Source organism: Schistocerca nitens, chromosome 3 (assembly GCF_023898315.1).
Source record: "Schistocerca nitens isolate TAMUIC-IGC-003100 chromosome 3, iqSchNite1.1, whole genome shotgun sequence".
Taxonomy (NCBI): Eukaryota; Metazoa; Arthropoda; class Insecta; order Orthoptera; family Acrididae; genus Schistocerca; species Schistocerca nitens.
This window is the reverse complement of record NC_064616.1, coordinates 349,281,010-349,353,098: the sequence shown is the minus strand read 5'-3', so window position 1 is coordinate 349,353,098 and position 72,089 is coordinate 349,281,010.

The following is a 72,089-nucleotide window of genomic DNA, read 5'->3' as shown; positions in this document are numbered from 1 at the left end:
GAGCCGCGTGACCGCTACGGTCGCAGGTTCGAATCCTGCCTCGGGCATAGATTTCTGTGATGTCCTTAGATTAGTTAGGTTTAAATAGTTCTAAGGTCTAGGGGACACCGCCTGACGTCGTAGCGAGTGTGAAAATTGACAAACTAAGATGGTACGGACATGTGAGGAGCAGAGGGGAGAACAAGGTAATAAAGTGAATTACTTTTGAATGCATTACGGGAACAGCAGTGATTAATGTCTTATAAATAATTACTATTAAAAACAGTCTTGATCACGATTTATTTAACAAGGTGACCGGCTTCGACCACTACTGTGGTCATCTTCAGACCATTGAGTAGGAACCTCTTTCTGTTGGAGAATCACTACAGAGAGAGGTTCCTACTCAAAGGTCTGAAGATGACCACAGTAGTGGTCGAAACAGGTCACCTTGTTAAATAAATCGTGATCAAGACTGTTTTTAATAGTAATTAAGGTAATAAACGCTGTAATGGATGGACAAGCTGAAGGAAAGTGACCACTGGGACAACTGAGAATGAAATGGAAGGATAATATCATGGGAGACATGCAGGTACTGGTATAAGTAAGTTACCCTATAGCGACAGATAACATGTAGATAAGTTAATGCTTAGTATGATGACATCATGATTTTAGTTTCATTTGATACTGCTACTACACTACTGGCCATTAAAGTTTACTACACCAAGAAGAAATGCAGCTGATAAACGGGTATTCATTGGACAAATATATTATACTAGAACTCACATGTGATTACATTTTCACGCAATTTGGGTGCATATAACCTGAGAAGTCAAAACCCAGAACAACCACCTCTGGCCGTAATAACGGCCTTGATACGCCTGAGCTTGGATGGCGTGTACAGGTACAGCTGCCCATGCAGCTTCAACACGATACCACAGTTCATCAAGAGTAGTGACTGGCGTATTGTGACGAGCCAGTTGCTCGGCCACTATTGACAAGACGTTTTCAATTGGTGAGAGATCTGGAGAATGTGCTGGCCAGGGCAGCAGTCGAGCATTTTCTGTATCCAGAAAGACCCATACAGGACCTGCAACATGCAGTCGCGCTGTATCCTGCTGAGATGGACGGTTTCGCACGGATCGAATGAAGGGTAGAGGCACGGGTCGTAACACATCTTAAATGTAACGTCCACTGTTCAAAGTGCCGTCAATGCGAACAAGAGGTGACCGAGACGTGTAACCAATGACACCCCATACCATCACGCCGAGTGATACGCCAGTATGGCGATGACGAATACACGCTTCCAATGTGCGTTCACCGCGATGACGCCTAACACGGATGCGACCATCATGATGCTGTAAACAGAACCTGGATTCATCCGAAAAAATGACGTTTTGCCATTGTGCACCCAGGTTCGTCGTTGAGTACACCATCGCAAGCGCTCCTGCCTGTGATGCAGCGTCAAGGGTAACCGCAGCCATGGTCTCCGAACTGATAGTCCATGCTACTGCAAACGCCGTTGAACTGTTCGTGCAGATGGTTATTGTCTTGCAAAACGTCCCCATCTGTTGACTCAGGGATCGAGACGTGGCTGCACGATCCGTTACAGCCACGCGGATAAGATGCCTGTCATCTCGACTGCTAGTGATACGAGGCCGTTGGGATCAAGCACGGCGTTCCGTATTGCCTCCTGAACCCACCGATTCCATATTCTGCTAACAGTCATTGGATCTCGACCAACGCGAGCAGCAATGTCGCGATACGATAAACCGCAGTCGCGATAGGCTACAATCCGACCTTTATCAAAGTCGGAAACGCGATGGTACGCATTTCTCCTCCTTACATGAGGCATCACAACAACGCTTCACCAGGCAACGCCGGTCAACTGCTGTTTGTGTATGAGAAATCGGTTGGAAATTTTCCTCATGTCAGCACGTTGTAGGTGTCGCCACCGGCGCCAACCTTGTGTAAATGCTCTGAAAAGCTAATCATTTGCATATCACAGCATCTTCTTCCTGTCGGTTAAACTTCGCATCTGTAGCACGTCATCTTCGTGGTGTAGCAATTTTAATTGCCAGTAGTGTAATAAAATCACGTTATACGACTATTTGTAGTTACTACGATCATATTACATATGTACACTCCAGTTTCTCTCTTGATTTACATCCCCATCTTGCATTTTTCGTACTAACAAGCAGTATTTTATGTCATGTTCCATAATGCGCCCAGAATACCATTGCATGCATGTAGCGGCTGTGAGACACTTTGATAAAGTACTGTCGCTAAGGGTGAATACGATAGTATTAATCTTCGACTTATAAAGACTTTGTCTGATATGACACAAAATAGAAGCATTATTAAAGTGCCAGATACAAATCCAACGGAGAGCAGCATGAATGCTGTCATATAGTCGTATCAAGATACTAAAAATGTTCCTGTGTCGATCGGTACAAGAATGGCGTTATGTATCATGGAAAGTTTTACTGTTGGAAAAATCGGAGGTAATATATTACTTCAAAATTGTTAAGGCTTTCGTGGCCAGTTGTTAACAAACTGCCTATCTGCTTCTGTCTCGGGTCTTCGGCCGACGTTCGTCTGATGATTTTACTGACGTTTCGTAAGCACGAGTGGCTGGCATTGTCAAAGCTTCACCCTCCATTGGCGGTGGTGAACTGGAGCCGAGCTCGCGGCCGCAACCTATATGTACCTGGCGAGCCAACGTCCGAGGGCTTCTCCGCCGTCATTTCCGGAGCGGTTCTCCTCTTGCTACCTGTGACAGTCGTTCACTGCAGCCAGGATCCGTTTATCTTAAGGCTTTCGTCTTTCTTGTTGAAGCTGTTCCCGTGTTTGTGTATTTCTACAGCTTCTCTAAACAAGCGGGTGTGATAGTGCTTCTCTACAGCCAGAACTTCCGTGCTCTGCCACGGCCGATTTCTTCACCTGCCCCAAACTGCAATATCGCTTATGTTCTTTGATCCTGGTGTTGATTGATCGTCCAGTCATTCCGACGTAAACTTTTCCGCATGTGCACAGTAAGCGGTATATTCCCGACATTGCAAGTGGGTCCCTTTTATCCTTTGCGGATCTAATACATTCTCTGATCTTCCTTGTCGGTTTGAAAATTGCCTTTACGCCGTGTTTGTGCAATATACTGCCGATTCTGTCCGTCACTCTGGGAATGTATGGCAGAAAGGCCGTGGCAGAACACGTGATGAGTAAGACCGACCAGGTAACAAAATTCTCCGACACGGAAATTCTGGCTGTGGAGAAGCACTATCACACCCGTTTGTTTAGAGAAGTTGTAGAAATACGCAAACACGGGAACAGCTTCAACAAGAAAGAGGAAAGCGTTAAGGTAAACGGATCCTGGCTTCCCGTACTGCAGCGAACGACCGTCGCAGGTAGCAAGATGAGAACCGCACCGGAAATGACCACGGAGAAGTCCTCGGATGTTGGCGCGCCAGGTACATATAGTCTGCGGCCGCGAGCTCGGCTCCAGTTCACCACCGCCAATGGAGGGTGAAGCTTTGACAATGCCAGCCACTCGTGCTGGCGAAATGTCAGTAAAATCATCAGCCGAACGTCGGCCGAAGAACCCGAGACAGAAGCAAATAGGCAGTTTGTCAGTATATTACTTTCTTGAACAATGAAAAATTAGAGCAAGTACTTAGTTTCTTTATTTATACGCGATCATTCTTTCCATGTGAATGGAGTATGGACGTGGGTTAAATGTTACACGTACCCTCCTCCATAAAATGTAAGGTGATGTTCGGGTGTCATCCGAAGTGACCGAAATTGTACCACCTTATCCTATATAGACACTAGCATTATCTGGGGAAAAGCTGTGGATGTTCGAAGAACTATCTGGTCGACGTAAGTGTATCACTAACAGCACTTGAGAGAAATGAACAATGCGCTAAAGCTTTACACCTCGCTGTTTTGCGGGTAATATTATTACGCTATGCATACCTCGAAATATTAAATCAATCTTTCAGCATACATATACAGCCTAAATTGCTGCATATGGCGGAGACGGCACGTTTTTTTGCGCTATATGCATATTTAGATATTTTACTAAGGAATAGCTTCTGTTTGTATGTGCTCCAATCTCTCTTGCCTTATTCCTATGCTCTCTAAGTGAGATTTATACTGGTGGTGATACACAACTTATGGCACCACTTGCTACATGTACGAGGGTCGTTCAGTAAGTTATGTAATACATTTTATTTCCGGGCCAGTTTCGGTTGAAAAACTGTGGACTTCGTTGTGGAACATCGCCGAATATTCTCACTTCAGCCCCTATAGTTTCATGAAGTTCTGACAGGTGGCGGCGCTATACGTAGCGTTCAAAATGGCGTCTGTAACAGATGTGCGTTCCACGCAGAGACCTGTCAGTGAGTTTCATTTAGCGGAAAACCAGAGCGTCGCAGATATTCATAGGCCCTTGCAGAATGTCTACGGAGACCTGGCAGTGAGCAAAAGCACGACGAGTCGTTGGGCAAGGCGTCTGTCATCATCTCAAAAGCGTCGCGCAAAGCTGTCAGACTTCCCGTGTGCCGGTCGGCCGCATACAGCTGTGACTCCTGCAATGTTGGAACATGCGGACACTCTCATTAGCGGTGATCGACGGATCACAATCAAACACCTCGCTGCTCAACTGGACATCTCTGATGGTAGTACCGGCACTCGGCCACCAGTTGGGGTACTCACAAGTGTGCGTCCGCTTGGTTCCTCACCGTCTAACAGAATACCATAAAGAGCAACGAAGGCCCATCTATGCGGGATTGCTTGGGCATTACGAAACTGATCGTGACATTTTTTTGTCGAACATCGTCACAGGCTTTGAAACATAGGTTCACCACTTCGAACGGAAAGGAAAACGGCAATCCATGTAGTAGCGCCACACCACCACTTTTCCAAACGAAAAGTTCAGAGGTACACCTTCAGCCTATAAAGTCATGGCGACGGTCTTCTGGGACTCTGAAGGCTCTATTCTGCTTGACGACCACCCTTATGGTGCAACTATGAACTTGGATGTGTATTGTGCTATCCTCAAGAAAATGAAGAAACGACTTCAGCGTGTTCGTAGCCACAAAAATGAAAACGAACTTCTCCTTCTGCATCTCAACGCAAGGTCTCACACAAGTCTGCGCGCCCAAGAGCAGCTCTCAAGAATTCATTGGACTCTCCCTCATACAGATTTCGCACCTTCCGATTTCCATCTCTTTGGCCCGACGAAGGATGCACTTCGTGGATGTTAGGGTTGTTATTGATGCAGCAAGACGTTGGCTCTGACGTCGACCATTAGAGTGGTACCACGCCCGCATACAGGCCCTCCCTTAAGGTAGCATAAGGCCATCGCACTGAACGGAAGTTATATTGAAAAACATGGTTTTGTAGCCGAAAGTGTGGGGAATAATACGTTGAACTGAAATCCTAAATAAAAACCAATCTTCTTTCAGAAAAAAAATTGTTGCATTACTTACTGAACGCCCGTCGTACTATCGAGTACTGGCTATTCTTCCTATTTTTTAATGTTCCTGTTAGCACACACCGATTAAACAAATATCGAACTAGAAAACGTCACAAACAGATTAGTAGTTTGCAAGACGTATTGCCTTAGGACAGGGCTTCCCAACGTGTGGTCCGCGGACCCCTTAGAGGTCCGCCGGCTCTTTCTAGGGGGTCCGCGGCCACCCTTTACCAAATCGTGTAAAATAATGAGTAAAATTATTGAATAAAAATGTGAAAATCAAATTCATCACTTTTTTTCGTGTGGAAAACATGTGTACTTTTACTTCAGGTCGTATTCCCAAGCAGCCTTTGCGGTTCCTAAGTGAGAACGCATACACAGTTTAGTGCCGGAGAATGCGGCTTCTCTGATTGTTTCGCAACAATACGGGGGTCGTTTGTGCGCCGGCTTACAGCGGTAGTTGCACTGAAACCTTTTACGCATGCGCGGAGCGAGATTTGTCGACCATTCACAGTGCTCGCTGGCACGTATGCGGCCCCGGGCATCATTAAATGTTAAACTTACTTTGTCAGTGCACTACCTATCTCTAAACGAAAGACTATTGATACTTCGGGGGGGGGGGGGGGGGGGGGTCATTGGGAACATGAAACTTGCATTAAGAAGCTTTCAGTTCCCATGGGTTTTGCTCTGAAATTTAAAGTTAGTGTGCTCTTGACTGACTAGGGGTCCGCCATGGATTTTATACTGACGAAGGGGTCCACCAGCTGAAAAGGTTGGGAAGCCCTGCCTTAGGACATAATTCTCCACAATCAGGGCACTGTGCACGCAAAGTCATTTTCTTCATTTGGTTTCTAAAATCGAACAAGAGAGTGATACAATATTTGGACATGGGACGGCAGTAAGGATCGAATCTTAGCCAAAGGCTGAGAAATTTCATGCGCTATGATCTATGCTATAAGAACAACTGACGCTAATTTTATCAGGCAGGCCTTTTGAATATGGCAGCGCAATGGCCTAATTGGCTAACTTCAGTGTTAATTAACTCGGAAACCGTGCAACGTATCGAATTTTTCTTCTGAACAATTATTTCTCAGTACAATCTACCCTGCAACACGCTTACAAGATATTCGGAGTGTTTCTGAGGTGGCCCATTTAAAAGTTTCAGCGCAAATATCTCTGGAACAGCTGAAGATATTGAAAATCGACTTTCACGGGTCTAAATGTAAGGCAAGGGCTCATGAAAGTAAACAGTATGAGACATTCTAAAACGTAAGAAAATATTATTTTGAGCGCAAACTTATGATTTTTTGAGTGGACACCCTGTATTATTTCTTACCCAAATAATAACATGAAAAATCGAAATACGCCAATTACATCCCGAGAAATTGCAAAGCGAAGGTGACGCTCGAAATAAACGAAACGCGCCGCTATCTACGTCCCGAGTGCGCGAATTTTTCTTCACTCTCTATATATATGTATATACATAATTTTTATTAACGTTTAAAAACCCCGTACGTCGTCTGATGTCACGTGTCGTCAGGCGCATTTCACTGGTCATATAACCAATTTCGTTCATGCATTGTGTAAGGGGAGTCAGTCTAAACAATTTCTGTTAGTCTCATATTTCGTGCAATGCGTAGTGTCGATTGAAAGCGCCGGTTTGTTTCCCATTGCAAACAGAATGACTTTCAATGCGGAATTTTACGTGCCCATTCGATAGAACGATCCCAGATTAGTGAAGCACGATGTCTGTTTTATCTATAAGTTTATATATATTGTTGCACGCTTGGCAGTAGCAGTCAGCGCGGGCCAGGGCAGTGCTGCCGCTGCTGGAGTACTGATTATTCTTGCAGTTACACTATCCTTGCTAATACATGTCGACAAAACAAATATCACACTAGATTAATCTGGGACTGCTCTATCGAATGGGCCGTAAAATACCGCTTTAAAAATCATTTTGTTTGTAACGGCAAAAAATCCGATACTTTCCGTTGACACAGGGGGTCGCGCGAAAGAGGTGATGAGCACTGTTTGTTTGGGCTGACTCCAGCTGCACAATACAAAAACGAAATTGCAGGTATCTACCGAAACTTCAGAGGAAATGGTCCTGACTATTCTTAGTAGAGGCACCCTATTCCAGAGAGTTATCATCTCCGCCGCGCGGTATTAGCCGAGCGGTCTTAGGCGCTGCAGTCACGGACTGTGCGGTTGGTCCCGGCGGAGGTTCGAGTCCTCCCTAGGGCGTGGGTGTGTGTGTTTGTCCTTAGGCTAATTTAGGTTAAGTAGTGTGTAAGCTTAGGGACTGATGACCTTAGCAGTTAAGTCCCATAAGATTTCACACACATTTGAACATTTGAACAAGTTATCATCTTCGCTCTGTGTTTGTCCATAATGGGTACTGCGATGAAGAGATTCGAAATCAGTCTCAACCAGCCAACACTAATCCTCAAGAACAGTCTGAAGAAATGTAGAACTCCTCGAGGATGGTTTTTCTACCTTATATTGGTGGCCCATCCTTTATGATCGCAGGTTATTCAAGAAACATCGAATAAAGTGTGTTTTCTGCTCTCTAATACGAGTGCAAACGATTGTGGATTATGTTAAACACAACCTAGGCGTAAGGAGACTAGGAATATATAAAATACCGTGGCAGTGTGGGAAATCATGCATTGGCCACACGTTTCGCACTGTTAGAGATAGATGTGGTGGAGATAGGCGTGACGCCATATTAGGTCAGCCAGAAAAATCTGCTGTTGCTGAACACTGTTTTGTCACGGTTCGTAACATAAACTAAGGAGAGCCGAAAATCCTGTCGGGAACCTCCATCTACTGGGACTCCGTCATTACAGGAAGTGTCGAAATATTCATAAAAATGTTCAAATGTGTGTAAATTTCTAAGGGACCAAACTGCTGAGGTCATCGGTCCCTAGACTTACATACTACTTAAATTAAACTAACTTATGCTAAGAACAACATATATACACATGCCCTAGGGAGGACTCGAACCTCCTGCTGGAGGGGCCGAAAGATGTATAACCAACGACTTGATTAACAGATTCACGGGATCTCAACTTAGCAATGTATGGAAACCAGCATTGGCGCCACTAAGGCACCGTCGGCCACAAACGAACGAATTCAACGAGTTAGCACGAACGGGGAATCGAAGTCTGGACACTTAAGAGGGCGCCAAATGCTGTCCGACGCGCGCTCTGGGTCCGGCGCTTGCGGCCCCGTTTCTACGGAAGGTGCCTCTGGATGTCGACGTCCTCAACGATTCGTTTACAGTGACGTTACAGCTACACCCTTTTGGAGCCTGCGCTTTCATAGCGAGCCTGCGCATATGTTGGTGGGCCACAACATGAATACGTCAGTAAGCACCTGAAGATGACGAGTAGCTGTCTCGTTGAAACACTGGGCGGCTTTCACAACAATATAGAATGGACGTCCGTCAACCACTGAGGCTGCACAACATCTATAGAATTTGCTGCTTCCAATCCCACGTGGCCAGAGTAGTTAGCAAGTCATCTAATTAATTAACGCAACTGGAGGTGCCGTGGATGAGTTGCTCAAAGTATCTCTGAAATACTGGAAGAGCACTTGTAACCCACTATGTCAGTCTTTTATAACGGTACAGGGAGAATCACGTATTAGTCACTAAAACTGTTTTTCTGATCATCTGCAAGCAACTGAATCTTGAAAAATTAATGAGTCTCAGCCAGTTTTGCCAAAAATTCCTCTGGCTAGGGATGCGATAGATTGTAAGTCGACAAAATTACGGAAACTTCGCGAGAAATGCATGCTTGAGCGTAAATACAGGTGCTAGCCAAGCCTGCAGGTTGCGCTATTGTATTTGATCACGAACAGCACCTGTGCAATGTCCTCAATATGTTGCAAGTGTCAGTCGTGGTCAGAACAGTGTTCTGAGTAATTCATAGGGCATCATGTCGTAGGTAAGTGGATTTAAACGTATGCAAATTGTTGGTGATCGTATGGTGCGTGCTTCCATAAACAAGGTAGCAGAAAAAATGGTTCAAATGGCTCTGAGCACTATGGGACTTAACTTCTGAGGTCATCAGTCCCCTAGAACTTAGAACTACTTAAACCTAACTAACCTAAGGACATCACACACATCCATGCCCGAGGCAGGATTCGAACCTGCGACCGTAGTGGTCGCGCGGTTCCAGACTGTAGCGCCTAGAACCGCTAGGTTACCCCGGCCGGCCAAGGTAGCAGAAATGTTTGGTGTGTCAAGAGGCATCATATCGAAGATTGCATACAGGGAAAACGGAAAAGCACCATTCTCTGCATCAGAACACGGACGAAAGTGTTTTGAGTGACCGCTACAAACTGTCATTAAATAGAATTGTAACGATAATTAAGAGGACGGCGGTGTACTGAAAAACGCGCCCAGTGAGATTCGCGACCAGAAAGTGTCGAGGACGGGTCCGCTAATCCCCTTGCTCGGCAGACAAAAGAATTGAGGGACGCTACCTGGAGGTTTCCGAGCTGGAGTTTTCAGCCGTCAGACAGAGAGAGAGAATATGAAGTTTCTACCACACACCACTTCAAACTGCAGCAAATTCAAGAGATTACATTATTGTGCTTCACTTGCAGTACCATTCAGCAGTCATTATCAATATCATTTTCATTATAACAACCACACTTCTTGAATACTCAGAAATATCAAGTGACTATACTTGGCGATTAGTAATGTCACTTAATTTTAACTCTTAATTTATGAAAACTAGCGAGGAATTGGGGTGGTGACTCTTGAATGAGAAGCATAATTGTAAAGGGTTGACTCTGAAAAGGGTTCGCTTTTTTTTTTGGTGTATTGTAAAACACATATACTGTATTTTAAAAATAATCTGATTTCCATCACACTTTATCCAGGCTTTGGACTGGCTAAAGAGCAAAAGTCATTTAGGCGTGTTTAAAATCAGCTTATAAGCATCGTCAATATTTTTTTAAATTTTTATTATTTTTTATGTAAGTTGCTATTTACATTTGAACACTATTGTATCTATATACATCTTCTGATAAATTCAGTCAAGTTTCTGTAGGTAGGATATGGCTTTCAAGCAATCCTTGTTCTCACCATCCTCTTCGTATTTTTTTACTATTTTTCCCAACCTTTCATCACGTTTCATGTAAACTGTTTTTTTTTTTTTTCGTTTACCTTCCATACTCAGTTCTACCCTGATTAAGGCGCACGCTGAATTTTCTGCTTCTCTTTTCAAACACCTAATAACGTCATTACTTTTCGGATTTGGTTTAGCAAGCATGTTATTAATTTTGTGGTGCCAATCATCTACAGCGTTGGTTGTTCGGTGGCGCCGTTTGTAGCAACTACAAAGGTTGACAGGGGTTTCTCCATTTTCCAACCATCTATCTATGAAGTAGTCAAAAAATTCAGAAAGTTTGGGGATATCCGGTGCATGTGAATGTATCTCCAGCCAACCATCACATCTTCAGGCCGTAGTAACGCCAGCACAGCACACATACGAACATGTTGTCTCACTTCTTCGTTTTCTTTGTATTTTCGAGTAAGTCCCAGCTCTTGAACTTTTCTCCAGAGACACTTTTTCATATGGAAATAAGATCCATGCACTTCAGCTGTCGGAAATACAACAATTAAGCTGAAATCGCAGCTGATTCGAAGTGGACGGTCACGTTTGCAGGTTTCCATTCTGGAATTTTTTCCATCAAATTTCGAAAAAGACGGACGTACGCCTCTCTTCTTTTGTTTGGCTGTAGTGCAAAGGCAACTGGATAGAATTTGTACTCCCAAAGTCGGCGTGAATGGTGCATATTTGCGAAAACTGTTTGCTGCAGCACTTGAACGTACCATCCATAAAAAAGTCTTGTTTACTCCTTAGATCCTCTCTTCCTGCCCTTCCGCTAAAAACTATTATCCTCTCTCCTAGTTTGTCGTCGCTTAACAGAAAACTGCTGCCATCGTTCATGGCTAGTAAATCTGCCGTTAGGTCAATTTCTTCTCTTGTCGGTGGATCTCTCTCATTTTCCCGTGATTTTGCCCGCTGGTAGTACAAAGCTCTCTTCGTTGTTTGATGCTCTGGCATCTCAGTGACAAAATCATAGCCTCGATTATGCAGGCAACCCAGCCCCCTTGAATGTATTTTTGAAATAGACGTCTCTTCGTCTCTTGCCCTCTTCTTTGCGTGGTTCAAAGTCTTCCTTACTTCCAACCGAGCGACATTCGGAGGTCCCCACTGATGCTCGAATGAAAAAAGCACCGTCGAATCCTTCGTTTTCAGCATTCCTCGGCAGTGGTTTGCTCTCTGTCTTGAACAGCGCCACGTTACTGTTCCATCTTCTTTAGTTCTCTTCACTATGTAAGAACAACCTTCGTAGTGGTAACATGGCTTACCGTGATTAGTGGTTGAAAATTCCATATCTGAACTACTGTGTCAAAAATACACGAATCGCGCTATGTGAACTCTTCGACAGCCAGAGCGGCACTAAGGCTGTGTTTGTGTATCAGACAGTCGGCGGCTGTGCCTAGTACCAGGGGTGGGGGCAGGTCCCTGTGTCCGAGGAGCAGGTAGTTTAGTATGATTAGGACGGCCCGGGCGCGGGTAAACCCGACAGAAAGGGAGCAGGTATTGGGCGCGAATCTCACACATTCCTGGTTGGGCGCGAATCTCACTGGACGTGATTTTCATAGATTCGAGGACAGCAGCTGCAAAAGTCACTGCAGAACTGAATGTAGCGCTCGTGCAATATGCCCACACCAAAACAACACTAAGGGAGCTCCAAAAGCTGGGAATTGTAGAGTGAGCTGAAATTCCAAAACCACTCACCATTGATAAAAATGCTTATCAGGAAAACGTGTTATTGAAGGCATAAAACATGGACTATGGAACAATGGAGGAAAGCCATTTGGTCGGATCTTGCACACTGTTTCCAACTTCTGACCGATTTCGCGTCCCAAGAGTGAAATATTGTAGTGGTTCGTTGATGATTTTGACACCCATATCGTAGAATTCCATGGGCTCCATGGGTGCTCTGCAAGGTCGCATTACTGAAAATGGTTATTTGACCCATTGTACGAGGTTTGTTCCCCGATGGTTGTCCTCTGTTCAAAGACGACAGGGCTTCTGTCCAACAGCTCGCGTCGTCCAAGTCTGGTTTTGTCAGCACGAGGATGAATTACCGCATCATCCCTCGCCACCACATTCACCAGCCTCAATATTATTGAGTCTTTGTGATCGCAACCCACCCCCATTATCTTTATCTGACTTACCACCATTTTGCTGGAAGAATGGTATAAGATTCCCTTGAAAACCACATAGGACCAGTATGCATCCATTCCGAGACGACTGGAAGCTGTTTTAAATGCCAACGGTTTTCCTACATCGTATTAAGCATAGTAAACTGTTGCATTTTTTCATGTTTTTGGTTCAAATGGCTCTGAGCACTATGGGACTCAACTTCTGATGTCATCAGTCCCCTAGAACTTAGAACTACTTAAACCTAACTAACCTAAGGACGTCACACACTTAGGACGTCACACACATCTATGCCCGAGGCAGGATTCGAATCTGCGACCGTAGCGGTCGCGCGGTTCCAGACAGTAGCGCCTAGAACCGCTCGGCCACTCCAGCCGGCTTCATGTTTTTGTCTACCCCTTGTACGTTAGCTTCAGTATTAGTGGCAAACTAAAAATCGCCTCATCAGGTTATGCCATCGGGGTCCAAGTCATGTAAAATTAACGCAGTCAACAGCGTATAAGTTTTGTGGAGCACGTCCAGTGACTTTCGCCATGGGCGATCAAGCTAAAGTCGGACTAGCTAAATTGCAAGACATGAGAGTAATATGTTCAGTTTCGTCTAGCCAGTAGACAACGCCCATGTTGGTAACGAAGTACCAAATGCACAAATGAGATCCAATAAGGAGCCCAGTCACTTGTGCACAGCGTCAGCGAGCTATACACTAGAGCACATCCGATACGAAGTGACTTCATGCTGGCAAGGCGGCCGGTTTTATTTCTTTCACGAGGTTAGATATCGACCTAGCTGTCTGAGGATACAGGCATAGGATTGTGTACGTCTGTCTAAAACCTGCTCATCATATGTGTATCCGAATCCAGTTGTACCGGGTGATCAAAAAGTCTGTGTAAATTTGAAAACTTAATAAACCACGGAATAATGTAGATAGAGAGGTAAAAACTGACACACATGCTTGGAATAACAGGGGGGTTTATTAGAACAAAAAAAAAGTATTGCTAGACGTGTGAAAAATCTCTTGCGCGCGTCGTTTGGTGATGATCGTGTGCTCAGCCGTCACTTTCGTCATGCTTGGCCTCCCAGGTCCCTAGATCTGTGCGATTATTGGCTTTGGGGTTACCTGAAGTCGAAAGTGTATCGTGATCGACCGATATCTCAAGGGATGCTGAAAGACAACATCCGACGCCAATGCCTCACCATAAGTCCGGACGTGCTTTACAGTACTCTTCACAACATTATTCCTTGACTCCAGCTATTGTTGAGGAATGATGGTGGACATATTGAGCATTTCCTGTAAAGAACATCATCTTTGCTTTGTCTTACTTTTTTATGCTAATTACTGCTATTCTGATCAGATGAAGCGCCATCTGTCGGACATTTTTGAGCTTTGTATTTTTTGGTTCTAATAAAACCCCACCTCATTCCAAACATGTATGTCAATTTGTACCTCTCTATCTACATTATTCCGTGATTTATTCAGTTTTCTAATTTATACTGACTTTTTGATCACCCGGTACATCTGAAAGAGACAGTTACATTTGTTTACATTTTGAACCAGTGCATTCTACGGTTTTCTTTTCTACCCTATTTATTTTAATAAATTTCATCTAGTCCCGAATTTTCTAGCTTCCTTCTACTTTAATACTGTCGCAGTAACGCATCCCCAGACAAACTTCAATATCAAAGTGTCTTGTCCGTGCGGCTCCTCCCGTCGGAGGTTCGAGTCCTCCCTCGGGCAAGGGTGTGTGTGTTGTCCATAGCGTAAGTTAGTTTAAGTAGTGTGTAGGCTTAGGGAACGATGACCTCAGCAGTTTGATCCCATAAGACCTTACCACAAATTTCTAAATTTTTTCAGTGTCTTCAAGCCAGGCCACACTTTGAAAGTTCCCGTACCCACTCACTCCAACTTCGTACAAATATTTGCCCACAGGAACCAAGGAAAAAACGGATGTGAATACTAATCTTATTAAAGGTCCGAGTACTTGTTGTGTGTCAAAAATGACTGGCCGCTTAAAGTTTTATTTCATTTGTTTTAACAATTCAGGTGGGAAATAAAGACGGTATTTAAAATTTTCAGTGTATGTTCTTGTTCGCACAGTGGTTCGTCCCTTAAATAAGCTTCATAGCCAAAATTCTAGTGTACAAATATTTTTAACATCCGTGGTATATTCCTAATTTTCCTGATTTAACTGATCCAAGTAATTTTTCTTGCTCTCTCGGGAGGATCTTTAATGCGCAGTGCCTGTGACGCACAGATTTCAGTACGCCAAATTTTCATTGACTGTAATTTATATTCATACAAAGGAGTATAAGCTTAGTAATCAGCCCAGTTTTAACGGATGATGAGGCAAACGACTCTATGTGCCTCTTAATATTCGTAGGTCTGTGTATGTCTGATTTCTAAATTATTAAGAGACAGGTCTGAATTTAGGGAATTTTTGTAATTGGCCAGTCACTCACAGTATCCTAAGTTATTATTTTAGCCTTATCTGTGGTATTTTATCGATACCTTAAGGTGGTTTTCGAACTGTGACAATTTTTACAGTTTGAGGGATGTTATGATTCCGAGAGTGAATGTCAGGAAAAGAGGTGAGGAATGTGATTTTGACGGAGTTAATATTCGATGTTGTTTTAAGTTTTATGCGTTTCAGTTACATTCGCCCCGGACTGTTTTAGCAAGAGAGCTGATGACGTCCCTGCTGTGTGTGCTAACCCAGACTACGCGCATGTAAATTTACCGGTACACATACTCTGTTTCCTTCTTCGTATTTACATAAATGATCGAACAAATCGTAAAATTTTACGAGTTTGTAAAATTATTTGTCATTTACTATTCCAGTGCGTTTATCAAATTAAGACCGTGTTTAACATATTTCAGAGAACTTTTGACTGGCAGCAAAATTAACAAACAAGTTTGAAGGTTTACGCTTGCGGATGACAAACAAATGTTAGTTTCTTCGCAGTCTTCAAACATTACTGATCGTACAGGTAGATGTGTCGTCCCGCAGTTTAATTGAAAAGTAAAAAAAATTACTAACATTTGTACCATTGCATACTCACAAGGAAACATCAACAACTTCACCTCAAATTCTTAAGAGAAAAAAAGGACACACTTGCAAGATACTGACCCCAGCAATCGATCCTGCGAAAAAAATTGGGCCATAATTCTGATAGTATGCAGTTATGACTTTGTGAAAGTACAGTTTTTAAACTCCGCGCACCGGTTGTTTGTCACTGACTGAGCTAAGTGAGTAACAGGTTTGTGTTCATAGTGTCGGTGAACCAACAAGCGATGATGCGGCACCTGCAGGAGTGGTACGGAATGACTTTCAAATTAGCACACTTAAACGTCAAAGAAGGAGAGCTCGCAAGTCAAGATTGGTAAGCATCACTACATGAGGCTATTCGACTAACTATTCTACACGGCAAACGTAATCATACGGCGTTTTCTTTGTGCTATTATGTATACCCTTCACATTCGTTGCAGTAATCACAGTCAACGTCATAAATGAAGGCGTGCTAGATATAAAGCAACATAGCAGGCTGACGCCCGATGCTTTATTACTTAAGGATGACGATGACGACAGTGAGGTTTCCCTTTTACTACAGTCACATCGGTCGAACAGCTACATGAAACGAGCTTTCACCTTTTGGAATAGTGGAAAGAAGAAAGTTATCGTTTTCAGGACCGTCAAGAAGAACTTTGGTTCAAAATGGCTCTGAGCACTATGGGACTTAACATCTATGGCCATCAGTCCCCTAGAACTTAGAACTACTTACACCTAAGTAACCTAAGGACATCACACAACACCCAGTCATCACGAGGCAGAGAAAATCCATGACCCCGCCGGGAATCGAACCCGGGAACCCGGGCGTGGGATGCGAGAACGCTACCGCACGACCACGACAAGAAGAACTTTAATTTACTAAAATATCGAGCAGAAGACATTAAAGTGTCTGTATTGTCAGTACCACAAGGTGGAAAAAGATACTGTCAACTGCTGGATGTATTTGGCTTCCGGATAGTCAAGGATTTTGTCATCAGGTCTAGCAACTCGACACTACTCCTGGGAATCGATGTGAACTTCGACCAGAGTGACAACGTTCTTGAAATGCAGTCTCTTCGTTGCAGGCAGTTACTGGCACCAGTATTTCTGCACTAGAATCCTGCAACAAACACCACTATCATTCTAATTTACCCTACTTTCAGTTTGTTAATGTTAACAGGCATTGGTTCATTATAAAAGTGTATGTTTGCACAAAAGTACGCTTTCTAAGTGTTATTCCAATCCGCCGACTGGCTAACAGTACGAGCCCTTTCAATCCATTCTATGGAAATCGCACATCAATAGCACTTACCATTTCCGCAATATTTGCGGTACAAGTTTTAGATGATTCACCCTGTGTATATACAGGGAAATTCCCGTTGCAAACTTCTAGGACTTGAGGAGATGAGTGAGTACATAGTACTTTGAACAGGAACCCTTGTCCCGAAACGTACCGTTTCCGTTGTACGATCGTTTCAATTTAGATGTTTAACTCATCCACTTCTGCTTGAGGAATTGAATTAAGCGTGACGCAGTAAAATTATTAGGTAACAGTTCGAAAGGAAACATAACGAAAAATCTATTTATATCTTGAGCACATTTGTTTGTCTTAACACTTAAACATTCGTCTCGACATTATTCCAAAACAAAAAAGAACCCAGTATATTGGACTTACAGAACAGTAGACGGAGCCCGAAGTTAGAAAGCTTTATGTTCACGAGGCCATAACTGCATGCTGTCAGAATCACGCACCAATTTTTCAAGCGTGATTGATTGCTGGGCCTGATATCTCGCAAGCGTGCTTTATCCTCCCTAAAATATGAGGTCAACTTGGTGACGTTTCCTTGTGAATTCCCACAATTATGGAATATCCTGAAGAAAACATGGTCAAAAATAAAGGATGTCAGTGTATTGCGAATCGCTTATGTGGTAAGACTTTCTCTTTCATGTCCACTATTGTTTATGAAAACTATAATACCAATAATAAGATACGTAGACATTCTGCTGGGGATAACACTGCCAAGTGGTTTGTAGCCTCGACCACAAAACATCGACACTGGTTGTAGGACGACCAGAACGAACGAGTTACCTCCTGACCATATCCCAGACATTTTTCTGGGTGACGTGTCAGGCGAACGTGTGGGCTAGGAAAGAAGTGGTAACTGTCGTTCTCCGCGATAGGCTTGCTCATTCGTCGCCACATGGGGCCGGGAACTGCACTACTGAAATATGGCGTCGGGAGCTGCCTGCAGGAGGACCAGTGTCTCTGGCTCTACAACCTTCCTGATGTAGCAGTTAATGTTTAAATTCTACTCAGTACGAAGGACATGAGACCGCATGTCATATTTACTGGAAAACCAAACCATTACACTTGACTATTATCCGCTATGCTGCTCAGTAATGCAGTCTGTTCGATTGCGTTCAGCAATGCAGCGTCTAACACATAAGCGCCCATCGCCGTAGCACAACCTGAAGTGCCACCCCTCCGGTCACACTACATTTGGCCATTCATTACGCTTGTGACGTCGTTCAAGTGCCAATTGTAGTCTCGGGTTTTGGTGGTTTCTGTTCACTGAAAACTGATGCAATGGCCTGCGTACCACCCGCATAGTCCTCAGTAGAAAGCGCGAAAAGTCGACGCACCCATGTCCACATCCGCTGCAACTCTCCAACGACGAACTGACACTGTAGACAAAGGGGCCCTTGGGGACAAATTGGCAGTCATCCCGAGCTGCTGTTATATTGTGTGGTCCAGTACCCGTTCAAAGGTGTGTACGACCCTCTTTTACACACTGGTTCCACAGACGCATCACTGTCGTAGCACTGTACCCTGTACGAGTCGCAATGTCACGCTAAAATAAACCCGCTTCCTATAGACCAATCATTTAGTTCCGCTAGATCTCACCCACATACTGTTATTGCGCTCTTTGTAGTCGACGAGTCATACAGGGTGCGGCGCTTAAATCCGGACAAATGAAACTTATTTTTAAACAAATGTATTAAAACAAAATACAAATGAAAATGAAAACCTTTTTACATATACACTACTGGCCATTAAAATTGTTACACCTTGCCGGCCGGAGTGGCCAAGCGGTTCTAGCCGCTACAGTCCGGAACCGCGCGACCGCTACGGTCGCGGGTTCGAATCCTGCCTCGGGCATGGATGTGTGTGATGTCCTTAGGTTAGTTAGGTTTAAGTAGTTCTAAGTTCTAGGGGACTTATGACCTCAGCAGTTGAGTCCCATAGTGCTCAGATCCATTTGAACCATTTTGTTACACCACGAAGATGACGTGCTACAGACGCGAAATTTATCCTACAGGAAGAAGAAGCTGTGATATGCAAATGATTAGCTTTTCAGAGCATTCACACAAGGTTGGCGCCGGTGGTGACACCTACAACGTGCTGACATGAGGAAAGTTTCTCATACACAAACAGTTGACCGGCGTTGCCTGGTGAAACGTTGTTGTGATGCCTCGTGTAAGGAGGAGAAATACGTACCATCACGTTTCCGACTGCGATAAAGGTCGGATTGTAGCCTATCGCGATTGCGGTTTATAGTATCGCGACATTGCTGCTCGCCTTGGTCGAGATCCAATGACTGTTAGCAGAATATGGAATCGGTGGGTTCAGGAGGGTAATACGGAACGCCGTGCTTCATCCCAACGGCCTCGTATCACTAGCAGTCGAGATGACAGGCATCTTATCCGCATGACTGTAACGGATCGTGCAGCCACGTCTCGATCCCTGAGTCAGCAGATGGGGACGTTTGCAAAACAACAACCATCTGCACGAACAGTTCGGCGACGTTTGCAGCAGCATGGACTATCAGCTCGGAGACCATGGCTGCGGTTACCCTTGATGCTGCATCACAGACAGGAGCGCCTGCGATGGTGTACTCAACGACGAACCTGGGTGCACGAATGGCAAAACGTCATTTTTTCCGATGAATCCAGGTTCTGTTTACAACATCATGACGGTCGCATCCGTGTTTGGCGACGTCGCGGTGAACGCACATTGGAAGCGTGTATTCGTCATCGCCATACTGGCGTATCACCCGTCGTGATGGTATGGGGTGGTTCAAATGGTTCAAATGGCTCTGAGCACTATGCGACTTAACTTCTGAGGTCATCAGTTGCCTAGAACTTAGAACTAATTAAACCTAACTAACCTAAGGACATCACACACATCCATGCCCGAGGCAGGATTCGAACCTGCGACCGTAGCGGGTATGGGGTGCCATTGGGTACACGTCTCGGTCACTTCTTGTTCGCATTGACGGCACTTTGAACAGTGGACGTTACATTTCAGATGTGTTACGACCCGTGGCTCTACCCTTCATTCGGTCCCTGCGAAACCCTACATTTTAGAAGGATAACGCACGACCGCATGTTGCAGGTCCTGTAGGGGCCTTTCTGGATATAGAAAATGTTCGAATGCTGCCCTGGCCAGCACATTCTCCAGATCTCTCACCAATTGTAAACGTCTGGTCAATGGTGGCCGAGCAACTGGCTCGTCACAATACGCCAGTCGCTACTCTTGATGAACTGTGGTATCGTGTTGAAGCTGCATGGGCAGCTGTACCTGTACACGCCATCCAAACTCTATTTGACTAAATGCCCAGGCGTATCAAGGCCAGAGGTGGTTTTCCTGGGTACCGATTTCTCAGGATCTATGCACCTAAATTGCGTGAAAATGTAATCACATATTAGTTCTAGTATAATATATTTGTCCAATGAATACCCGTTTACCATCTGAATTTCTTCTTCGCGTAGCAATTTTAATGGCCAGTAGTGTATATACACTATAAGAAAAAGAAAGGGAGCTCCACGAAGGATTATCCGAGTGGGACGGAAATCAGTAGATATGATGCACATGTACAGGTAAACAGATGATAACAGTTTCAGCAAAATTGGATGATTTATTCAAGAGAAAGACCTTCACAAATTCAGGATGTTCACAGCGCATTGGTGTCATTGACTGGAGCAGAAATGTCTTTAGTGAAGAGTCCCGCTTACCAGCAGAGACCTGACTGGTGACGCCGCGGACAACAATGGATGACCAGTGAAAGATTGTAACTCTAATTTGCTTTGCTGAATAGCGTAAGATTGTGACTTGAATTTGGTATGCTGAAATCGGGTGCTAATTAGACCATGAAAGCGGTTTAAAACTGTGAGCTGTCTTGGGAGGTTAACCGTGCGTTTACTGGGCCACTGTTTCACGACTTTGTAACTAGTCTAGGTTTACCACATTACCAATCAGACTATCATTGATTATAATCTTTTTACAGTCATACAACAACCGGTAATATATCTATATAAAAGGAGAATTTAAATAAAAAGAAAGAAATCAGTTTATATTTGGAAATTTATTTTAAAGATTGTTCATTGAAATTTCAGCATATTATACGTGAGTTATAACTGAGCTGGTGCCTTATTTACGATTGTGAAACTGTGAGATTGGAATATTACGGAACACATATAATATGGAGTCAAGATTGGGAGACTGGATACAACACTGCATTCATAAAACAACACACAAAGAACATTGAAACACATGCAAGAGAAAGTTAATCACTACAAACAGATTCAAATTTTTACCCAAAGAATTTCCGTTCGAAGCACAATCCTGTCCGTCATGTAATTACCCTTCACGTGGTCAACTTGGTTTACAGAAAGCGTATAACTCCGCAATAATTTAGATAATAAAAATAAATTAGATCAAAAAGCAAATTACAAAACAAAAACCTCGAACTGGTTACTAACGTCTTTCTATTAACCTGATGGGTCAAACAGTTATATAAGCACGTGGTACTGGTCTCACAAAGTACACGCCACGTGGGTTGAACATAAAGAAAAGTTGGTATATTCAAAATCTTTTCAAGACGATACGTTATAATCACACAAGCATTTGCATTTAAGATTGATCTTACTTAGAGTTACTGACCAACACGTGGTTCCACTTTACTCACAAAGTAGTAACAAAGCAACTACCGCAAATTAATCTGAACTGGACACGAGAATTACACTCCGCTGCAATTAAAGATAACCTTAGCTATTTTAAAGCTAACCCGAAATAAAATGATTAAATTCTCAGTTAACCTGAACTTAACAAATCCATTGTCCTATGGACTTAACAGACACGCGCTTGGCCGGAGGTCTTACCACTTCAGACGCTCGCTACCGCCAGACTGCTACTGCTGGACTCCAACTGCCGACTGCTCGGCTGCAACTCTCCAACTGCCAGACTCCCACTGAACTACCCAGCGTGCTCCCGAGAGTCGCTCACAAAGACAAACGGAAGGCGCCAGAGGGGCAGCTTCCTATACCAACATGACAGGGGACGGACCGGACCATACTAAGAATGGAAACCTCTCTGCTTTTAGGAACCGTAGCTACCTGTTTCAACGTTGGTCCTACTGTTCTCTAGCAGACAGCCTTGTCTGCTACCCTCAAGCATGCAGCTACAAACGCATTTGATCATTCATCCTCTCACACAGAAGGGAAGGGGGATGACAGTATCTTATCATACACAGTATATAAAAGAAAGCGGATGTAGGTTCCGTGTGAGACTGTGTGACATGAATTACATATAAGAATTACATATAAACTGTGCTTTAAAGTGTAGTAGTGTGAGAGATCGTTCTTGTTTACATGTAAAAGTAACACGTTCCACTACTCAGTCTCCTCCCAGATAGTCAGAAACGCCACAGTAAATTTAGAAGAGGAATTTATTCCATAAAAGACAACAAATTTGAGAAATTAAACATGAAAGGAATCCAACAGAGACCTTTCATAACCCCAACGCTCCGGGAAAAGACTGTGCAGGGAATTTTCTGGCCATGCTAGGACATTCCCAAGCAGGCTTCTCACACCCTACTTAAACCAAAAGTGTAAAGAAAAAGGCAAAAGGTCACCAGCTACTTGCTAAAACACAATAATTTCAAACATCTTTACAATCTACCAATTTCAAAGAGAGAAAAAAAAAACACAATCTGTGACACCTATTTAAAAGGTCGTGTAGACCTAAATCGGTCAGCAAGTAAAAACAATGGTTCCTGTGTCATTAATATGAAAACAATTTCTGGTTGTTACCCTTATGGAGTTCACCAGTATTTGCTCATTGCAAGAGCCAACTGATCACAGGCAAATTTATGACTGTTTATTAACAGGCAAAATTTATGAAAATAGCAAAGGTGCCACAGCAATTAAAAAAAGAACATCAAATAACATCAGTATCATAAAGTAGAACATTACAATGCACAATTCGCAGAAGCAAAAAATCGACAAAAAAAACATGTTTTACTAAGTGGTTATCGCAAAAAAATTCTATATCTTATAAAACTAATAATCTGTAGAATTAACCTAACTATGTGGCACTAATTTAATCACTCTACAATATTTCAGTTAGTTAGCAAACAATGAGCACTGTGTCATTATACTGAAAGTACAATAATTGTGTGATTGTTACCCTTAAGGGGTTCCTCACAATAAATATGCCCCATGCAAAGGCTAATCGATCACAGCCCAATGAGAATGAATAGCAATCTGACTGATAAAGGAAGCAGTGCCACAGTAATGAATTTATGAAACAAAATATCACAAATATAATACCTAACACAAGAACAAACATTGATCAATAAAACAGTACAATAGTCAACATCTAAAACAAAACACCAATAAATAAAACACCTGCAAAATACAATAGTCAAAGTTTAAAAAAATATAGAACACCTGCAAAATACAAGAGTCAGAGTTTAATAAACACCAATAAATCGAGTCCCTGCAAAACACACGAGTCAAAGTTTCTGTGACAGAAACACACGTATATGCATTGAACTAAGAACCGTATAATCACTGTTCACTTATACACTCACTAGTTCCACTGTTCCGTGGCACAGTATAAGGGGAGGGGGAGGGGGTTCGTCGCCGCAGCTGTCAGTAGGGATTTTTGTCCATCTGTTGCGTGCAATCCCGCCGTCTCTGCCCTCTCATGAAGTTTCTCTTGGTGGTCTGTGTCACGTACATCTGGATTTGGTTCCATGTTTGTGTTGTCAAATTCGTGCGGTATCCTCGATTGACACGCCAGGTTGATATTCTTGGGCAAGGATGACACTTAATGGCTCTTCTTTTGTGTCACCCTTAGCGACCAGAGAACATCGAACCATGATTTACTGTCGCTTGACAGTGGGCATCCATCAGGAAATGTCGATAGGCGTCGTTGACGTCTGCAAGTTCCTTTGGACAGTACCTGTCAAAAGGCTCCACGCCCCTTGTGTTGTTTCACCGCGGCCGTCTCGTCACGGTCGCGTGCGTGAGGTGCGTTGCCAGGAGATGGATTTCCGCGCGGTGGACCGCTCGCCCATCTCAGGCCATTCCCTTCAGCTAGGGTCGCGCGGGCGGCCGCCCATTAGCTGCAGGTATACGGGAAAGTGTTTGCGGCGTAGGGTCTTTTGTTGTCGGCCGCGCTCCCGAAGTGGCCTGGCTGACAGCGTGTCCCGCTGGGAAACCCGCCAGTTTACAACTACCTGGCTGCTCCCGCTGTCTCTTAAGAGTTTTGCCGGTTCGCTTTCACGTTCTCAACTGCATTCACAGAAATTTTTTTATCATCCTTATGTGATTACACAATGTCATACATAATACCACTTAGTATTGTCTTTCACAATTTTTAAGAACAAAGTTATATGAATCGACAATATAAAATTAAAAGTTAAATGACTTGACAATATAAAAAATAAAAGTGAAATGACTTTACAATGTAAAAATAAAAATTAAATGAATTGACAACATAATATTTAAATCCACATCACTAATGTGGTTCACTTGTGTTTTAATAAATCAAATGCCACTTATTAATTCACTAAAATGAATAGGGTTATGCCTTGCGCAAGTATAGGTCAGTAGAGCATAGGGTTCACATGTTATTTACACACACACATGCACACCTGTTGTCTATTCTACAAACTAACTACCCATAAACATGCATTACTCAAAATTCTACTTCTATCCACTACTAATTAATCCCACAAGCCACTTCAATGCTACTTCAACAAAGTGTTTACACCACTACAGAAATGTTCTAATTCGCCCTCTTCTTGACGCTCGCGGCATACGTCTTGTCACATGATAAATGGAGAACTTTCCTTAAACACACACAGTAAAAAGAACAATGGTTATTTACACGCAAAAACATTTATACCAGTTCACACACCTGAAAAGAGACTCGCAATTATACATTTATCATACTCATATATTCACACATAACACAGTAAGAAAATTTCATCTAAAATTACGTTATTACAAGAATTAATCACACAGATGGCTCTGAGAAGGTAAAATATTTTAATTATACAGGTTATATTACATTTTCTTACCCATTTTGCTTCGATTTCGTTCCTTCTTTACGTTACCTTTCGCCTTCAAATCAGTTATTTCGCCTGTGGTGGTTATTCTGGATTCATTTCTCATGAATGGCAAAATTGTGGTGACCTCTATTCTGTAAAACAGTTTCATCTTTACATATTTGAACTTACAACAGACACAAAAGATTCGAATCCTCTTGTAGTTTAAATGACAAATGTTTTGCTTCATCCTTATTACCTTAAACCAAGCTTTCCTTCGTTCCCATAATCAAAATTATTTAATCATCCTCTACCTTCAAGAGGGAGACTTCCTCAGTACAAACCATATAAGCTGCAGTGCATCCCGCACCAGCGAAAACAGTAAGCTGTAATGCTCACAGCATCAGCAAAACACATAAACGTCGCTTTTCTAGGACAAGTATTAACGCAGAATATTTTTTTTTTTTTTTTTTAGGCTTTGGCTCAACATCAATCAAGACTACAAAAAGGATCCATATTTCCGTTCCATTCTCCATTTGCTGAAAAACTGCTCGTATTTGACTACCACAATAATATTTTAGAACCACGTAAATTACACAAACCACAATTCTTCTTTCACCTTGAAGGGAATCAATATACTTACGAAATCCACAGACAGCACTTTACGTACTCAGCTATAAAGAACAAAAAAGACATATATCATCAATATTAACATATCATCGCATATTGGGAAGCAAATGGTTAAACAATCGTATTATCACATCCTGTTTTCAAGATTCCTAACTTACTCATTCCTTTCTCAGAGTTCTCCTATCTTAAAATATTCATACAGCACGCATACTATAGTAAGAGATCCTCATTTATACTGACAGATATAGAATAGTAATAGGTAGATAGTAGCACTGAAAGCAGAAAATCGGAAACAAGGCTACTAACAGCTGGGGACCTGGGTTTGCCAGACCCATAATACCCACAGATCGGATATTCCCCTGAGTTCTTGCAATTTCAGCAACGATCTTGCTTCTCTCAGGAGCAACTCTTTTCAATTGACACAAAAAAAAGCATTTCACTTGTTCACAGGGAAACCTTTTATCTTTACGTTTGAATCAAACTAAATCCTAATTGCACAAGGAAAGAAAACAAATTAACAACATCACTTCAATCAATCACATAAAAATATCTTTATCACTATATTTACCATCATATTATTCAAAATGCATCCGTCACAAATTTAAACTAATCAATTCATTCTCTTCACCATCCTCTCTATTCATTTGCCATGTCGCTCATTTGTTCCGATTTGGCGCCTTCTGGGCTGATCATTTGTCATTGCCGGTTTCGTTCATTTCCATTTGTTGGATTATGTCTGGGGTTGGCTGGCCGAATTTCAACATCATGAGGTGCTCCGCCTATAGTCCTACTCCCACCGTGTTCATCGTAGTAACGATTCTGGTTGCCGTACCTGTAGCGTTCACGATCTTGTCTACGTCGTCGATCATTTCTGTTGTTCCACCTGTGTTCGCGACTGTTACCCCAGTTTCTATACGGCCGGTCCCGATTATTGTTTCGTTCGCGTCGCGACGACCAGTCACGCCGTTGATTAGTAATACGGCCACGACTGCGGTCGCGCTGCTGTGCCCCGTAATAACTTTGTGCCTGATTAGGCGGGCATTCTGCTGTATTGTATTCCAATTCTTGGAGAAGTGTTTTAAACATTTCCACGTCCTCTTTGCATCGTCCCGCAAGAATGACGTGCCGCAAGTGCATCGGCAATTTGGTGATGCATATCCTAATTAGTTCCGCAGGTCCGTATGGGTCGTATAAAAATTGATTTGCCTGCAGCATGTGGTCGAATAGGCGTGCAGGGCTGCCGAAACCAGACTGGTTCAAATTTGGCAGCATAATTATGCCATGTTTGACCCTATCTTGTGCCGCTTCCGACCAATATGCGGAGAGAAAGGCTTGTCGAAACTCCCGAGTAGAGTTGCAGTGACGCGCTGCCGACCTCATGCGACTCGCCGGTTCGCCTTCCAAATAGCCACACATATACTCTATTTTATGTGAACTTGCCCAGTCGGGAGGAAGACAGAACTCAAATTGCTCGAGCCATGCTCGTGGATGTATGCCTTTTTGAGAATTTCGGAATATCTCAAATTTTCTTACCGTAAGGAAATGTTTGAAATCAAATCCCCGCATTTCCTCCTGGCGAGGCCCTTGAATGTTTCTATTTGTCTCATGTCTGCCCCTTAAATTACATTCTTCCCTGTCGTCAAAAGCTCCCTCATGGCCGGAGTCCCTCTCTGCACTGTTCGTACGGCTATTTTTATTGCTATTGGCGAGTTCGGAATCACACGCCATGCGGTTTTCCAGATGCGCCACGCGTTCTTGTAAATCGCCTGTTACAGCTTTGTGCTGTCTGTTCACTTCAAACTGTCCCTTCTGGAATTTAAGAAGCGAACGCACTTCTTCGGTCTCTGCGGCCGCTACCTGTGTGATATTGTTCTCGCTTTCCGTCAGCTTCATCGTGCCTACAATGTCCGCTAATGCCGCGATCTTCTCATCTATTTGTCTCTTGTCCTCCGCCCCAGTCTGCTTCAATTGTTCGACCTCCTGTTCCAACGCGTGGATCGCTAAACTGTTGTCCGCTATTGTGTTGCTAACGGCCATGGGACAATGCGTTTCAGCCTCTAGGATCCTCGAGAGTACCTGCTGGCGATCTCTTTGGCATTGTTCTCTCAGCTCTTGGAAATTCCTAAGTATCCGTTCTTCGCTTTCTTTAGATTCGGCCTCGCCACTGCGCTTGCTCTGTTCTAGGGCTTGCAGACGGTCATCGATTTGTTCAAATGTACGGCCTAATTCTTTCATAATGTCACTTTTTATTTCACTTGCCAGATTGTTTATTCTTTGTGAGATATCGTCGGACACTCTCTGCATCGACTTGTCGACTTTATTTGTCTGCTGGATTAGTTTTTCGTCTATTTGTTCGCCTAGCTCTCGGATCGATTTCTCGGATGATTCTTTTTGTTCTCGGAACAATTCTTTATTTTGTTGCAATAAGGCTTTCATGAATTCCGCCAAATCAATTTGGTTAGTTGGAGGCGAATTAATTTCTGGCTCTGATGTGAGCCCATTCGTGCTGTTTTGTATTCCGTCTGAAGTATTCCCCATTGCATTTTCGGAACCGCCCGACGCGTTAATATTGGAAATCAAATTATCCCCTTGGTCCATGTTGCTTAAGTTGTCGGAGCGCTTACTTTTAGCTTGGTTACGTGTCAGCATTAGTGCAATTTACACCCAGTACGTAACACACTAATCACAGTAAATGTGTCCGCCAAAAATTACGACAGTCACAAGAAAGATACCCAACCTAGTACGCAATTTTTCATACGCAAAACAAATTTTTATCTTTGTTCGAAACCGTGGAATTTACAAGCGAAGAGAAAAAAAAAAAAAAAACACACATATATAGAACAAACAAATATAGAAAACAAAACAAGACAAACAACACAACGCCGCTCAACAACGCCGTGAATCTTTTGAACGTCTGCTCGGAAACAACGCAAAAGTTGTTTGAGCGCTGTAGGGAAAAAAATTAAGATTATACAACGCTTGCAATCTAACGTCTCAGAGATTCCAGAGTCTAGCGGAATCACAGAACAGGGTCGCCATGTGAAAGATTGTAACTCTTATTTGCTTTGCTGAATAGCGTAAGATTGTGACTTGAATTTGGTATGCTGAAATCGGGTGCTAATTAGACCATGAAAGCGGTTTAAAACTGTGAGCTGTCTTGGGAGGTTAACCGTGCGTTTACTGGGCCACTGTTTCACGACTTTGTAACTAGTCTAGGTTTACCACATTACCAATCAGACTATCATTGATTATAATCTTTTTACAGTCATACAACAACCGGTAATATATCTATATAAAAGGAGAATTTAAATAAAAAGAAAGAAATCAGTTTATATTTGGAAATTTATTTTAAAGATTGTTCATTGAAATTTCAGCATATTATACGTGAGTTATAACTGAGCTGGTGCCTTATTTACGATTGTGAAACTGTGAGATTGGAATATTACGGAACACATATAATATGGAGTCAAGATTGGGAGACTGGATACAACACTGCATTCATAAAACAACACACAAAGAACATTGAAACACATGCAAGAGAAAGTTAATCACTACAAACAGATTCAAATTTTTACCCAAAGAATTTCCGTTCGAAGCACAATCCTGTCCGTCATGTAATTACCCTTCACGTGGTCAACTTGGTTTACAGAAAGCGTATAACTCCGCAATAATTTAGATAATAAAAATAAATTAGATCAAAAAGCAAATTACAAAACAAAAACCTCGAACTGGTTACTAACGTCTTTCTATTAACCTGATGGGTCAAACAGTTATATAAGCACGTGGTACTGGTCTCACAAAGTACACGCCACGTGGGTTGAACATAAAGAAAAGTTGGTATATTCAAAATCTTTTCAAGACGATACGTTATAATCACACAAGCATTTGCATTTAAGATTGATCTTACTTAGAGTTACTGACCAACACGTGGTTCCACTTTACTCACAAAGTAGTAACAAAGCAACTACCGCAAATTAATCTGAACTGGACACGAGAATTACACTCCGCTGCAATTAAAGATAACCTTAGCTATTTTAAAGCTAACCCGAAATAAAATGATTAAATTCTCAGTTAACCTGAACTTAACAAATCCATTGTCCTATGGACTTAACAGACACGCGCTTGGCCGGAGGTCTTACCACTTCAGACGCTCGCTACCGCCAGACTGCTACTGCTGGACTCCAACTGCCGACTGCTCGGCTGCAACTCTCCAACTGCCAGACTCCCACTGAACTACCCAGCGTGCTCCCGAGAGTCGCTCACAAAGACCAACGGAAGGCGCCAGAGGGGCAGCTTCCTATACCAACATGACAGGGGACGGACCGGACCATACTAAGAATGGAAACCTCTCTGCTTTTAGGAACCGTAGCTACCTGTTTCAACGTTGGTCCTACTGTTCTCTAGCAGACAGCCTTGTCTGCTACCCTCAAGCATGCAGCTACAAACACATTTGATCATTCATCCTCTCACACAGAAGGGAAGGGGGATGACAGTATCTTATCATACACAGTATATAAAAGAAAGCGGATGTAGGTTCCGTGTGAGACTGTGTGACATGAATTACATATAAGAATTACATATAAACTGTGCTTTAAAGTGTAGTAGTGTGAGAGATCGTTCTTGTTTACATGTAAAAGTAACACGTTCCACTACTCAGTCTCCTCCCAGATAGTCAGAAACGCCACAGTAAATTTAGAAGAGGAATTTATTCCATAAAAGACAACAAATTTGAGAAATTAAACATGAAAGGAATCCAACAGAGACCTTTCACCAGCTTGACTGCCGCCCGCCATACGGCCCGACAACCAGGACTGATAGTCTGGGTGTCATTTCTTTTCACAGTAGCACAGCTTTGGTTGTCATACCACCAACCATACAGCACAGCAATAAGCCGGCGATATTCTAAGCCGTGTTTTGTTTCCATCCATAGCAAGCCTTGCTAGGCTCACATTTCAGCAGTATCACCCCACCCACTCACGAAGAGGGTTTCTACTGCTTGTGTTCGTGCTTGCCAAAGCCTATCTTGGCCGGCAAGGTCACAGGATCTCTCGCCAACTGGGAACGTTTGGAGCATTATGCGCAGGGCCTTGCAGCCATCTCGGGATTTTGACGATCCAACGTGCCAGCTAGCCAGAATTTGGAATGATATACTTCTAAAGGACATCTAACAACTTTATGAATCAATGCCAAGCCGAATAACTGCTTGCATAATGGCCAGGGGTGGACCAACGCGTTACTGACTTGCTCTATTTGTGAAGCTCTTTCTCTTGAATAAATCATTTAATTTTTCTTATATTATAATTATTTCTTCGTCTGTACATCACATCTAAGGATTTCCGTCCTAATCGGATAATTGCATCGCGGTACACTTTTTTGAGTTTATTACGTGACAAATTATGTAGTTCCGCACTCCGAGGGCCTTCGAGGCGATGTCTAATTTTCAGAATAGCATCGTAAATCAATCTTGAATACACTATATTTTCTTTGTATTTTCATCCTGGAAAAAAGTGCTATGGCCTCAATGAAATTCCTGCGCAGCTTTGGATCTCTTCCATATATACATAATAATATCACTGCGATCACTTAATAGTTCTGTAATGACCATCTTTTTACGGAGTTAGCTGATAACTAAAATACGATCGAGTAACACTACGCCTTAACCACATCTACACGTCATACACTGAGGTGACAAAACTCATGGGGTATTTCCTAATATTGTGTCTGACCTCCTTTAGTAGAGCAACTCGACGTGGCATGGACTCAACAAGTCGTTGGAGGTACCCTGCAGAAATATTGAGCAATGCTGCCTCTATAGCCGTCCATAATTGCGAAAGTTTGGTTGTGCAGGTTTTTGCGCAGGAATTGACCTCTCGATTATGTCTCATAAATTTTCGTTGGAATGCATGTCGGACGATTTAGGTGGCCAAACTGTTCGCTCGAACTGTCCAGAAAGCTCTTCAAATCAATCGCGAATAATCGTGGCACGGTGACATCCATAAAAATTCCATCCTTGTTTGGGAACATGAAGTCCTTGAATGGTCTCCAAATGGACGACCATAATCGTTTCCTGTCAATGATCGGTTCAACTGGACCAGAGAACCCAGTCCATTCCATATAAACACAGCCCGCACCTTTATGGAGCCAACACCAGCTTGCACTGTGTCTTGTTGATAACTCGGGTACATAGCTTCGTGGGGTCTGCGCCGCACTCGAACCCTACCATCTGCTCTTACCAACTGAAATGGGGTCTCATCTGAGTAGTCCACGATTTTCTGGTAGTTTAGGTTACAGTTGATATGGTCACGAGCCCAGAAGAGGCGCTGCAGGCGATATCGTGCTGTTAGCAAAGGCACTCGCGTCGGTCGTCTGCTGCCGTAGCCCATTAACGCCAAATTTCGCCGCACTGCACTAACGGATACGTTCGTCGTACGTCTCACATTGATTTCTGTGGTTGTTTGAAGCAGTGTTGCTTGTCTGTTAGCACTAGTACTCTACGCAGTCGCCGCTGGTCACTGGCGTTCAGTGAAAGCAGTCGGCCACTGCGTTCAAGTTAGTTAACTCCCGTCGTGCGGCCATAATCACGTCGAAAACATATGAATCACCTGAGTACAAAATGACAGCTGCGTCAGCGCACTGCCTACATTGTGTACAAGATGATACCACCATATGTATAAATGCATATCGCCATCACATGACTTTTGTCGCCGTAGTGTACGTTAATATTTTAAATAAAATTTTGTAAATTGCTATCTAACTAAAATTTTGTAATTTATATTAAATTTTTTGTGGATGTACTACGTAATATGTTTTGTATAATAATCGATGTATGCGGACAATCGACAAGACAGTCTATGTAACTGTGGATACGAATATTGGGGGGGGGGGGAGGTACTTTCTAGTAGGGAGACGTGAAGGGGGAGGCGGAAGGTCCGAGCTGTATGCTCACCATCCGCAAAAACAAACAGAGGCTAGTGCACAGTTGGGTGTGCAACGTGCGTCTGAAAAGTTCTGGAACGGTCTCTGAAAATAAAGGAAACAAGAGTTACAAACATAATACCATTATTGGCCTGCAACGTAAGCACCATTAGCTACAACACGCTTCCGTCATAGGTCATAAAGCTGTTGAAAACCGCTGTCAGACGCTTCTTGTGGAATCGCTCGAAGCACCGTGGTCATGCGTTGTTGAATATTCAGATCATTACAGGAAATGAGACCTGGTGCAACGCATACAATCCGGAGACCAAACGACAGTCAGTGGCATGATATTCGTCGTCTTCCAGCATATCTCGAGTAGGAATTTATGATGGATCAAGTTCGTGCTATCGGAAAAGTCAATCAGTATCGTCTCACTCTTGGATTTTGTCAACAGACTTTTATTGGGGGGGGGGGGGGGGGAGCTGAGAGGGGAGTAGGACAATGACCACAGTACCACTGACTGTCGCGTAGTCTCCGGGTCGTATTGGTAGCACCAGGTCTCAGATATCCAACAACGCGTGGCCACGTTGCTCCGGGTGATTCCACAAGAAGAGTTTGCTGACAGTTTCCAACAGCCTTACAACCGACATAAAATTGACGTTGTGGCTAGTGGTGATTACTCTGAAGGCCAGCAAATGTATTTAGTTTGTAACTTTTGTTACCTTTATTTTCTGAGACCATTCCCCGAACTTTTCAGACTCACTTCGTTTTGTATCGTACTTTTGATACAACCACAGAATGAGATTTTACTCGGCGCCACCCTCAACTATTTATAGTGCGCTTAGGGAAACACTATAAGATGAGAACGAGGAAAATACTGAAACACTGATAATGATTAGTGACAAGAACACACACATTTATTGACAAGTACTCAACTTCGTACAAATCATCTCAGGCATAGATCCTGAGTTCAATTACTATTCCAGAAGCTAAGGCTGGATAGTAAACAGTTCTCGTCACACTAGAATGTTTACTGAAAACGGGCTGGTGTGGACAGAAGCAGACGATTCGGCGCGAAAAACACAAGTAGAAGGCGGTCTTCTCGGTAATCGGATTGATTTGGAATTGCCCGCACTACTGTGGCGCTGGCTCGCATACCACTTCTCTGGTGGCGCCACCGCGGCGACTTCTTGGTGCAACAATCGCTGGGCTGTACCCCTTCTCTGGAGTGGATTGTCGACCTATCGACGGCTGTGGTACTGCCTAGTGGTGCGTTGTTAATGTATACCACTCCTGACACCAGTGTTAATGTATACGAGGTGCGGCTAGAAAAAAACCGGACTGATGCTGGAAAAAACATTTATTTACAATTATTTACAATTTCATGTTATCTCCTTCAATGTACTCTCCTCCTCGGTCTCTACACCGCTCCATACGAATTTTCCACTGTTCATAGCAATGCTGCAGATCATTTTCGGTAAGTCCATACATTACCTCCGTCGCTTTTTCTTTTACTGCTTCAACAGTTTCAAATCTAGTTCCTTTCAAAGCTGACTTGACTTTAGGGAAAAGAAAAAAGTCACAGGGGGCCAAATCAGGTGAGTAGGGTGGATGATCTAAGATGGGAATGTTGTGTTTTGCCAAAAACGTCTTCACTGACAACGCGCTGTGAGCTGGGGCATTGTCTTGGTGAAGGATCCATGACTTTTTTCTCCACAAATCGTTCCGTTTTCTCCGTACTCGCTCACGTAGGGTAGCCAGGACGCTAATGTAGTAATGCTGATTCACTGTTTGTCCCTCTGGTACCCAATCAATGTGCACAATCCCTTTGATGTCAAAAAAGACAATCATCATTGCCTTGAATTTCGATTTTGACATTCGTGCTTTTTTTTGTCGTGGAGAACCAGGAGTTTTACAATGCATCGATTGGCGTTTAGTTTCGGGATCGTAAGTAAAAAACCACGATTCATCGCAAGTAATAACATTTTGTAAGAAGGTGGGATCACTTTCAATGTTTTCCAGGATGTCAGAACAAATCATTCTTCGGCGTTCCTTCTGTTCAATTGTGAGACACTTTGGAACCATTTTTGAACACACTTTGTTCATGTTGAAACTTTCATGAAGAATCTGCCTAACACTTTCCTTGTCAACTCCTGTTAACTCAGACACTGCTCTGATTGTTAAACGGCGATCTTGTCGAACAAGTTTACCGATTTTTTCAATGTTTGCATCAGTTTTTGCTGACAAAGGTCTGCCAGTGCGAGTGTCATCACTGGTGTCTTCGGGGCCATCTTTAAATCGTTTAAACCACTCAAACACTTGTGTTCGCGATAAACAATCATCGCCGTACACTTGTTGTAACATTACAAACGTTTCACTTGCAGATTTTCCTAGTTTGAAACAAAATTTGATGTTAACACGCTGTTCTTTCTGTACACTCAACATTTTCCGACGCACAGACAAAACGTCAACTACTTAAAACAGACGCCACGGGCAGACTGAGTGCAGGAGGCAGATGAAACTCGAGCAGTAGGCGGAGCGAGAGTCACGTGACAGGCCACGCGACTTTCAGCCTTATTGCATTCGTTTTATTGTTTCACCAGTACTAGTCCGGTTTTATTCTAGCCACACCTCGTATGATCCCACTTCTGGTCACCAGTGTTAATGTATATAGTCAGGGAAGGGCGGAGAAGGTTGTTACATTTGCCTCGTGACGACAGTGTGCAGGCCAACAAGGGGCAAAAGCTGACTAGGGTCTTGTGCCCCCTCTTCCGCAGTATGGAACTTAACCTGCCTACCAAGCTCCGTATCTACCGGGCAGTTATCCTGCCTGCACTCACGTATGGCTCCACTGCATGGGCCACAATTAGTATCACCAGGATGCGGACGTCGCAGCGCCTGCAGAACAAGGTTCTCAGGTGGAGCCTGCACGCCCCGCCACTCACGAGGATTGTGCCTCTCCGTGAGGAAGCAGGTATCGTCCCCATCAAGGAGACCATACGTAACAACGCGCGGCTGCTCTATGAGAAAGTGGCTGCCCTACGGGACACTGTCCATGGGCTACGCCACGTTGGGACTACACATCCGCGCCGCTGGCATCGCCATCCGGTTCCGCTGACCATCCTAGATGAATCGGCTTCCGAACAGGACTAGCGCTGGGTCTGGCACGCCCACCGTGGCTGCCTCCTTTGGCAGGACTAGCCCTTCATTCCACGTCCACGACTTTCCAATCCTACCTGCCCATGTCGGACTAAGTCTTTATGCCAGACAGAAGATTACTGTCACCATTGCAGGATAGTATGGGACTCCAAGTCCCACCGCCACACCTCCAAAGTGTATTGCAGCGACACAGTGACACTGCCCTATCGTTTATATTCAGTGGCTCACCAACACAGACCGCGAAGGCTGGTGATGCTGTAGTGTACCGTATCACAAAAAAAAAGTGTGCAGGAGGTCGAGCGGTCAGGATCTGAGAGTGGGCATCCAGGCTGCCGTTAAATGACAAAACAGGAAATCAGATACAATAAAGAGAATATATTTCAGTGTACGGTGTATGAGGGGCGCGCCTAGGGTCGGAAGTTACCAGGTTTAGGCCATCTAGGCGGTCAAACAATTAATTGAAATTGGCAACGAAAGGGGAAGCGTTTCATGTTAACTTACGTTGGTGGCCGGTCGCGAAAAGCAGAGCCAGATGCTCTGCCTTCCGAAAAGACGTCTGTTCTGCTCGAGGTCTGGATTACAAGAGAGAGAGGCAACTGTGTTCCGTACCGCAGAACACTCCAGCGTCCACACACGTGACCTGTATCCCACGCACGCTATTGGCTAAACCCAATGGCGTGAATTCGCTAGCAGTTTCAGCAGAGGTCTCAGGGCGTCTCTTGTCAGCGGCTTTAACTGGACAGAACTGCCTCGGTTTTGCGAGACCGGCAACTTCAGCGTCCACACACGTGACCTGTATCCCACGCACGCTATTGGCTAAACCCAATGGCGTGAATTCGCTAGCAGTTTCAGCAGAGGTCTCAGGGCGTCTCTTGTCAGCGGCTTTAACTGGACAGAACTGCCTCGGTTTTGCGAGACCGGCAACTTGTGTCACGTAGGCACAGCGTAAGTTATTCTGGAAGAAAACTTGTAAAGATTTCACTGGGCCTTGGAAATAAATTTTTTTAACCAATTCCCTAAAATATTCCTTGACTGGATGCCACCATGTACAGCGTGCTGTGCTTGTGACACCACACCTTGTAATCGCCTAGGATGATAATTGCGTTTCAGATTATGGCACATGAACACATCAGGCCCCATGACACGACAACGGAGGTTGTTCGAAGAACCCTCTGATAGACACCTGATTTGCGGAGTACTTATGTAGATGAACTGGAAAGAAGAACCAATTTCTGGTCAAAGGTGCTATGTGTGAGCGACAGTTAGTTCGAAGCCATCTACGCGAGCCAGTAGAAAGCAAAATTTGAGTGTCTTCTGGGTGATTTATGGAGAAAAAGATTACTCCAGTCAGATCGTCAGTAAAGAAACAGTAAAATGTTTTTAAAGTTCAGGTTCAAAGTGGCGAGTCAGGTATACGTGCGAGTTTAATGGTATCCAAAATACTTGCGATGTCCGACCGACTTTTTACTGACAGCGAACGAGTAAAACAATGTGCTTTAGTTGCGGCTCAAGAAGTGTGTCCAGATAAAAGAAAGTTGATGAGATTTGTCTGTCAGAACTTATTCCCGGCGTACTGAATCTTTGGAAAATGATTTATGTGAGAAACTTTAGGAAAAGGCGCTATTATTTGAATGACCTTCTTCAGCTATCGATGAAAGTGGTAACGTTTCAGACACTGCGCAGCTACTAATATATTTGACCGTTGCACTGATTACAACTTAAATGTTTTTGAGAAGCTTTTAAGGCTATGAAGTTTGAAAGGTGTAACTACAGGGAGAGATTCATTTCGTCGCTTAGAACAAGCGTTAGTTTCAATGCAATTACCATGGTTAACGATTTTACAGGTGATGAACGCAGAAACACGAGTGGACAAAACAAGGTTCTGGTGCGTAGAATTAAATCAACAGAAATAGGTTTTTACACCCTTGATTATTTTCCCATTGTATTGTAAGCCAAGAAGCGTTATGCTGCGTAGTTCTTGCCAGGAAAGAAGTACTAGACATCGTGATATCCACAGCAAACTTAATCAGAAAAAAAATGTTGATGCATATCAGTTTTAATAGTTTCTGTGGGATATGGAAGTATATCACCGAGACGTGCTGTATTATTCTGAAGTGAAATGGTTAAGCAGACGTGCAGTACTGAAAAATTTTTGACCTCAGAAACGAGATCAACACATAAGGCACGAAAAGGTAAATGTACTCCAGAACTTACAAATCTTCAGTGGTTAATAGACCTTGGATTTTTAATAGATGAGTCAAACATGAGGAATACGAGGTTTCAAGTAAAAAATAAATTAATATCTGATATGCACATAGACGTAAAAAAACTCCAAACAAAAACAAGATCTTCACAAAAGATACTGTTTGAGGAAAAGCTGGACCATTCCCCAAATTATAAAAAAACTGTTGAGCAACCTCTATTAAATTATCATTGGACTGCAGCTACAAAGTCAGTTAAATGAGACATTTTATGATTTCGAGAAAGTTTCTGGTAAAATGGAGATTTTTGCGAAGTTTTTCATGCGATATTTGCGACAAGCTGAATAATTTGCGAATGAAAGTGACTGATCTTCAGTCTAATGACAGTCTAAAAAATCCTTTTTACATAATCAATAACCTTGTTTAATTTTATGGCAGTTTTCCATGTAGTTTTGAAGAACTGAAAAAGTTTGCTCAGCATATAATTACAATCTTTGCCAGCACTTACTTACGTGAACAAACTTTTTCAAAAACAGATATTGTCCTTGTCTCACACATGAGTATTTGAGAGAAATTCTGCGAATTTCTACGACAGGAATGAAATCAAACATTTCACAAATAGACAGTCAAATATAATCTCAAAAATCACATTTAGTTTGTTTCAACTCGAATGTATAATTACCTCGAGATTCTCATTTAATTTAACGGTTTTTTCCTCATTTTCGTTTCGTCATTGTCCCTACATATTAATAAAATCATGATGAATAAAATGTAAATGTTTGTGATTTTGAATTTTAATATGACCAATATATTAATAGGTACACAACATTACTAACAAGTGCGGCATGCCTTTATTTCATTTTGCCACTATATGGCCCTTGCCTCCTGTAAGATCGCCGACCACTGCTTTAGACTGATTTGCGTGTTATATTATCACCTAGTATTACATTTTTGTTTTTGATGAGGGTGCACGTGTGTGATGTAAAGTTTCTTGTTTGTTCAACCGTTTCAGTTCAACTTCCTATCAGTCAAACTCATCTTTGTGAACGCTATCCCCTCCAGTAATTTCTGTTGGGGTAAATTCAAAGTTAATCATAGTTTCTTTGTGGTCCACGCACACGTGGTGCTGAAGAGTGTTTCACAGTCGTTCAGTTCTCTCTGTAAGTTTCTGTCACCATTTTCTTACTTTTAAGGTGAATTACCCTTACATTGACTAACTTGTTGGGTTTCTTCCCGCAACCTATTTTGATGAATTTCATTGGGTTCCACTGTGTATCTAAGCCAACGGCTTTGCCATGTTGGTTACATGGTTTCCCACCCGAAAACCGCAGTTAAGCAACGTTGGACCCGTCTAGTACTTGGATGGGTGGCTGTCCGGGGAAAACCGAGCGCCGTTGGTTTTAAGGATACGCAAGTCGCCGAAGTAGCATCCAACCAGGCCGCGGTGCTACCCGACTTTCTTTTGTGCATCCGGGACACGTGAGCAAGCAACATTGTCACACTCAGTACCAGGTGGAGATGAAATCTTTGTTATGCAATCTTTTTCAGAATTGTTGTCGCGCCCATGGAGATTACTCTCACGAATCTGCGCACAATTTAATGTACAGTGAAATTTTACCTTTTTGTTACCACGAGACTGACCCACGTTGGTTGGACTAAGTGATTGTTCATTACAATGCCAGTAGCATACTATTAACTAATTTTGCACGTCTGTCCCGCTCCCAAAGAATGGTAGAGGCAATTATTTTTGTGCTATAGATAACAGCTGATTGGAGAGTGAACCATTTATGCAAAGCTTCTGTTTGTTACCTCGTACACTGTGGCCCGCTCAGAAGTGTTTTAAAGTCTGATTCATACAGCTCATTGCTCTTCGATGAATATTTATGGTATTTGAAGATAAATTTTCTTTACGTGCTCTGTGTATGTGTGTCACCATTGGAACCAATAAATTGGGCATTAACTGAACCTTTTTCTGTTGAATCTGTAGCTGGATAATCCTTGCCCTGATATCATTGACTTTGTAAAGCTAGCATCTATTATTCATTAACGAAAGGCACGTCTATTTAAATTTTATATTTTAAATTATGTATGTGAATGACTTGGCAGCTTTCTGACTACCGGGGCCTCCACCCGACACCAGACACTAAAAGACGACACGCTTCGTCAGACTGCGTGTGGCAGCTTGCATGATTTCAGCACAAGTTGTAGGATCCATTTCGCTTCCTATGTTTCGTCTCTGCTTCCTGAAGCCTACATTGTCAAAACCTTTCTCTAAATATAAAAATACTATATACGTAATATGGCTAGGAAGTTTTTCACGACGGGGTCCTGACATCAAGAGTTCCTGGTTAATTTGCCGCGTCAAATTCGGATAAAATTCCAAGCTTCTGATGACTGTCTCCATCGATATCATCAGGGACTAAAACACTGCCGTGAACTGGCAAGACTCCCACTTTTACAGCCACAGGATGGCATCTAATTGGCTGTATTACGTCATAACGACAACACGGAAATGGCGCTTACTGAGGTGGAGCTCTCAAACTTTGTTTGCGCTCTCTATTCAGCGTTGCTTGCAGCGCCGTCCCTCTCATCAGGCAGTAAACTGCGAGAAGTCTCCCTCTGTGCTTTTTCTTTATCAAGTGCACGCTTCCATGCATTGCTAAGTGTACAGCTGGTGTCTATTGAAGTTGACGCAGAGGGCGCCACCTCAATGCGTGCCATTTCCATGTTGTCATCATGACATAACACAGCCAATCAGATGCCGTCCTGTGGGTATAAAAGTAGGAACCTCGCCAGTTCACGACAGACAGTTTTAGCCCCTAATGATGATGATGGAGGTAATAATCAAAATCTTGAAATTTTATCCCAACTTGACGCGTCAAGTAAACCGAGAACTATACAGGGCGTAACAAACATGTGCGGCACAAAATGCAGGACACACTCCTCACACGTTAGTCAAAGAGATTACGTTATATGAACTTGGGTCTGGAAACGCTTTGTTTCCATGTTACAACTCATTTTCTCCAACCCATTAATCATGAGAAACAAGCAAAATGCACTTTTGCTGACGTCTGGTTACGTTGTGCACTGCCAGTGTTATGTTTTACATGTCCCTGTTGCTATGCGACCTACGTCATTGCTTGTTTACAGGTAACACCAGCTTTTCCAGCGATCAGTACGACTGTTGCAAGCACACGGGTTACTGCGCAGAGTTAATCACAGACTTGCAATAGCATTGCACACAAATGCAGAGATGGCAGATGCCCATTTGATGTATGGATTAGCTAACGGCAATAGTGCTCGCTATGAACGTTTGTACTGGGAGAGGTTTCCAGGATGAAGGTGCTCCGAGAGGAAAACGTTTGAAGCCATTGACTGTCGTATTAGGGAAAATGGGGCATTTAAGCTTGATATTCGCGACCGGGGAAGGCCGAAAAAGACAAGGAGACCGCAACGGGAGGTGGCAATTGTTGATGCAGTGGACGACAACCCTAATGTCAGTACAAGATATGTAGCTGCAACACTGTATGTTGACCACATGACTGTCTAGTGAGTGTTACACGAGAACCAACTGTATCCACACCATGTATAGCGTGTGCAGAAACTATCAGCAGCTGATTTTCCGGCAAGGGTACCCTTCTGTGAATGGTTTATTCAACCAAGTGTCAACCGTCGGCCGGCCGGAGTGGCCGTGCGGTTCTAGGCGCTACAGTCTGGAACCGAGCGACCGCTACGGTCGCAGGTTCGAATCCTGCCTCGGGCATGGATGTGTGTGATGTCCTTAGGTTAGTTAGGTTTAATTAGTTCTAAGTTCTAGGCGACTGATGACCTCAGAAGTTAAGTCGCATAGTGCTCAGAGCCATTTGAACCATTTTGTCAACCGTCATTTTAATGTAACGGTGCTGTCCACAGATGAGACATCGTTTTAACGAGATCACATTGTAAATTTTCACAACCGAAATGTATGGTCAGACGTCAGTCCTCACGCTACTGTTGAAGCGAGTCATGAACAAATATTTTCTGTTAATGTTTGGACCGGCACTGTTGGTAATTGTTTGATAGTGCTTTACTTTCTTCCGCCCAAGCTCAACGGACAATGTTATCATAATTTCTTTGAGAGTGTTATACTTCATCTTTTAGCAGATGTGCCTTTAGCTGTGCGTCGAAACATGTAATTCATGCACGATGGAGCACCTCCTCATTTTAGTGCCCGTCAGCTTCTAAATAACAGATTGAGTGACAAATGGATAGGTAGAGATGGAACAATTGCCTCGCCTCCACGCTCTCCGGACCTAAACTCACTGGTCTTTTATTTGTGGGGGCATTTGAAAGCTCATATGTGTCGAACCCCAGTACAAGATGTTGAGAGTCTCCGTGCCTGTAATCTGGAAGGCTGCGAAGTCATACGCAATACTCCAAGGATACATCAGCGCATCCGAGATTCATTACGATGGCGGGTTGATGCATGTATCAGTGAGCACAGAGGGCATATTGAACATTAGTGAGAAAGAGTTGCATGTGGTATGCTGGTGCTTTCTGTTCGTGTGTCTTTCCCATGATTAATGAGTTGCAGAAAATGAGTTGTAACATGGAAACAAAGCGTTTCCAGACCCATGCTCACGTAACATAATTTCTTCGTCTGCGTGCTCACAATAATGTGTAACGTTTATTACACTGTCATTTCAGTAGTAAGCTTTGCTTTCATGCAACAACAAATCGTTATAAATGGATCATAGTAACACTGGGAGAAACACCATTAGTATTGTTGATAAATATACTCTTGGTATTGCAGCTATGAAAAAGACTTTACATTTACAACGTTTTTAGATGAAGAATGAAGATCATGTGCCACATTAATTATGTCACGTAATTTCAAAATCAAGTACGAGTTTATTGTTCAAAAGTAAATAAAGTTCTCTTATTTTAGTTTTGTTATTTTCGACGTGGCCAAATTTGAAGATAAGCTGTATGTTGCGTTAAAGCTGTGGATTCAGAAAAATCTTCACAACCCCGCAACTGGCTACAGCAGTCCACCCGCCTCACCGCCGCCCCACACCGAACCCAGGGTTAATGTGCAGTTCGGCCCCCAGTGGACTTCCCTCGGGAACGTCTCACACCAGACGAGTGTAACCCCAATGTTTGCATGGTAGAGTAATTATGGTGTGCGCGTATGTGGAGACTGTGTTTGCGCAGTAATCGCCGACAGTGTAACTGAGGCGGAATAAGGGGAACCAGCCCGCATTCGCCGAGGACGATTTAAAACCGCCTTAAAATCCATCCAAGGCTGGCCGGCACAACGGACCTCGACACTAATCCGCCGGGCGGATTCATGCCGGGGACCGGCACGTCTTCCCGCTTGGGAAGCAACGTGTCAGACCGTGCGGCTAGCCGGGCGGGCTAGATCGCAAATATACTTTTATTGATTCCTAGTTACGGTTTACCTACAGGCCATCTTTAGAAATGTTATATAGAAAATTTAATCTAAGAGATGCGGAAAATTAAATTGTTAATATAAAAGTTGCATCACACGATGCATACGATTACAAAAAAACTTTGATTAGAGTACACCTGCCAAACGGCGAGCCACGTCGTCATGATTTGAGTGAGCAGGATAGTTTGATGTACAGTCGTGGACAAAACGAGCGAGACCCCTCGCCTTTTCGTTATGCTCATCCGCACGGCTTTAAAGTCTGCTACACAGCATAACAGGCAAGGCGACGAAGTGCTACCAACATACAGTACTATGCACAGGCGTGAAATTGACAAATTATCTGAACTTTTTTAGACTGTTTTCAATGATTTGTAAGACTATATTGATGCTGATTAGTGTTTTAAACACAACACATAAATATAAGACACAAATGAAAGAAGAAACGCTAATCGGTATGAACTGTACCAATAAAAATGAATTTAAACTTATCGAGATAACATAACTGTTTTAGTAAGACAAAGAACCCCAGATCGTTACGAATTAGCAAAATATTATCCACATTCGGCCGCGAAACGGTCTGTGTCAACGTTCAGACCAGTCATACTGGATTTCCGTTGCTGACCTACCATGAAAGTGTGCAAATTTAGCAATGCGTGAAGATTCATAACGAAATTCAGTTAAAATCATTCAGTGCCACACTTAAGTCAATTCCATTATTGACAGAAGCGGAAAAAATAGGCAGTAACATGTATGAAATTCTACAAGAGTGTCTTATTGACATCCACAGGGCGCCAGTACAGAATAAAGGTAGCAATAAAACGTATTGGGGTGCGAGAATTTCTTAAAATTGCTATACTGATATTCTACCTGCCTCCATCGAGATTAGAACCGAAAACAAACCAGACCTTCCTTTCACTACGCTAGCAGACAATCCAGGCAAACAGCCCGCTATTATTACCCAAGACATGAATAAGCCGGCATTTTCGCAATGAAAATGGCAAAATGATCTGCAGTTTCTGTTGCATAGAGCTTTCTGGACTCAAAAACATTAATTTTCTATCTTTATGTCACCGCTTATGTGACAATCATTCGTGATGTTTATCGAAATAACAAAATACAGTGCCGGCCGCGGTGGTCTAGCGGTTCTAGGCGATCAGTCCGGAACCGCGCGACTGCTACGGTCGCAGGTTCGAATCCTGCCTCGGGCATGGATGTGTGTGATGTCCTTAGGTTAGTTAGGTTTAAGTAGTTCTAAGTTCTAGGGGACTGATGACCACAGATGTTAAGTCCCATAGTGCTCAGAGCCATTTGAACCATTGGAACCAACAAAATACTGTTATTAGATTCTACACTGTTTCGAATTCTCCACTAGACTCGCCACAGCCAGAAAACGTTCATTAGCCCAAGTGTTTCTTAAGCTAGCTAGCAATGGAAATGTTAGCACTTCTAAAACGCGATGGCATTAATACTGGGATGTGAATTACCACGTGTATTGGCAAATGGATTCTATTTGCATTCCTGTAAACGTGATTTGGATCGAAAGCGTAGCTACGATTAATATGCTGATGTATCGACTGCAACTGGAACATTTCGAATAAAGAGTAGGGGGTGTTATTTATGCGGCCCTCATCTTCAGTAGCTGTCGTGGCTGTTTTCGTTGTTGGGATTTCGTCACCTACACCGATAAAAACGGAACCCTACTAGTCTCACTTTCTTGGCCGTCTATCGGTCTACCCAACCCTTAAAACCCGTTTACCTCGAGAACGAGTAGGCATAATAAACGGAAATGTATCGAACTTCTTGCGGTAACCGGTCCCTTGGTGGTGTAAAAAAAGTGAGCTTCTATGTCCTCGCAATCTAAAGATACGGCCGTTTATCTAAAGAAAATTTACGTGAAAGGTCAAAAAATGGCTCCTAGAGCTATGCGACCAAACTGCTTATGTCATCAGCCCCGAGATCTAGAACTACTTAAACCAACCTAACCTAAAACACATCCATGTCCGGGGAAGGATTCGAACTAATGGCGCAAGCAGCCGCGCGATCCGTGATATGACGCCGTTGAAAGCATGGCTAACCCGCGCCGGCAAGCTGTTAATATCATCTGATGTTGCTAAAAAGTTATTTACTCCTGGTAAATGATTTTCTGCGCAGTTCATTTAAGATAGAATAACTAAAATATATTTGATGTTACGGAAGACGAAGGACACCTAATTCACTTCCCTCTCTTTATTTATGATGTTAGATTCGCAATCTGAGCATACGTATTATCCATAACCACACTTTAGCGCCACACAGATAATTGAATGCAACACATTGGCGTACACTTGAGATATTTCGTTTCCCATGAAGTGGTGGCAGACGATGCTGTGGCGTCTTCGAAGCGCGAGCTTCGTCAGTGCAAGATATCTCAACACAGCTGAGCGAACGCTTTATTCCTGCTGCTAGTCTAATGGACAGTGGCAATACTGTAGAATACTTTTGGTAACTATGTGACCATCGATTTACGTTCGTGAGCGGTTCATAATTATGTTATTAAATTCACTCCATATTTTTATGTCCTTTAAATTACATTTGCTACATGTTTCGCATTGAAGACGTAGGAAATTATGTTATTTGGTCCAGGAGGCACGTTCCAACAGAAATTGATGCTTACATTGACGTTTATGTTGCGAATTAGTCGTCTTATCCATCACATGGATAACGAGGATGCTCCGTTTTGCTACAGTTGTTTCATAGTTTACAAGGGAACCTCCCCATCGCACCCCCCTCAGATTTAGTTATAAATTGGCACAGTGGATAGGCCTTAAAAAACTGAACACAGATCAATCGGGAAAACAGGAAGAAGTTGTGTGGAACTATGAAAAAAATAGCGAATAATTGCTTTTACTGACTCCTTCATGCCTACGTTTTCTGTCAGACGATGTTTGAAACTAGGACTAGCAAGGTAAACAATTTTTCCACATATTGTCAAATTGGAAGTCGAAGAGCCAGTTACATAAATTATGATGACAACAAACGTTTTTCAAGTAAACTGATCACAGGATCACGTAGGCATGAAGGAGTCAGTAAAAGCAATTATTCGCTATTATAGCAAACTTTTGAATCCTCTGGACACTTGAATTATCTATATTGATTCTGAGAGGTTTGTTATTTCTCTTGTTATTTACTGTCGCAATGTCATCCGGGAGAATAAAATTAAAGGCAGTTGGATTAGGTTCCTGATCTATAAACTATGATTTAATATTCTGCGCTGCTAAATAAATTTTGAAGGTTATATTCTTTATATATAACAGAGTATCGGTTTCAGTCCTAGGATTGACGATAAACTTCAGAAATACAATTACAGAATAGTAGCATATCGATTATGGCTCCTCACCATCAACAATAGTTGTTACCCATATCTTGAAACTTACCTCCCGCATCTCGTGGTCGTGCGGTAGCGCTCTCGCTTCCCACGCCCGGGTTCCCGGGTTCGATTCCCGGCGGGGTCAGGGATTTTCTCTGCCTCGTGATGGCTGGCTGTTGTGTGCTGTCCTTAGGTTAGTTAGGTTTAAGTAGTTCTAAGTTCTGGGGGACTTATGACCACAGCAGTTGAGTCCAATAGTGCTCAGAGCCATTTGAACCATTTTTGAAACTTACTACCGTTCACTTTCACTGAAGAAAAGATACATAATAATAAAATGAAGTCAAAGATTAGAATGTCAAAGGATAGTGTGAATGGTTAAAATGAAATGAACTAAAAATCATCTTCTTGTCTAAAACACGTTACTGTTCCAGAGAAATTCGGCACGTCTCAAAATTGTTTACACCCCTGATGTTTAGCCACATGTGGACAATAGTGGGTCTCATGATGCAGCACTGTTTACCCATCACAAAATAGAGCCTCAGAAATCAGTAAATAAAACTATTCTTCTACTGTTGCTCCGAATCGCATATACCAACCGCCCTCTGCTGCGACAACGACTCAAAGTCTATTGGGTATTTGATTTTTCTCTGCTTTTTCGGGCCTCCTTACCTCTCCTTCTAGCCCAACCTTTGTTCTCTAATTACGCCTTCATCGGCGAGCTTCTCCTCAATATTTTTCATTTGTGCTGAGTTGTTTTGTACCCTTCTTGCATATACACATGTGTCATGTATTTTTAGAGACTGCATGAATATATAAGGTGAGTATTTCTGCTCTTTGTAAATTAAATATTACATATCTTTCTGTGAATTAATTTGTTTGTCCACATTCCATTTACTGCGTTTCCTTAAAATTATATAAAATATATGTCTGTAAGAAAAACTTGAAACATCTGTTGTAGCTGATTGGTGAAGGGCTGAAAAAAAAACACCTCTGCTAATGCTGCTTAGTATCATGTATAGCCTTCTTCGGCTTCCACAACAGCTCGAAGTCTGTTGGGCATTGAGCCCACAACTCGAGCCACATAACGGAGATTCAAGTAATTCATTCCAAGCGTCATGAATCACATCAGAAAGCTGTCGGCGAGTCGACGGTGACTGCCCCTTTTCTCGTATTACTCTGGCCATTTCTCCCCAAATATTCTCAATGGGATTCATGTCAGCTGTTTTAGGTGGCCGTTCCATTACAGTAATATTACTATGGTCGTCGAACCACCTCTTAACCACACGTGCCATATGAATAGGCGAGCAATCTTGTTGGAACATGATCTGATCATCGCCAAATCTTGCTGTCACAGAAGGCAACATCACGTTCTCCAGAATTGATATGTAATTGCGCGCATCGAATCTTCCTTCCACTTCCCACAGGAACCCACACCCTTCGGCCGATATCCATGCCCATACCGTTACCGACTCCCTACCACTCTTTCGGCAACTATAAATATATTTTCGATTATACCTAGCACCTTTAGGCCGGTAAACAAGTACTTTTCCGGTTGATGCCGTAGAGAAAACTTTTCGTCCGTTAAAATCACTCGCCTCCAAAACTGGAGAGGTTTGTCGACATTTTCAGCAGCAAAAGCAAGGCGAGCTTCTCTGTGGGAAACAGTCAATGTCTCTTTCACAGCAGCGCTTCTTGCTCTCAGTCCACCTTCCCTTAGACGACGAGTGACGGTCTTACTGCTAACATTGAGACCCAAAGTTTGCTGAATTTGTCGTGCGTTGACAAATGGGTAGTTCTCACTGAAACGGCGTATCTGCTTATCCTGAGCTGCTGTTGTTTTGCGGCGACGGCCATGAGGCCTCCCATTCAGGTTACGACTCTCTTTCTTTCGTCTGATCAAATTCAAATGGCTCCGAGCACTATGGGACTTAACATCTGTGCTCATCAGTCCACTAGAACTTAGAACTACTTAAACCTAACTAACCTAAGGACATCACACACATCCATGCCCGAAGCAGGATTCGAACCTGCGACCGTAGCGGTCGCGCGGTTCCGGACTGAGCGCCTAGAACCGCTAGACCACCGCGGCCGGCTTTCGTCTGATCCACCTGGCTACCGTCGACTTGTGAAGACCCATAGTTCTTGCTATATAGCCATTTGAAGATCCCTCTGCATGGAGTGCTATTATAGCGCCCTTGTCTGCCTCAGCCAGATGGATCATTTAGCGTTGACTGAATGATTCGTCGCGGTTAATATCTGCTGCAGAAACAGCGCTAGCAGGGAACAGACTGCCTCATCCACGACGACAGCCGCAACGCAGTGGCCAAGTATGTGTAACACGGAAATCGATGGCATGAACGAGAGATCGCAAGCCCGTACCAGTGTCATTACATAGTGGAGCAACTTAGAATCTGTAATTTTTCTCAGAAGGGACTGGTCCACTCTTGTCATGTCTTATCCTGATAAATATTACATGAAATGAAATGTTTACGTTTTGCATATGCGGCAGGCCCAACGCAAGAAACATTTCTGAAATATCTGAGGCAACCTGAAGAACACTTCGTGAATTTTAGCTGTGGAAGGTTGCCTTATAAGAAGGAAAACGTGTTTATCCTCGCTCGCCGTGTTTCCAAGTGGCGCAGTTTACTCTGAGGCATACATAGTTCTCGCCGAGCGTAAGAAGCGACTCGACTAACGAGGGGAACTCGCCAGGCGTCATAGGCTGATTGTCCAGAAACTTTGCTCAATGAAGGAGAGGACAAAATAAGCGAACAAGTGTTACGGCTTATCTGCAGACACTCGACCGTTTCCGAGAAAACGACGGTGAAAGTTATCGACGCGCTGTTGCTATAGTGTAGATACCTTGTGCAGCCGAGAACGCAATTGAAGCGGTGGCTCAGTGGCTACCGTCGTTCCTTCTTAACTTTGATTCCCGTGTTCGAGACCATATTGGGTTTATTGTTAATATTTTTTCCTGCCTCTCTATCAGAATTAACTACGAATGTTTTTTTTCTAATTTATGTTGAAACAATGTTTTCGTTATTCGCCAATTAACTTTATGTGTAATTAATGAATTTAAAAAAATAATAAACGAATGAGACAAACTGATCTAAAATCATCTGGTCTGCCTCATGTATCGTTACATCCAAATGGTTTATAAATGTTAATCTACATTCAGATCCGATGATGGCACCTTTAGTGTGTTGAAACCGGTTATCCAGTAAACAGTATTTAAGCGATCTAGGCTTCTGAATTATTTCTACAACAGAGTGATCGCCCCACTGCGCACTATGTGTTCCCTTTTTAACTTCTTTCTTTACACAGTAAATTAACTGGCGAATAACGACAACATTGTTTCAATATAATTTGGAATAAACTTTCGTAGATAATTCAGAGAGTGAGGGGGGAAAAACGGAAAACCGGGTTTCGAACTCGCAGCGCCAAGTTCAAAAGTCGCGATGGTAGCCGCAGAGCCACCGCTTCAGTTGAATCCTTACCCGCTAAGAGGTATCTACACTATAGCAACAGCGCATTGAAAATTTTGACCGTCATTTTCTCAGAAGCGGTAGAATCTAAGCAGATAAGCCGAGACACGTGTTCGCTTATTTTGTCCCCTCTTTCACTGAGCGAAGTTTCAGCAAGATCGGGGTATGACACTTGGCGTGTTCCCTCGTAAGTGGCGTGCGTTGCTATTCAGTAGACAGAATGCGTCCACTTTCCTCGACTACTCATTGACATGTTTGGAAACTTTCTTTCTTGTAGTGGCACTTTCCATTATGAGGGCTGGTTTTCCTGATGGACTTTGCTCCTAATTTACGTTACTGTGTAGTAGGCCTACTGCAACTACTTGAACCGGAAATGTTTGTTTATTTGGGTACTCCGCTTCTTAGTTGCTATATTTCGCTACAATATTTTCCTTTGTTTCAAAACGGCAAGTTTAGATGACCACTGCAACTTGGTAACATCAGTAACAGTTTAATACTTTGAAACAGTTATGTGTGGTGTACGAGGAGTGTACTCTGTTGAATGAGGAATACATTAAACACGAAAGCTGCGTCCAATAACAATAATTAACTTTCGGTTACATGACAAAACACAAGTCGAAGCACTGTCAGTTCATCTCAATACCCAGTAAAACTTAAACTGGAACGATCGAAAACATACTTTCGTGGGGAGGGCAAACGAAAGACTGCGTTTTATTCGCCGCACACTAAGAATACGCAACAGGCCAACTGAAAGCACTGCCTACACTACGTTTGTCCGTCCACTGCTATAATATCCTTGACAGACGTGATTGTGCACGCAAAAACGTCCAAGGAACGGTAGCACGATTTGTAATGTCACGAAATAGGGGAGAGAGAGTCCAAGATTTGAGAATCGAGTTGGGGTAACATTCATGAAAACAAAAGCGTTTTTCGTTGCCGCGAGATCTTTTCACGAAATTTCAATCACCAAGATCTGTTCTGAATGCCAAAACATTATTTCCTGGGGAACTTACACAGGAAGAAACCATAGTAACAATGTAACTCAAGGCTCGTAAGAAAAGATGTAAGTGGTCCTTTTTCCCACACACTGTTAATAAGTGGGACGGTAGAGAAATAGTCCGAACCTTCTGCCAGGCACGTAAGTCTGGATTGCAAAGAAATCCTGTAGATGTAGTCATGTAGATGTAACAACGAAATTATGTTGTAATTGCGACATGTGCGTTACATTTGATTTGAACATCGAAGTTGTTTGCTGTTTATTTACTTTTTATTCATTAGTTTCAGCCATATACAAACACCTAGGCGCGTTAAATTAATACTGAAATAAAGTGTCATGCACGGACCAATAACAATAAATTCTTACCTACGTGTTACGGTACTGCAGCATCTGCCAGCGTCTTCAGAAGTGGATATCGCATACGACGTTCCTAGGGTGTTAATAAATGGATATTGCAGACGACTTCGAACAAAGTTTGAATGTAGCTTCGTAAACGTTCCGTGATCAAACGATCTGAGTTGCTGGCGAATACCGTTTATCCTCACTAGACAGTATATATTATCATTATACATGAGGTGAAAAGGGTTTCGCCGGGTGTGGTGGCCGAGCGGTTCTAGGCGCTTCAGTCACGAACCTCGCGGCTACTTCAGTCGCAAGTTGGAAGAGCCATTTTTTGACCTTTCGCGTAAATTTTATTTACATAAATGGCCGTATCTTTAGATTGCGTTGACATAGAAGTTCACTTTTTTACACCACCAAGGGACCGGTTACCGCAAGCAGTGCGATACATTTCCGCTTATTATGTCTACTCGTTCTCGAGGTAAACGGGTTTTAAGGGTTGGGTAGACCGATAGACGATCAAGAAAGTGAGACTAGTAGGGTTCCGTTTTTATCGGTGTAGGTGACGAAATCCTAACAACGAAAACAGCCACGACAGCTACTGAAGATGAGGGCCGCATAAATAACACCCCCTACTCTTTATTCTAAATGTGCTAGCTGCAGTCGATACATCAGCATATTAATCGTAGCTACGCTTTCGATCTAAATCACGTTCACAGGAATGCAAATAGAATCCATTTGCCAATACACGTGGTAATTCACATCCCAGTATTAATGCCACCGCGTTTTAGAAGTGCGAACATTTCCATTGCTAGCTAGCTTAAGAAACACTTGGGCTAATGAACGTTTTCTGGCTGTGGCGAGTCTAGTGGAGAATTCGAAACAGTGTAGAATCTAATAACAGTATTTTGTTATTTCGATAAACATCACGAATGTTTGTCACATAAGCGGTGACATAAAGATAGAAAATTAATGTTTTTGAGTCCAGAAAGTTCTATGCAACAGAAACTGCAGATCATTTTGCCATTTTCATTGCGAAAATGCCGGCTTATTCATGTCTTGGGTAGTAATAGAGGGCTGTTTGCCTGGGTTGTCTGCTAGCGTAGTGAAAGGAAGGTCTGGTTTGTTTTCGGTTCTAATCTCGATGGAGGCAGGTAGAATATCACTATAGCAATTTTAAGAAATTCTCGCACCCCAATACGTTTTATTGCTACCTTTATTCTGTACTGGCGCCCTGTGGATGTCAATAAGACACTCTTGTAGAATTTCATACATGTTACTGCCTATTTTTTCCGCTTCTGTCAATAATGGAATTGACTTAAGTGTGGCACTGAATGATTTTAACTGAATTTCGTTATAAATCTTCACGCATTGCTAAATTTGCACACTTTCGTTGTAGGTCAGCAACGGAAATCCAGTATGACTGGTCTGAACGTTGACACAGACCGTTTCGCGGCCGAATGCGGATAATATTTTGCTAATTCGTAACGATCTGGGGTTCTTTGTCTTACTAAAACAGTTATATTATCTCGATAAGTTTAAATTCATTTTTATTGGTACAGTTCATACCGATTAGCGTTTCTTCTTTCATTTGTGTCTTATATTTACGTGTTGTGTTTAACACACTAATCAGCATCAATATAGTCTTACAAATCATTGAAAACTGTCTAAAAAAGTTCAGATAGTTCGTCAATTTCACGTCTGTGCATAGTATGTTGGTAGCACTTCGTCGCCTTGCCTGTTATGCTGTGTAGCAGACTTTAAAGCCGTGCGGATCAACATAACGAAAAGGCGAGGGGCCTCGCTCGTTTTGTCCACGACTGTACAATCCAATTGAACCATTATCCTAAAAACATGTAAATATTGACAATAATATTACAGTGTAAAAATACATAAGAAGCAAATGGAAGCTGAAACTACAACTCTTACCAGAATAAGTGTTCCGGTGTAACGACAAGCGCCGGCATGAAGATCAAGAATGATTCAGCCGAGGGGGCTGTGAGACTAGGTCAGCCAATAGCACGTTGACTGCGATGTCACCACGACAGGAGCGGCCTCTACACGAAGACGATTTAAGCAAAGCGCCGTATAGCCTCGGCCGCACTAGAAGAGAGGCTCTAGCAGAGATGTACTAGAAGAGCAGTGACTTGTGATCCATATCAATTGCTTACATGGAAATTGTATACATTGATGGACATTGATGATTTGCATGTCGCAAATTGCTTGCGACACGTCGCTGTAAATCAAAGTTAAGTACTATCAATTCAGTTACTATAATAAACTCCATTAATATGATTTGCAGTATGTTGTCGAGCTATACGAGAAAACAGCTTCCTAGGCACCCAATAAGACGCGAGTGGGCAGGATACCACATTGGCGATGAAGATTCACAAACAGACCCCACGACACGGCCACGGAATTTTCGTATACGTTTCGCCGGCGCCTTAACTCTCTCTTGTCTTTTCTTTGCAGGAGTGTTTACTTGCTTTAATAGCCTCTTTTGCTGATCAGTGATTTCAGGTGGGCGTTGCAGAAAATTTCTTTGTTTTTGTACTTATTTTTTCTTGCTTGCCTAGTCCGTTTCGTGCATTTGTCTCATCCAACATGCACACCCCACCTATACCACCCCCTGCTCAGGCACCGCAACTGCAAGCGTTAGATGCAACAGAGCTAATGCAGATGTTTCAGTTCCAGACGCAACAAATATCTACCCTGCTCAACTCGGTGGTGCAGCTACGGGCCAAAGCTGCGCGCCCGACAGAACAAGCATCACCTTCAGCAATACCGCTTTTTCGCCAGTTTCGTGAACAAGAAGAGGAATGGCTCGAGTGATTGCAACAATTCGAAGAACATGTAATCGCTCACAACATATAAGGTACTATCTATTATCGACGGTAGGAAGTGCAGTGTTCCGTTTAACTCAGAAGTTGTTCCCTAATGCAACTCTGAGTGAACTTTCTTATGAACAGGTTCTAGATTCGCTAACTAACAAGTATGACCAACAAGTGAATGTGGTAGCAGTTAGGTATCAATTCTTTAATTGGAAAAAACGGTCACAACAAACTTATCGCGACTGGATAACAGTTTTGCAGGGTATGACGAGGAAATGCAAATTCAAATGTGCTTGTGGTGCTTTATAAAATGGCTCTGAGCACTATGGGTCTTAACTGCTGAGGTCATTAGTCCCCTATAACTTAGAACAACTTAAACCTAACTAACGTAAGGACATCACACACATCCATGCCCGAGGCAGGATTCGAACCTGCGACCGTAGCGGTCGTGCGGTTTCAGACTGTAGCGCCTAGAACCGCTAGGCCACTCCGCTTTATATTCCAGTATTACATTGCGTGATGGTATCATGTACAATCTGCCTTATGCCAAACTCAGAGAACAGATTTTGAAACAGTCCAATCCATCACTACAGCAGGTAGTGCAAATACTAGATCAATACGATTCAGGTGCCTTGTCGGCCGATAAATTTGAGCAGCCAGCAATTTGCCGGGTTGAATTCCTTGACTGCAACCGGCCCATTCAGAGGCAGCTTACCCTCGCCATGCCACGTAAACAACCCTCCACGCCACGTAAGAAGCTCGCTAACAGGTGGCTACACAGGCGAACAGCATTAAGTCGTGCCCTCAGTGTTATTCACAGCACAAACGCTAAGACTACCCCTCCCGACAAGCTCAGTGTTACCCTTGTGGCAAGAAAGGACATGTACAATCGGTATGTTGCAATGAAACAAACATAAGAAATCAGTCCACTCAGGAAAATCTCTTCAGAAGGCCCATGTCATTAATGCAGTATATTCAGAGTCTGCAACAGGTCTTAGCAAAACTAGCAAGTGTGCAGTTCCTTCAGTGATACGCAAGTACAGCGAACTTATGGTTCATTTGCTTCTTTGCAGGAATTGCGTGAAACTTCAGTTGGGCACGGGTGTTTCTGTTATTATTATTATTCTGGATTTACAATGTGAGTACATTTTTCCAGCACCTATTCTAGATTACAGTAAGTCACTAATTATTGTTCTCCACTCTTCTCTATTTGTCCATAAATCTTCAGGAATGTTGTTCTTCCTCATTGCTGACTGAACTCCCTGTATCCATGTATCAGGTGGTCGTCCCCCTTTTCTTCTTCCAATTGGTACCCAGTCGATTATGCATTTTGGTAGCCTTTCCTGTTCCATTCGTCTGATGTGTCCATACCATTTAAGTTGTTTGTGCTCGATGAAATCAATAATTGAATTTTTACATTTCATCTTGTCTCTGATTACTTCATTTCTTATTCTTTCTCGTCTTGATATTCTTGCTGAACGTCTCCAGAAATCCATTTCTGTGGCTAATAATTTTGATTTCAGTTGCCATTTTGTTGTCCACACTTCTGAACCATATGTAATAATGCTCCTAACTATTGTTTTAAAAATCCTTATTTTGTTATCAGTTGTTATGTGTTTGTCCCAGAGAATTCCATTCAATAAAGAGATTGTCGTCTTTCCAGAATTTATTCTTGATCTAATTTCTTTGTCCTGTTTCCCATCATTTGTAATTTTCACACCTAAATATTTATATTCCTCAGTAGCTGTTATTGTTCCCATCCCTTCTTCTAATATTAAGTCTCCATTCACTCCACCAATTACCATGTACTTTGTTTTATTCATGTTTACATTTAGACCTGATTTTTTATATTCTTGAATCAATTTTCTGGTCATATACTCTATGTCCTCATAGTCTTGGGCAATAATCAGTTGGTCATCTGCAAATTGTAACGAGTATATTGTTCTATCATTTATTGGTATTCCCATAGCGTGACATTTTTTCTTCCAATTCTGTAAAGTTACTTCTGTATATATTTTATACAATGTAGGTGAGATGCTACATCCTTGACGTAATCCTTTTGTGACTTGGAATCCATGTGATAGATATTTACCAATTTTTATTTTTGAAATAGAATTTTTATATAAATTTTGAATTGCTTTAATTATTCTTGGATTTATTCCTATTGATATTAAAGCTTTCCATAAACTGGATAAAGGCACACTATCATAGGCTTTTTCTATATCTATGAATACTAAATGTATAGGTTGTGCCCGAACCATTTTTTTTTCAATAATTTGTTGTAGGCAAAAGATATGATCAATTGTTGATCTTCCAGCTCTAAAACCTGCTTGTTCTTCAGCCTCCTTTTCTTTGTATTCTTGTTCTAACAAATATTTAATAATTCTTCCGTATAATCTACTGAAGGTATTGGTCACTGTTATTCCCCTATAATTTTTACACTCATCTTTCGCTCCTTTTTTATGTATCACTGAAATATATCCTACTTTCAAATCATTTGGGACATCTTCCCCATTTAAACATCTTTCGAAAAGGTTTCTTAACAATTCCATTAATTTCTTTGTTCCTAATTTTAATAATTCTGCAGGAATACCTCCAATGCCTGTAGCCCTTCCATTCTTTAAAGATTTTATTGCAGTTTTTACTGTCTCTATTTCCAAACGGATGTAATTCTCTGCTTGTAGATCTATCATTTCATTATATTCAGGGTTTCCCAAGTATTCTTCCCTGTTTTCTGTTAATAAACTTTTAAAATATTTTTCCCAAGAGTCATGAGTAATATATTTAATATGTGTTGTTTCTTTGGAATTCCTTCTTAAATTTTTTATAGTTTTCCATGCTTCTGTGTTTCTTTTACCACCAATATAGGATTCAATTTTTTGACATGACTGTTCCCAAACTTTGTTTTTTGCTTCTGCAACCTTTTTCCGGATTTTCGCTTGTTGTGCATTAAGCTCTATTTTATCTTGAAGATTTCTGGTATTTAACCATTTTAAATATTTTTCTTTCTTTAATTTCACTTCCTTTTTAATTTCTTCATTCCAGTAGTATAATGGATGGTTTGTACGTGTTTCTTCTGTTTCTCCTAAAGCTTCCTTGGCGGCTTCATGTAGTTTATTTACAATATAATGATATTGATCTTCTGTATTATCAAACTCTGTTTCTACCAGTTTTTCATCTAATCTCTTTTGATATAAAAATAGTGTGCTTTCATTCTCAAAACTATTCAATTTATATTTAGGAATTTTGATTTCTGTTTGTATATTTTCTATAGGACAATTTCGATTTTCTTCAGTGCTTTTTCCTCTGAAGGGGAATAAAAATTTGGAATTTACCAAATAATGATCGCTAAGAGTTACCCCTCTATATACTCTTATGTCATGTATTTTTATCCTCGTTTGCTGTTTAATTATAATATAGTCTATTATTGATTTCTGTCACATTGCTAAATCGTCACACATATGAACTGTTAGGCTCCCCACACCTGTCTAAAAAAAGCACGCAACTGACGGCTCGTAATGGACATGACACTCCCGTTCTCAGAAAATGTACTTTGCCTGCCACGTATCACTCGCATACGCGAGCAGTGACGTTTACAGTGCTGCAGTCACGCTATTGTGAGAACATATTTGGTCTTGATTCATTTGATTTGTTTTGCTTTAAGATTCAGGACAATATGATGTCAATGTCAGCATTCCATGCACAAGACAGGGTAGCTAGCTTGCTCAAAGAATTCCCAAAACTCTTTTCTGAAGGTCTAGGAAAGGCTAACAATTTTTTGCGCATATTACGCTGACAGACAACGCTCAGCCGAAATTTTGCGGAGCCATAACTGTTCCCATTGCATTACATGGCAAAGTCGCTGCTGAACTTGCAGAATTGCTAGATAACGGAGTTATTGCGTCTATATCAGCTAGTGAATGGGCAAGTCCATGGTTTTGCCCCCAAAACCTTCAGGTCGCATTCGCCTCTGTGATTGTTACTTATCCATTGGCACGGCCAGAGGATCTCATGGACAGATTAGGCGCTGGTCGCTACTTTTCAAAAATTGATTTGCGCGTCGCGTATTTTCAAATACGACTCGATGAAGAATCCCAAAAAGTGTGTGTAGTAAATATTCATTTGGGTTTGTTTAAATATTTGTGTTTGCCTTTTGGCAGTGCTTCCGCACCCGCCATTTTCCAAAGGTATCTAGAACAACTGACTGCACAAGTGCCAAACAGTTCAAACTGTTTGAACGATACTGTCGTAGCAGGAAGTAAACCTGAAGAACATTTGGCAAATTTGCGTGCTTTGTCTCGTGTGTTTTGATGCAGGACTAAAGTGCAGACTGGACAAGTTTGACTTTTTTAAACCTGAGTTGCAGAATCTTGGTCATAATAGGTGGCAGTCAGTACCACAGTCAAATTCTGGGTCATGAAAGCAAATAAAAGCTATATACTGCCTATTAAGCCCTGTATAGGTGCCTTCTGTAGTGGTTAAAAAAAATGCGTTATCCGTTGCCTTCAAATTTTTACCGGTTCGTTAAAACCTTCCGCTAGAAATTATTAACACCCAGCAATAACTCGCAGGGGCCAGTAATTTCGTGGACCACACGAATTTAAGAAACCATTTACTACAGACGGTAGCTTGCAGGAGCGGTAGGACATGTCAAAGCGACGGTAATCTTGCCTACTTAGGTAGACTTTTACCACCACTAGTACTGGAAGGTTACGTTGCAGTATGTATCGAAGGACTTTGATTATTTGCATGTCACCATTTGCTTGAGACACCTGATTGTCAATACGCTTTGTTAAATATTGTCAATTTAGTTTACTGTAATAAACTCCATTAATACGATTTGCTTTAATTGTTGTCTAGCTATCCGAGAAAACAGCTTCCTAGGCACCCTGTATTAGACGAGTGGGCCGGACACGACACATTCCTTCTTGTAACACATTCACGGTGACGTTGGGCAGAATTGTGGTGAAATGTGGTGTCTATGTGACATGATCTTTTGAGCTCTAGCCTTTTCTCTCGCAGATGTCGACATCTTGGTGTCTGAATCGCCACCGAGCCAGAGGATAACGTCTTAGGGCACCATGCTTTTGCAACGTTACGCAAGTAGAATGTCGCCACTTTTGGGCCAAATTTCGGACTTTTTCGTCACTATGGAGTAACATTTTAAAAACGTGATCCATTTACTTTAGTGTACAGTATAGTTACTATCATACAAAACATAATTTTTTCTAGTATTTAACACAAAACAAGATTTTCCAAATTTTTTCCAAACATTAATGGAATGAACAAAAAATTTCTTGTATGTAGGTGTACAAATAACATGTGATACATACGGTGTTGTGACATACTGTTTGAAGATCTACGGGTTACGCTCGTATAAAGCGACATGAAAACACATTAAGTTAGTAGTAATGAAGGTGAGTGGAAAACTAGGTTTGTGGAGAGGGATCTTGATTTACGAAGTGCACCTGTAAAGGAGACAGCAGTTCTAAAGTACAATTCAGCCTTTGCAGTCGTTATCAATTACGCATGATAGGAGAAGGCAAAAGAATTCTGAAACGCGCTATTGGACCATAACAGGCCAGAACAGTCCGTAGTAATGAGTAACAAAGGTACTGGGGCAACTTATATGGAAATATATGAAAAAAGAGTGAAACGATCTTCGCAAAACCATACTGGGTAGTTCATAGAACGGACAGTCGGTGAACACTGAGCAAAAATTCGTATAACATAATCCTGGAAAGGGGTCATGAGAAGAAAGTAAGAGAAATGGGAGCGCGTACTGAAGGTGCAATACTCCCTGTATACAAATGTACGAGGGTCGTTCAATAAGTAATGCCCCACATTTTTTCCCCTCAGAATAGATTTATTATTAACAATCAGAATTTGGTGTCAATATACATCAACATGTCTTGTTTATGTCCTATTTTTCTACGGAGTCTCCATCATGTTCCATGGCCGAACGCCAACGTTGTGGAAGAGGATGTGATGCTGGTAAAAGCTCTTGTCCTGTAGGCGTAGCCGTGTTTACACTGCATCGTAGTTAAAGTGTTTTCCCCGTAGAGAATCTTTAACCTCCAACAATTCAGACGAAATTGCCTTTCTTTGAAACTTGTGGTCCGATGTGAGCATTCGTGGAACAGATCGTAAGCACCTCTTTGAATATCCGATACCTGTAGAGCCAATCGTCGAGTTTTGATGTGCCGCTCGGCACGAATAATAGCACCTGCACGATTCAGCACGTCTGGAGCAGTGGTTGTGACAGCACGTCCCGTGCGTGGCTGATCCGCGAGCTCTATTTCTGCATTTACTGAGGCTGTAACTTTCTTTACCCATTGCCCAATTGTACTCCTATCAACTGCATCATCGCCATACACTGGGCCCGCATCTCGTGGTCGTGCGGTAGCGTTCTCGCTTCCCACGCCCGGGTTCCCGGGTTCGATTCCCGGCGGGGTCAGGGATTTTCTCTGCCTCGTGATGGCTGGGTGTTGTGTGCTGTCCTTAGGTTAGTTAGGTTTAAGTAGTTCTAAGTTCTAGGGGACTGATGACCATAGATGTTACGTCCCATAGTGCTCAGAGCCATTTGAACCAGCCAGCCATACACTGGACACAAACGTTTATGGATGTTCACCACGGTTTATTTTTCTGCACACAAGAATTCAATAACAGCGCGCTGCTAGTAACGTAAGTCGTATGTAGACGCCATCTTGACGCTGTACGACGGATCTGCCATCTTCCAGAACGATTCGAAACTTCACCGGCGCACAGAGCAAACATCAAATGAGAAGCAGCAACAAGGACGTTATCTAGATCGAGCGCCTGCACTGCCGGCCACTCGCTGAAAAGACTTGTAAAGCGGGCCCCGGACCTAGTAGATGCCAGCTTTGCCCGTCTCCCCGTACACGCCGAATCTCATCCGCGGCCCCAGGCGGTCTCAACTGTACCACAAGAGCTTGCCGTGTACACTGACCTAATTTCTTCCACACAATTCCTAATTTCTTCCGGGGCCATCGTACCAGCAGCGGCGCCGTCCACCGTCAGTATACCGCCTAGACGTCGACTTCAGCCGTCGGCACACGGACCGTGCATCCGAACGTTCAGCGTTGAGCGTTCCGAGTTTCTGACGTCATAGCGTGGAATAGCACGTTCGGGAGTCTTTCCGAACGTGCAGAGCAATATCTGGCATGTCAGATATTCTGAGCGTGCGTGTGAGCGTTGACCAATGAGATGGCACAACGCCACCTACGTCACACGCACGCCGTCTCCCTTCAGTACAAAATTGTGGGGCGCTATATTGGCATTCATTTCAAGCTTATACGTATATATGCAGTTTCTGAGCTCCAGCAAATTGAGAATCGCTGGAAAACCCGTTGTTAACTGTGTGATTCGTTCCAATAAAATAATGAGAAACATCATATTCGTGACAAAAGAATTATTGTAACTTGCGTATTATGAGAGTGGGCTATTTGAAGGTAGCCACGCACTGATGATCCACCCAAACCGCATTGTTCTTCGTACAATTTGTTATAATTAAATTCAATTGGTAACATATCTACGATTAAGGATCCCAGCAACGGTAACATAAAATTTGTTGCAGGGGGTCTGGTGTTCGTTTAGCGATAAAAAAAACTGAGTTAATCGATCAACAACGAACTTAAACGGATGTCTTACGACGTGCGCCCCGAGCAGATTCAACGAACAAAAGCGAACAAAATAAGATAAAAAAAAGCATGGTGAGCAGCGTCACTGTTCCTAAATAAAGTTTCAGTTAGGGCAGTTAGGGAGGTGGTTCGCGGCTTGACATGGTCAATTTTTTTTCCTAACATAGGCGTTTTTATTAGGTTCTGATACTTTATTATTAGTTTAATATAAGTATATACTATAATATTTGATGTTATGTAAATATAAGTTCACCTCTTTTTGAGGGGTGACTTTGTTCGATTGGCTTAATCTATAGGACAGCTTGCGCTTTTTGTATAAAGATATTTTGCTCCTTTTTCTTTTACGCTTCGTAATTCACATGTTGCAAAGATTCTGCAACTGGACAGGAACAGTGATCAAGTAAGACTGATCTTGGAGTTTTACTAAAATGTGGGAGTAATGAAATAATGTTTATCTTATGCGGAGAAGTATTCCAAATTTGTACCGCACTGTTTGTAATGGAACTTTTATAACCCTGTGTCCTTATTGATTGGACATGGTACTTTCCTTTCCGTGGACAACGGAGGAAATGTGCGTTTTAATAGAGCTAACGTGGGAATTTTACTCGCGCCCGTTTAGCAAACAGTGTGATTTACGAACTAGAAACTTCCCGCAACTGCCGCCGGAGTGCGTTGCGATCGCGTGTACCACGTTGGGGCCCACGTACCGTATGCACAAGTCGCATCGTTTCTGAGCGTTCAGCAGCACGTTGAACTTGACACGCTCAACGTTGACGTTCGACACCACGGTCCGTGTGCCGACGGCTTTAGGAACTTCTCACGTCCTTGGTCGTCCAGTAACGTTACGTGACGTCCAACACCGCTCATCAAGAAGCACCAAGTTAACTGTTTTGTTGTGTAACTTTTCCGGCAACGCCGAACTTCCGTCTTTATCTAGAGATACTATCTCGTAAAACAGGAACACAGATTTTTTTTCTCATTCCTTATTGTAGGCCTCAGAATCTACCCGTATATCGGTTACTTTATATGTTAGAAGAGATATTGTGTTGGCCGCTTAGAGTTAATAAAATCCTTACAAGTGATTTGGAACTTTTCTGTCGGTCGGCCACTGACATAGCACAAAGTGTGAAGTACCCTCCGCCATGCATTGTGATGTGCGGAGTACATCTGTGGATGCAGATATGCAAAAGAGCTATACGCACCAGTTACCTCAAGTACAGTATCTCCAACACAACTGGAAACGAAGTTATAAAGAGGATTAACTTCATTTTCTACATCTACATCTACGAGACTACTCTGCTATTTGCAATAAAGTGCCTGGCAGAGGATTCAGTGTACCACCTTCAAGCTGTCTCTCTACTGTTCCACTCTCGAACGGCGCGCGGGAAAAGTGAGCACTTAAATTATTCTCTACGAGCCCTGATTTCTCTTATTTTATCGTGACGATCATTTCTCCCTGTGTATGTGGATGCCAACAGAATGATTCCGCAATCGGAGGGGAAAACTGGTGATTGAAATTTCATGAGAAGATCCCGTCGAAACTAAAAACGCCTTTGTTTTAATGATTGCCACTCCAATTCCTGTATCATGTCTGTGGCAATATCTCCCCTATTTCGCGATAATACAAAACGAGCTGTCCCTTCTTTGTACTTTTTCGATGTCATCCGTTAGCCCCACCTGATTAGGATCCCACACCGCACAGCAATACTCCAGAATAGGGCGGACAAGCGTGGTGTAAGCAGTCTCTGTAGTAGAACTGTTGCACGTTTTAAGTGTTCTCCCAAGGAATCGCTATCTTTGGTTTGCTCTACCCACAATATTGTTTATGTGATCGTTCCAATTTAGGTTATTTGTAATTGTAATCCTTAAGTATTTATTTGAATTTACAGCCTTCACATCTGTGTGACTTATCGCGTAATCGAAATTTAGCTGATTTCTTTTAGTACTCATGTGAATACTTACACACTTTCCTTTATTCAGGGTCAATTGCCACCTTTCGCACCATATAGATATCTTATACAAATCATTTTGCAATTAGTTTTTTTCATCTGATGGCTTTACAAGACGGTAAATGATAGCATCATCTGCAAACAATCTAAGGGGGTTACTCAGATTGTCTCCTATGTCATTAATATAGACCACGAACAAAAGAGGTGCATGGGGGCTTAATTAAAATAAAATGCAAATAATTTTAATTTTTTTTTTTTTTTTTTTTTTTTTTTTTTTTTTTTTTTTTAGTAGCTGTCTGTTCGGTTACGAAGTCTCGTAACGGTTGGCCCTGACTAGTATTATTACGCAATCTGACTGCATAGAACAACAACAAAGAATGAAATGGAAATTTTCATTAACACAATTAATTAATTAAGTCCCCAGCAACTATAAAACCTACGAAACCAAGGCACAAGTGTAACTGTTCTGTGTGTGGAAGTATGACTCAACGTACGCATCTGGCACGGTTCTTCTTCAACAACACAAGAAATTTTAAATATCATTTATACTGAATTAATTAAAGAAAATAGAAATACCATAATTACTCAAGAAAACCAGAATTACACTCTAATACAAGAACACAAGCCAGATGCTTTGTTGACTGAACCTGTAATGACGCATTATTCAGGACATTGAAATAATGAGAAAGAAAAGAAAAGTAGTTTGTTACCTTAATTTATATTGATGAAAAGCACTGTAGACACTACAATCTCTCCACACCGACTCGCTACTATCACATCTCAACAAGAACTTTTCAGTATCACATCTCAGCAAGCACTGCCTACTATCTCATCTCAACAAACACTCCTCACTACGACATCTCAGCACTGACTACCACGAGTTCTCCCAAAGCACTGCCCACTACGAGTTCTCAATAATCACTGCCAGTGGAGGCGGCGGAACAATACTCTCTAGCGCGATCTCTGGCGCTGTGGCTCAGTGTAGCCACCTTTCAGAGGGCCTATAACACTTCCTTGATCAACGCTGGATGTTACTTCTGTTTTACTCGATGACTTTCCGTCTATTACTACGAACTGTGACCTTTCTGACAGGAAATTTGAATCCAGTCGCTAACTGAGGCGATACTCCATAGGCACGCAGTTTGATTAGAAGACGCTTGTGAGGAACGGTGTCGAAAGCCTTTAGGAAATCTAAAAATATGGAATCAATTTGACATCCCCTGTCGATAGCACTCATTATTTCATGAGTATAAAGAGCTAGTTGTGTTTCACAAGAACGATATTTTCTGATTCCGTGATGACCATGTGTCAATAAATCGTTTTGTCCGAGGTACTTCATACTGTTCGAATACAGTATATGTTCCAAAACCCTACTGCATATTGACGTTAGTGATATGGGCCTGTAATTCAGCGGATTACTCCTACTTCCCTTCTTGGGTATTGGTGTGACTTGAGAAATTTTCCAGTGTTTATGTACGGATCTGTGAGCGAGCGGTTGTATGTAATTGCTAAATATGGAGCTATTGTATCAGCATGCACTGAGAGGAACCAGATTGGTATACAATCCGGACCGAATGTCTTGGCTTTATTAAGTGATTTAAGTTGCTTTGTTACACCGAGAATAACTACTTCTACGTTTCTCATCTTGGCAGTTGTTCTTGATTGGAATTCAGGTATATTTACTTCTCCTTAATTGGCGAAGGTGTTTCGGAAAACCGTGTTTCTCTGCTTTAGTGACACTGTTGCTATCCCGCAGTGAAGGTATTGATTGCATCTTGCACACTGCTTTATGTATGACCAGAATCTCTTTGGGTTTTGTGCCAGATTTCGTTGTGGAATTTACCAAAAGCATCTCACATTGAATTACACGCTGTATTTCGAACTTCTGCAAAACTTTGCCAGTCTTGGGGATTTTGCGTTCTTTTAAATTTGGCATGTTTTTTCCTTACTTCTGCGACAGCGATCTGACCCATTTTGTGTACCATGGGGGATCAGTACCATCACTTATTAATTTATGTGGTATATATCTCTCAATTGCCGTCGATACTATCTCTTTGATATCATTCCACAACCTTTCTATGCTTACATGATCAGATCGGAAGGAAGGCGTTAAGAGCATTTTTATCAGCTTTTTTAAATAGATATACTTTGCATTTCTTTTTGATGGTTGTAGGTGTTACGGTATTCAGCCTATCAGCAATTGTCTTGTGGTCGCTAAACCCTGTGTTCGTCAGGATACTCACTATTTGTCCAGGATTATTTGTTGCTAAGAGGTCAAGTATGCTTTCGCAACCATTTACGCTTCGAGTGGTCTCATGAACTAATTATTCGAAATAATTTTCTAAGAAAGCACTCAGTACAATTTCGGATGACGTTTTATGCCTGCCACCGGCTTTAAACGTATTATTTTTCCAGCATATAGAGGGTAGGCCGGCCGCGGTGGTCTCGCGGTTCTAGGCGCTCAGTCCGGAACCGCGCGATTGCTACGGTCGCAGGTTCGAATCCTGCCTCGGGCATGGATGTGTGTGATGTCCTTAGGTTAGTTAGGTTTAAGTAGTTCTAAGTTCTAGGGGACTGATGACCACAGATGTTAAGTCCCATAGTGCTCAGAGCCATTTGAACCATTTGCGGGTAGATTGAAGTCAACACCGACTATAATTGTATGAGCGGGGTAGCTATTTCAAATGTGGCTCAAGTTTTCTTTGAACTGTTCGGCAACTATATCTTCTGAGTCGGAGGGGTCGGTAAAACGATCCATTTAATTGTTTAGTCCGATTGTCAGGTATAATCTCTACACATACTATTTCGCAAGAATTATCTATTTCAATTTCACTCCAAGGCAGACTGACTCTGCCAGCAATAAATATTGCACCACCAACTGTATTTAATCTATCTTTTCTGAGCACTGTTAGATCGTTTGAAAAAATTTCGGCTGAACATATTTCCGGCTTTAGCCAGCTTTCTGTGCCTATAGGTATTTGAGCTTCAGTGCTTTCTATTAGGGCTTGGAAGCCGGCCGCAGTGGTCGAGCGGTTCTAGGCGCTTCAGTCTGGAACCGCGCGACCGCTACGGTCGCAGGTTCGAATCCTGACTCGGGCATGGATGCGTGTGATGTCCGTAGGTTAGTTAGGTTTAAGTAGTTCTAAGTTCTAGGGGGACTGATGACCTCAGATGTTAAGTCCCATAGTGCTCAGAGCCATTCTTTTTATTAGGGCTTGGAGCTCTGGTTCTTTCCCAACACATGTACGACAGTTTACAACTACAGTACCGATCGTTTCTGCAGCTACCTTACTGTGTTTTACCTGCCCCCTTTTAGACGGGCGCCCTTTCTGTGGTTTCCTGAGACCCTCTAACCTAAAAAGCCGCCCAGTCCCTTCCACACAGCCTCCGCTACCCGTGTAGCTGCCTCCTGTATGTAGTGGACTCCTGACCTGTTAAGCGGAACACGGAAACCCACCTCCCAATGGTGCAAGTCGAGGAATCGGCAGCCTACTCTGTCACAGAACCGCCTGAGCCTCTGATTCAGACCCTCCACTCGGTTCTGCACCAAAGGACCACAGTCGGTTCTATCGACGATGCTACAGATGATGAGCTCCGTCTTAATCTCGGAAGCCAGACTGGCAGTCTTTACTATTTCCGCTAGCTGCCCGAAACCAGAGAGAATCTCCTCCTATCCAAAGCGACACACGTCATTGGTACCGACATGAGCCGCCACCTGCAGTTGGCTGCTCCCTGTACTCTTCATGGCATCCGGAAGCACCCTTTACACATTCGGAAAGACTCCCCCCGGTATGCACACGGAATACACACTGGCTTCCTTCCCCTCCTTCGCAGCCATATTCCTAAGGGCCCCATTACGCGCCTGACGTTTGAGCTCCCAACTACCAGTAAACCCACCCTCTTTGAATGCCCAGACCTTGCGGGCCGAGAAGCTCCCTCTGGAGCAGGGTGGACGACTGCATCCGGCTTAGAGACATCGTCAGCCACAGATAACGCCCGAAACCTATTAGTCAAACGAACCGAGGAGGCCCTACGATCAGCCCCTCAGAACGTTTTTCGCTGCCTGCCAGACTTTGGAAAGATCTCCCACTACGCTGTGCAGTTATTTTTCTGAAATCTCTGGAGATATTAAACAGTGTTTCGATATCTGGAGTTACTTGCATTGATTAAAGACTTTGAGAAACTTGTTTCTTGCAGTAAGAAACCTCTTAAACAGAATAATTCTATCCATTAATTCATTGATTTTACTGCAAAGGGTTAATGACCAACTGATTATTCCCTACCAGTGATATACAATATCTGATCAAAAGTATCAGGACACTTATTAGTGGACGTTAATGTGGGGTGTGTCTCATTCCGTCTTCAGTGAGGTGTATGAATGTCACATTGGAATTAGGTAGGAACTCTGGACATGCCAGTCCATTTCAGGAATATTTATTTCCACAAACCATTGGCTCACAGTTGCTGCTTTGTGACAGGATACATGCTGATACAAATACTCATCATCTCCGAACTCTTCTTCTACTGTACGCAGACACAATGCTCTAAAATATGTTCACATCCTCCCACATATGGCATTTTATTAAGCATAATGAGAGGACTATACCCTCACAACGAAAAACACTCCATACCGTAACACCACCTTCTCTGTACTTCACTGTTGGCATTACATGTGATGGCGCATAAAGTTCTCCAGGCATTCGCCAAACCCAAACCCTGCCATCAGATTGCGCAGGGTATGGTATGATTTGTCACTCAAAATCACTCATTTGCAGTCATCCACGCTCAACTGATGTCGCTCTTTACAACGCCTCAAGAGTCACTTAACATTGACTACAGAAATGTGTGGCTTATAGGGAGCTGCAAGACCATTCTACCTCATTATGTTTAACTCCCTACGCACAGTCATCGTACTAGTTGGACTGCTGGTAGCAGTTCGGAACTCACAAACGATTCCTTCCGCTGATGTCATACGGTTTTTTATAACCTATCTTCGCAATGCTCGACGGTCCCTAACCGTCGTTGCATACGGTCTGCTGTGGTTGTTCCTATGCGCTTCCACTTTAGAATCACAAAACGAACAGTTGATGCGGACAGTTTTAGAAGGAGTGAAACGTTGCTGATACATTTATTATTAAGGTGACATCCAGCGACTAGTCCTGACCTATCCAGTCTGCTGTTATTGTCTCTGTATTGACAACACGAATTTTTTTTCCTTTATTGTCATTTCCATTCCCAATCAGCGGCGGGCTGGCAGCAGCATAAGCGCTGCTCTGCAGCCAAGAGACATAAATAGACAGGAAGACTTTTAAAAACAATATAAAGGAGATAACATGGTGGAATATAGAAACAAAAAAGGCGGAACAGAAGCAAAGAAGACATACAAAGCGGTGACTGTTAAGTCGGAGATAAAAAACTAAAAACGTACATTACACAAAAAAACCACACACTACATTAAAAGGCACCAGGCAAAGTACGGCCGGAGCATAAAAGTTCGTAGAACGACTACAACAGTCACATGAAGGACGGCATAGCAAGGAACTGTCATGGACGATAAACAGGTCGAGCACACAGTTAAAACCCACATCACTAGATGACACTGTAGAACGGCACCGAAACACAACACTAATGTAGCACACTGATAAAAACCTGTGAGGTTCTGCAAGGGGGGAGGGGGGACAAGGGAAATGAGAAGGAGGTGAGGAGGAGGGGAGAGAAAGGGGGATGAGGTGGGGGGCGCACCGAAGAAGGGCTCGGAAGGGAAGGGACGGGAGAGGAATACAGCCGAGGAGGGGGTGCAGGAACTCAGGGATGGAAGGAGGAAAATCCGCTCTGGGAGAAGGAGGGGAGAGGGAAAAGGGGGGCCCTGGGGAGGGGGGGGGGGAACAAGGCCAGGTTACAGTTGGTATATGTCAAGGCGAAGTTCAACATCTGGGAGGGGGAGGTGCTGGAAATTGCCCTGTTGGAGGAGATGGAGGGTGTGGAGGTGGTGAGAGGGAGGGATACAGCGATAGAGGCGCGGCAACGGACGGCGGGGACAACACGATATTTCTCGTCTCCTTTTATATTGGCGTGTTCGCCTCTCGTGATATCTAGTGGTCAACCCTGTATTACATAGGGGTATCCAGTAACTTTCGCTAATATACCGTACATAACTTATTTACACGAATTGTCGTATTAGCGAGAAAGGCCAGGTCTGATACCCATTTAACATTACTCAATGACGATATTGCCTCTCATTTCATTTCCTCTCGAATCATATATCAAAAATTGAGAATTTGGCTTCCATTAAGCCATTGCACCACACAATGTTAAGGTACGTCACTGTATTGTGCATCGATGTCTCGCAAATATATTTGGAACTATTTGCGACTGCCGTCGTGACATTGTAAAAAGTTCATAAAAAGCAGAGAAGTTTGCTCTGGATTTTTGTGTTCCAAAGCAGCAACAAAACATTGCTAATTCCCATCATTTTGCAGCATTGCACCGTGTGTCACCAAAGAATGAAGTCTGTCTCATGTCGAACACCTGTTCGGAACTGATTCACGCACCACTTCAAACATATGGAGTCCACAGCTCGTGGTCTAGTGGTTAGCGTTGCTGCCTCTGGGTCACGGTTCCTGATTTCGATTCCCAGCTGGCTTGAGGATATTCTCCTCCTGGGACTGGGTGTTTGTATTTTCCTCATCATTTCATCATCATTCATGAAAGTAGAGATTATACTGAGTAACGACTGGGAATTTGTATGGGGCTGATAACCGCGCAGTTAAACGCCCCACAGACCAAACATTATCATCATCAAATATATGGAGACGTGCGCCCATATATTCTATTCCTATCACGTCCAAGTCACTTGCAGTGGCACCCGTATATACTGCAATCTGCACATAATCTGGTACACCTGGTTTTTCATCAAATTGCCAGCGAATAAGCGACTGATATTTGAGCTCTCTGATTTAGATTGTTTCGCATCCACATCGCAGGTTCGATGAAAAATAGAGAAGCAGATTTCTTTAGATAAATTTTCCTGGCGCTAAATATGAAACAGCCGGGAGCAGACTTTATCAGAACGGACGCAGAACTGTATCGGCTGAATGTTTCTCGAACTTAGAGTATGGGGAAAATTATTTTCATGGAGCCATGGTACTTCTCTGATAAACAAAGTTTATACACAGGAAGAATGGCAGCTGCTCTACGTATGAAAATTATATGCTTAGAGATTACCTCTTACTATACTTCGACTTTCCTGGTTGAAAATCCGTGGGCTTTGTAATATTTGCTATTTGATCTAAGTTTGTATGGCTGGACCTGTGTTTACGGTCTGCAAACAAATGACTTTCCATTTGTTTAGATATGTTTTTCCTTGTCAAAACACAATCTGTTGTAAAATTTTGTGTATTTATTGTAAAAATTGTGACACAATATAACAAGACTACCACCTTCGTGAACATAAATTATTGAAAAAATTTTGTCCTATGACCCAGTAGAAACGGGAAAAAACGGGAGAGTTGTGATGACTTAACTCTGACCTGCGAGATTTGCACATGCATCCTAGTGATATGAAGGATTTTGTAGAATTACCCACCATTACAAGATAAATTTAAAATTCGGGAGAAAATTTTGATTCACTGTAAAGAAGACGTTAGAATGATAACCAGTGGAAAAGTACTGGTCAATTATACAGGATAACAAAGTGAATATACGCTGAATCAAGATGTGTACGACACATAGAGACCAGTACACCTTTAATGCACCTATGAATATAATGTCCTGCACAGAGATTTATGGTTACAGAATGTGGGTGAATTGACATTTAATTGGATAAGATGTAACATGCTTGTCAGTTGACATCAAGTGTAATTTGACTGATTTAATATCTTCACAATGCCATATAATTCAATATGGTAGGTGGAACAGTCCAGAATTCTACTGAATGTTGCATTCCTTCTGATTTAACCCTATCATGTGTGATTTACACATAGAGCCGGTGGATTTTAATGATTTCTAGAGCACACAAAACAGCTATGTGAACGTAAACTAACAAATGCAAATAATTGT